This window comes from Hyperolius riggenbachi, chromosome 7 (assembly GCF_040937935.1).
Source record: "Hyperolius riggenbachi isolate aHypRig1 chromosome 7, aHypRig1.pri, whole genome shotgun sequence".
NCBI lineage: Eukaryota > Metazoa > Chordata > Amphibia > Anura > Hyperoliidae > Hyperolius > Hyperolius riggenbachi.
The window spans coordinates 20,518,765-20,590,853 of NC_090652.1; the positions used below are offsets into that span (position 1 = coordinate 20,518,765).

The window sequence follows — 72,089 nt, forward strand, 5'->3', positions numbered from 1 at the left end:
AACTCCTCCGCTCACTGTATCAAAAAATTCCAAGCGTGCAAAACAAATAGGCAGTCCGCAGGAAGCCGGAAAGTAACGAACATCCAATGCAAAAGATAGATGCAAAGAATGAAGCAGTTCAAATAGAGCATGTGGATCTCACCCAGTCCTTGGCTACTTAGCTGCCTCTGCTGCGTGTTACTCACGGTATGTAGAGTGTCCAGGAGCGGAACATGGTCTGTAACCCTGGTGACAAGGTTAGCACCTAGGGGACCATAGATAGCTCTATCCAAGAAGCAGCGTGGTTCCAATATGGAGGATGGCAGACAACATGGCAGTGCACACAGTCTCCTGGTAATGGAGGACCAACGAGGTGGTGCGTCCCCTCACTGATGCTAGAGTAGAGGGAAAGTTGCAGGAGGATGCAGGGGTATGGAGGTCGCCAGCGGGTGGCCGTCTCAGAGGGTGCAAGTTAATTTTTCTCTTGGATATATCATAATGGTACATGCTAGGCTGGCTTCAGCATGTAGTGTTGGTGGTGGTATAGTGGTGAAGAGAGCTACCTTCCAAGCACTCAGATCTGGGTTCAATTCCTGACCAAGGTATGTAAGCTGGATTTTGAAATGCTACAATTCCCTGGAAGACAAGACCCTCCTCCCTCTGGAAGGAGGGGAGGAAAGGAGGAAGGAGGAATACACTGCCTGATGTTGTAAAGCAGTGTAGGCCTGCAATTAAACGTTCAATGAGATTTCTGACATAAAACACTGCTTTGTGTCAAATCCAGATTTTTTTTCTGGGACTTTTGATGTGTGTTTCACTCAACCATGTCTTCCTCCAGGTATTAGACCCCTTGAAACATCTTTTCTATCATTTTTCTAGCCAGCAGAAATTTTTCTAAAGTTCGCCTCCCCATTGAAGTCTATTGCGGTTCGGGAAAGTTCGCGCAAACTGAACCTTCCGCGAAAGTTCGTGAACCGAAAATCGGAGGTTCGGGTCATCTCTCTCTCTCTCTCTCTCTCTCTCTCTCTCTCTCTTTCTCTCTCTCTCTCCCCCTCTCTCCCTCTCTCCCTCTCTCTGATGGTTTTTATTATTTAATTCCGGAAAAAAAACTCCAAATCTACATGGCCCTGTGTGAAAAAGTGATTGCCCCCCTTGTTAAAAAATAACTTAACTGTGGTTTATCACACCTGAGTTCAATTTCTGTAGTCACCCCCAGGCCTGATTACTGCCACACCTGTTTCAATCAAGAAATCACTTAAATCGGAGCTATCTGACACAGAGAAGTAGACCAAAAGCACCTCAAAAGCTAGACATTATGCCAAAATCCAAAGAAATTCAGGAACAAATGAGAACAAAAGTACTGTAATTGAGATCTATCAGTCTGGTAAAGGTTATAAAGCCATTTCTAAAGCTTTGGGACTCCAGCGAACCACAGTGAGAGCCATTATCCACAAATGGCAAAAACATGGAACAGTGATGAACCTTCCCAGGAGTGGCTGGCCGACCAAAATTACCCCAAGAGCGCAGAGAAAACTCATCCGAGAGGCCACAAAAGACCCCAGGACAACATCTAAAGAACTGCAGGCCTCACTTGCCTCAATTAAGGTCAGTGTTCACAACTCCACCATAAGAAAGAGACTGGGCAAAAACGGCCTGCATGGCACATATCCAAGGCGCAAACCACTAAGCAAAAGGAACATTAAGGCTCGTCTCAATTTTGCTAAAAAAAATCTCAATGATTGCCAAGACTTGTGGGAAAATACCTTGTGGACCGCCGAGACAAAAGTTGAACTTTTTGGAAGGTGCGTGTCCTGTTAAGTCTGTCGTAGAAGTAACACAGCATTTCAGCAAAAGAACATCATACCAACAGTAAAATATGGTGGTGGTAGTGTGATGGTCTGGGGTTGTTTTGCTGCTTCAGGACCTGGAAGGCTTGCTGTGATAGATGGAACCATAAATTCTACTGTCTACCAAAAAATCCTGAAGGAGAATGTCCGGCCATCTGTTCGTCAACTCAAGCTGAAGCGATCTTGGTTGCTGCAGCAGGACAATGACCCAAAAGACACCAGCAAATCCACCTCTGAATGGCTGAAGAAAAACAAAATGAAGACTTTGGAGTGGGCTAGTCAAAGCCCTGACCTGAATCCTATTGAGATGTTGTGGCATGACCTTAAAAGGCAGTTCATGCTAGAAAACCCTCAAATAAAGCTGAATTACAACAATTCTGCAAAGATGAGTGGGCCAAAATTCCTCCAGAGTTCTGTAAAAGACTCGTTGCAAGTTATCGCAAATGCTTGATTGCAGTTATTGCTGCTAAGGGTGGCCCAACCAGTTATTAGGTTCAGGGGGCAATTTCTTTTTCACACAGGGCCATGTAGGTTTTGAGGTTTTTTTTCTCACTAAATAATAAAAACCATCATTTAAAACTGCATTTTGTGTTCAATTATGTTATCTTTAACTAATAGGTAACGGTTTTTGATGAGCAGAAACATTTAAGTGTGACAAACATGCAAAAGAATAAGAAATCAGGAAGGGGCCAAATAGTTTTTCACACCACTGTATAATATGTTCCCCAATATTTGTTCTTTACTTGCTACGGAAGATGTTGGTGCTGTAGAGATACAAAATAATAAAAATTCTTCCTTATGGTGTGGAGTAAAGGAAATGAAAGTGAAATAGAATTGGAATGAGAGGTTCTCCTGTGCAGTGTTGTATGATTGGGATAAAGTTTACAGCCCAGAGACAAAGCGACCATGGCTGCTCTCAGAGGTCTCCTGCTTCTGACGCTGCTCCAGGCTTGTAAGTATTCACCTATTATCACTTTTATGTGACATTCTGAGTGAAGGGGAGATTTATAATCCCAGTATACCGTTGACATGTCACCAGACAGCACAATACTCCTCTCGCCTGCTGCTCTGTGCTGTCACAAGACTGGGAGCGTAACACTGTCTGCCACATCATGTGACTCTCTCATACAGATCTACAGAGTTGTTTATAACATACAGCCATACGGGACAAAAAAATTTCTAAAGTGCAGAAGTTTCTCACTATTATTCCCTAGAGATGGTGGTTGTGGACAGGGACATAACTAGAAATCCTTGGGCAAAACTTTGGATGACACCCCCCTTGCTTTCTGCACAGGTACACTGAGTACCAATGTTTTTCAGAGGTGGCTAGTGCACACTTGAATGTGATTTCCCCAGCTGATAAAAACAGACAGAAGTGAAGCACTGCACACATTTTCTCTATCAATTACATTAGCTTCTGTGATAAAACATGCATGTCTGACTACCATCTGGAGTCAGGAAGGAATTTTTCTCTTTAAGGCTAGGTCCACACTAGACACAGTTGCAGGACGGACACTGCAGTCCGGATCCGGGGAAGATTAGGGGAAGTACCACCGTACTGCAAACTGATGAAAGTGCATCAGTTTTGCATCAGTTTCCGTTCAGGTTTTTCCCTGACAGAAAACGTCTCTATCATTAGGAAGGAGTGGGAGGATTTTTTGGGCCAATCATAAAGCTCAGGCTATCCGTTTTCACATCCGTTTTTTGCCTGTGGAGCTGGAGATGCGTTTTCTCATTGCTTTCACTACCCCTGCGTGTATCCGTGGTCCTGATCCGTTGCGTGAAAATGCAGCAGGTCTGGACCTTCCGTTCAGGTTTTGAAAACGGATCCCCGCAAACGCAGACAGATCCGTTTTTTACTTGGGTGAGGCTGGCTGCTATTTTCAACATTAGTATCCGGGACTCCGTTTTTCATCAGGTTTGAAAAACGCAGCCACGGATACGTTTCCGGACCTAGTGTGGACGCAGCCTTAAGGCTAATTGGCCCAGGCCTTGTAAGGTTTTTCACCTTCGCTTGAATCAACTGGCATATGTGCAGGTTCAGGTTGGGGTTTATTTATTTATTATTTATTTTTTCTGGTTGGACTTGATGGACGGATGTCTTTTTTCAACCAAAGTAACTATGTAACTATGTTTTCACACATGCAGACACACAGGGTGTGCAGGAAACGCATACAGAAAACCGACAGATGAGTATGTTCCCAGCCTAAGCTTACAACACTCACTCTGTCCACCTCTGATGGAGCAGAACTGACTCTGCAGACTTCTCCAGCATCACTACAGTACACGGCACTTGGGTAAGAGAGGCTGGGGTAGAGCAGTGGTGTACACAAGAGCCTGCTGCACACTGAATAGGGACTGTCTACAAATCTTTGTCTGCAAAACTTTGTATGATTCTAGTGGCTGAGCAGACGCAGTCATTAGAATAATTGTGCAGAGGGCATAATGTTTTTTTTCTCTCCGTGCCCTTAGTTGTCAGTCTCCCAGGAGAGGGAAAATAAACTCAACCCCCCCCCCCAGGCCCCACTGCAGCTTCTGGGTCCCCCTGCAGCAGCATCCCTTGCAGGGTCTATTGTTACATCCCTGGTTGCAGAGTACCCCCTATAAGTTTAGTCCTGTGTTATATATGGTGAAACATAGATAAATGATTTTCTTTCAAGCAACTCTGGATTTGACATTTGAGTATACCCTTTGTTTTTTAGTTGTTTTCAATGTAATTTTAAAGTGTTTTAAGTAGAGTTGAGCTGAAATTTTCGTAATTTCGCATTACTATAATTACGCATGCGAAATTTGCGATTACGATGCGAAATTAGCGTAGCGAAATTGCCATTAAAATCGTAATTGAAAATACCGTAAGCGTAATTTTCAATGCGAAATTTCGCGTTTCGTTCATGCCGTAATTTCGCGTTAAACCGTAACGCTCCGTATAATATAAAAAAGCCGCCGACTTTAAGGGTTAATAGCAAAGCCCCCTTAAATGCTAAGAGCCTCAAATTTGGAGAATATATTAAGGAGATCAGGAGGAATAAGAGGAAAATTTTTTTTTTCAAAAAGACCTTATAGTTTTTGAGAAAATCGATGTTAAAGTTTCAAAGTAAAAATGTATACATTTAAAAACCCGCCGACTTTAACGGTTAATAGCAAAGCCTGCTTAAAGTTTAGGAACACCAAATTCCCAGGGTATATTAAGGGGATCAGTGGGAATAAGAGGAAAACATTTTTTTTCAAAAACACCTTATAGTTTTTGAGAAAATCGATTTTTAAGTTTCAAGAGCAAAAATGTCTTTTAAATGCGGAAAATGTCAGTTTTTTTTTGCACAGGTAACAATAGTGTATTATTTTCATAGATTCCCCCAAGTGGGAAGAGTTTTACTTACTTCGTTCTGAGTGTGGGAAATATAAAAAAAAAAACGACGTGGGGTCCCCCCTCCCAGACCTCTTTAACCCCTTGTCCCCCATGCAGGCTGGGATAGCCAGAATGCGGAGCACCGGCCGCGTGGGGCTCCGCACCCTGACTATACCAGCCCACATGGTCCATGGATTGGGGGGTCTCGGAAGGGGAGGGGCAGCCAAGCTTTCCCCTCCCCCTCCGAGCCCTTGTCCAATCCAAGGACAAGGGGCTCTTCTCCACCTCCGATGGGCGGTGGAGGTGGAGGCCGCGATTTCCTGGGTGGGGGGTTCATGGTGGAATCTGGGAGCCCCCTTTAAAAAGGGGTCCCCCAGATGCCCACCCCCCTCCCAGGAGAAATGAGTATAGAGGTACTTGTAGTACCCCTTACCCATTTCCTTTAAGAGTTAAAAGTAAATAAACACACAAACACATAGAAAAAGTATTTTAATTGAACAAAAAACATAACCAGGAAAAAAGTCCTTTAATATTCTTAATTAACCATTAATACTTACCTGTCCCTTTAAATAAATGATCCCACGCAATATCCTCGGAAATGTTCTATCAGTTACAATGTAACAAAGTTATTACAATATAACAACTTTGTTACATTGTAACTACGCCGCACCCGACGTCACTCACCGCCGCCGCCGCCGCTGCGTCTGCGCTGCAGGACCCAACAGAGCTCTGAGCTATAGCTCAGAGCTCTCGAAAGCATCTTTGTATTTGGGCTCCAAGGAGCCCCATTGGTCCTTAGCAGACCAATGGGGTTCCTTCTGATTTGAAGGAACCCCATTGGTCTGCTAAGGACCAATGGGGCTCCTTGGAGCCCAAATACAAAGATGCTTCTCAGAGCTCTGAGCTATATAGCTCAGAGCTCTGTCGGGTCCGTGCAGGACGCTAAGTCCCCGCCGGCTCCGCTGCCCTCCCCGCCTCTCCCACATGTCACCCACATGTCACCCACATGTGGGTGCCATGTGGGTGACAGATGTGGGCGGGGTGGACAGCGGGAGCTGCGGGGACTTAGCGTCCTGCACGGACGCGTATGCGGCGGCTGAGCGGCGAGTGGCGTCGGGTGCGGCGTAGTTACAATGTAACAAAGTTGTTACATAATAACTTTGTTACATTGTAACTGATAGAACATTTCCGAGGATATTGCGTGGGATCATTTATTTAAAGGGACAGGTAAGTATTAATGGTTAATTAAGAATATTAAAGGACTTTTTTCCTGGTTATGTTTTTTGTTCAATTAAAATACTTTTTCTATGTGTTTGTGTGTTTATTTACTTTTAACTCTTAAAGGAAATGGGTAAGGGGTACTACAAGTACCTCTATACTCATTTCTCCTGGGAGGGGGGTGGGCATCTGGGGGACCCCTTTTTAAAGGGGACTCCCAGATTCCACCATGAACCCCCCACCCAGGAAATCGCGGCCTCCACCTCCACCGCCCATCGGAGGTGGAGAAGAGCCCCTTGTCCTTGGATTGGACAAGGGCTCGGAGGGGGAGGGGAAAGCTTGGCTGCCCCTCCCCTTCCGAGACCCCCCAATCCATGGACCATGCGGGCTGGTATAGTCAGGGTGCGGAGCCCCACGCGGCCGGTGCTCCGCATTCTGGCTATCCCAGCCTGCATGGGGGACAAAGGGGTTAAAGAGGTCTGGGAGGGGGGACCCCACGTCCTTTTTTTTTTTTTATATTTCCCACACTCAGAACGAAGTAAGTAAAACTCTTCCCACTTGGGGGAATCTATGAAAATAATACACTATTGTTACCTGTGCAAAAAAAACTGACATTTTCCGCATTTAAAAGACATTTTCGCCCTTGAAACTTAAAAATCGATTTTCTCAAAAACTATAAGGTCTTTTTGAAAAAAAAATTTTTCCTCTTATTCCTCCTGATCTCCTTAATATATTCTCCAAATTTGAGGCTCTTAGCATTTAAGGGGGCTTTGCTATTAACCCTTAAAGTCGGCGGCTTTTTTATATTATACGGAGCGTTACGGTTTAACGCGAAATTACGGTAGCGTTTAATGCGAAATTACGGCATGATACGACTAATGCGAAAATTACGCGAAAATTACGCTTACGCGAAATTTCGCGAAATCCTTCTTCATTACGATTATGTACTTACGGCCATAATCGTAATTACACTAATTACGCGAAATTTCGCAAAATCGTAATTAGGTCATTACGCTCATCTCTAGTTTTAAGCTACTTACATAACAGTTTATACAATACTTTAACAAGAAACATACAACTTTGTTTGTATCGTAACTTGAGTAGTGTGTAAGTAGACAACTGTCTGTAATAGATTGACTATGACAAAGGCTAATACCTCCTCAAACCAACTCAAGTTTCCACCAACAGTGATGTAACAACTGCAAACTCAACGCCCGTCATCCCCCCATCCCAACACACACACACACTCCTAACACTAATCTCCCCCTACCCACTCCTAACCCTACCCTCACCCTCCTTCTCCTAACACTACTCTCAAGTAGAAATAAGGCCTTACTGTTCACATTAGACTAACTTACCCCCCGAAGTAGCATCTGGTAAGTTACCCTCTTTTGCTCCTACTCTGTGCCCTCCAATATTGCTGGTGCTCAGCTATACTATAGCTGTGCACCCACATGTGGTTACGGCACCGGAGTTAACCTCTTGAGACTTGGCTATGGCACAGCCAAGCACCTATTTCCACTAAACCCGCCACAGCCAGCTTGCTAAAATGGAACTCCGGGACAAAACTTGCCTGGGGGCTCCCTCAACACCCACTCTCCTCGCCCCAGTATAGTATGCAGAGGTGCTCCTAAAGTCCCCCACCACAGTGTTACGGAGGCAGGGGTAACAAGCGCACACTCACCTAGTCTGAGTTCCAGGCGCTGGAAGTCCTGCCTGTCTTCTCTGTAGTGTTGCTGCTCTGCACTTCCTGTCTCTCACAACAGGCACTAGAGCCCAAACCGAGAAGTAGGAAGGGCAGAGCACCAACACTAAAGTGGAGGTGAGTGTGTGCCTGTCACCACTGCCTCCGTAATGCCGTGGGGGAGAGGTAGATAATTTAGTGGGGTGGAAGCAGACACCAGTGATGCTCGGATACCCCCCAATCATAAAGTTGAGTAAATCCGGCCACGGCAGAATCGAAATCCGGATACACCGTGATCGGGATTTGAATCGGAGCTCCAAATTCGACTCCAAATTTGATTGATTTTAGCCGTGATTACATGTAGAATCCGTGATCACGGATTTGACTTTAACATTAATAGCAAAGCCCCCATACATGCTACAATCACCAAAATTGCATAGATTATAAAGGTGATCATCAGGGGCTACAACTTAAAAAAAAACATTTTTCAAGAAGACTTAATAGTGTTTGAGAAAATTTAAAATGAAAAAAGTATTTGTGATTAAAAACCGCCAAAACCCTCTGACTTTAGCAGCTAATAGCAAAGCCCCCTTACTTGATATAAACACCAAATTTGCCAGATATGTTAAGTAGAACATATTTAAAAAAGACCTTATAGTTTTTGAGAAAATCAATTTTAAAGTTTCAAAGGAAGTTTCAAAGGAAAAAAAAAGTATACATGTAAATGGGGCAAATACATTAACCGTCATTTACCGCATTTAAATGTATACTATTTTCCTTTGAAATTTTAAAATCGATTTTCTATAAGGTTTTTTTGAAAACTACTTAACATATCCTGTAAAAATGGTGTTTATATCATGTAAGGGGGCTTTACTATTAACTGCTAAAGTCAGCGGGTTTTCAGGTTATAATCACGGCAGATTTGGACCACGATCAGAAGTGCATTCGGAACTGAATCCATTATCAAGAGGCAATCATTTTGGATCAATCAATCAATTCAGAATCTGACCTCGTGATCAGGACAAATAGCTTATGATCACAGGTTACCCGTGATCAGGAGGCCGTGGAGAGCAACACTAGCAGACACTTGGGGAGCCTCTACATATGCTAGGGCTCTGTGGCAATAGCCCCCTTTGCCCATACGGCAGAGCCGGCCCTGCCAGCGCCCAAATTATATGCTGGGTGCCACTATAGTTGCAATTCACATTGCCGTCTATGCCAGCCAGCCACCAGCACATTAACCTCCCTGGCGTTCTGGACGAGCTAGGCTAGCGCTAGCGCTAGGCGAGCTACATGATAAATTTTAAAAAAAATTTGGGCAAAAAACGTGCGGCTGCGGGAATCAGAACGCCAGGCAGGTTAATTACCTGCTTCGCCTCCCTTCCTCCTTGCCATCTTATCTGTTTTCAGAATAGCAGAGCAGAGCTCTTCCTACTTCAGCGTTGGGCATTATTAACTCCATACAGACTGGACCTGACTTACCAAGCCAAAAGCTGGACATACACTATACTCAAACTCAAGCTACAATTCACTGGAGCATCCACATCAACCTGCAGACTTCCATATAGCAGGGAAAGCCTGTATGAAGGAGATAAAAACATACAATAAAAAAACTACTAAGCCCAGAACAATCTGGATATTATATACCACAGCTATACATTTGTTCTTTTCAATTGGGTATATGGTTCCCATTTCAACAAACCACCTCACTTCTAGGCTTGCAGTATTGCAGTACTTGAGTAAATAATAAGATGAAACATACATAATATTTAATAAAGACATCAAATCTGGTGGTGATTTCTTAAGATAAGGTCATGCTGATCAATGTTAAACTGATTTGGGTTGAAATTTGATCAGACATGTTCATTGTTTATCTCATCGATCACGGGAGGAAAATTGGATGGGCGCAGGCAGCAGTTAGATCTGGTCGAGTTTTCCATTGGGTTTTTACTGCATTGAGCAATACAAAACTTGAGTTGTAGACAGTGAGATCGAACTGCTGAAATATGATCAATCATCTATGGTACAATGATCAATATGTCCCAGTTAAGTTTTGACAAAGGAAACAAATATAACACAAATCAAGCTGTAGCTTTAGGATCACAAAAAATAATTTGCCTGAACCAATGGGGGCCTCAAGAAAACATTAAAATTAGATAAAATAATCTAAGATTTAGATTTTGGATGCTTCATATGCATATTCAACTCTATGCATGTGTGTATAAGTACTTTTTCTATTCTTATCGCAATAGAAAACTATGGTCTATGCTTCCACAATACAAAGTATTTTTCAAGATAACAATGAACTGTTGGGCACCAGCTATGAAACACCTGAGCGGTTCTTGCCTTTTGCATGATTGCTAACTCAGTAAAGGACCAACCCTTAAAGCATTGCTATCATATAAATCCAGCATAGCGGGGTCTGAACCCTCTATAACAATAATTATAGATTGACGGTATACCTTGAAAAGAATCTGAGCACTCAGTATTTGATTATATGTAAAAATTGTATTTGCTTATCATACAGCATTTATATAAAATATGAACGGTTCCAAGTAGCGTTTCCTTCTGACAGTATTCCATATGATCAGGCCTTTATAATCAGTGCTGCTCGGATACCCCTCTATCCGATCCGGGTCGGCTATCCGAATCCAGAAATTTCCAATCCGAATCCGGGTCAGATATCCGACCCTAGTATCCGACCGGATTTGGATATCCGGATTGAAACCCAGAAGTGGCCTTTAAATTGCTTTAAAATTGTTTTTTTTAGGGTATATGAGGCATGTAGCATCATTATTTTGAAAAGGGAAATACTAATTGATGATATGGGGACTTAAAATCCCCCCCCCCCCAAAAAAAAAGGCTGTCATTGTCAATTCAGGACTACTAGGTTCCAGGAAGCGGTCGTACTGCCGCAGTTGGGGCCTCTCCACAACTGGGACAGCACAGACACCTCCAAAAAAATTACACAGCAATTGTGTTTAGATAGTTCACCATGGCACTTGTAGGTACCACGGCACAGTAAAAAAATTAGGAGAGGTTCCAGGGAGCGGTCGTACTGCCTTCCCAAAACTAATTAAAAAATTACACAGCTATTGTTGGTACCACGGCTGTGAAAAAAATTAGAACCTGGCTTAATCAAGATGGAGTCAAGAGGTTGTGGTGGTAAAGGGTGTTGAAGCAGGCGTAGTGATTCCCACTCAGCCACTTCATTTCCCCCTCTTGCCAACAACAGGGGCCAGGAACTCACCAACCGTCCAAGCCTGGTTCATTTTTTAAAAAGTCAGTCTGTCCACAGACTGGCTGAACAGACAAGAGCGCTTCTCAGTGACCACGCCACCGGCCGCACTGAAGCACCTTTCTGACATCACGCTGGAAGGTGGGCAGGACAGCACTTCCAGGTCGTATTGCGCCAGCTCGCTCCAGATATCCAGGTGCTTGACCCAGTACTCCAAGGGGTCCACAGGGGTGTCGGTGTCAAGAACCTATACATCTAGAACCACATGTAGGAAGATAGCTTCTGGCTTATAGTAGTGTCTTTCAGGAGAGATTTGGTCTGGATGTGATGTGCTATGGGTTTCATTCTCTGGTCCTGATTGGGTGAAATGTCCGTATGTCACTCTTTATCTGGTATTGAATACCTGACATTTAAAATAACCATAATATGTATTGTTTTACAAATTCCTTATTTAAAGGATACCCGAAGTGACATGTGACATGGTGAGATAGACATGTGTATGTATAGTGCCTAGCACACAAATAACTATGCCATGTTCCTTTTTTTCTTTCTCTGCCTGAAAGAGTTAAATCTCAGGTATGTAAGTGGCTGACTCAGTCCTGACTCAGACAGGAAGTGACTATAGTGTGACCCTCATTGATAAGAAATTCCCATTTTTATCTCTTTCTTGCCCTCAGAAGCCATTTTCTGCTAGGAAAGTGTTTTATAGTTGCAATTTCTTATCAGTGAGGGCCACATTGTAGTCACTTCCTGTCTGAGAGAAAGAAAATAAGGAACACAGCCTAGTTATTTGTGTGCTAGGCACTGTACATTAATTGAATATTCAAAGTGCGCTGGCTAATGAACACATGAATTACACAAAAACAGAGTGCGCTTTAACCTGAGTACAGCATTACTCCATAAATTATCTATAAATATAGTCCAGCGCACATCTCCACATACACAATAGATGCACCACAAAAGTCCCAGTTCAAATGTCCAAATACTAGTGCTTAAATCTTCTGTTGTTCTGCCACCAGATAACAGCAATATAGAGCGCACTCACCGGACACAATGTGACCACTATCAGACTGGTCATTCAGCGCACACTTCCAGGGTACCCCAGTACTTCAGGTCCTGGTCCTGTTTGATATTCATTACGTTTCCAGGTTCAGTTGCCCAGATTATATGTCCAGTACCTCAGAAGCCTCTCATAGTGTAATACAGTTTTAAAAACACTAAAACTTTATTAAAAATATACACTCACATATCACCAGTAGTATTAACCTCCCTGGCGGTTCATTTTTTTTGCCACTTAGGCAAAAGTCCTTTTTTTTTTTATTTATTTTTTTTTTGTTTCATGTAAAGCTACCAGAGTGGTAGCTACATGAAACACCACTAGAGGGCGCATGTGTCCCTCTAGTGCGATTGTCGCTGGCATCAATAGCAAACAGGGGAACGCGTATATAACGCGCTCCCCTGTTTGGCTTCTTCTGTCGCCATGGCGATGATCGGAATGACGTCATGGACGTCAGCCGACGTCCTGACGTCAGACGCCTCCGATCCAGCCCATAGCGCTGCCCGGAACTCATTGGTCCGGGCAGTGCAGGGCTCTGGTGAGGGGGGGCCCTCTTGCGCCGCTGCGTGCGGGTGATCGCCGAAGAGCGGCGGCGATCGAGCTGTACGCGCGGCTAGCAAAGTGCTAGCTGCGCGTACAGCATTTTAAACTGAGCAAATCGCCCCACCAGTGGCTGAGATATCTTCCTGCGCGGCATAGCCCGAGCTCAGCTCTGGCTTACCGCCAGGAAGGTTAAGGGCACAGAGTTTTTATCATGGGCTCTTCCCCTTGCCAAGCCGGGCTAGATGACGGTCCTCCGTGTCAGCGTTCCCAACCGCCGCTGCTTAGTTCCTAGTGCGTCCAATCCCCCGCTCGACCAGTTTCGTCACTCCCTCGTGACTCATCAGGCGCATCTGATTTATAAAGTTGTGCTAAAAATGTATTAACTTAATAAAGATTATAAAAACCGGCAGGTGGCAGTGTAATATAAATTATAATCTTTTGAATAAAAATGCTTTATCAATCTGACATTTTAAGTTTACCATAACAGTAGAAGTTTGCTGCTGTCACGAATTTTAGCATAATATTTAATTTTCTAAATATAGAAAGACATGGTAAACTTATTAATTCTCCCTTGGGGCTTATGCACTAACCTATGCTGATCGCTGCTGTGCAGGTGGACTTCATGCCCCCTATGGGGAGCTTATAGTGTTCTATGAAGTAGCTGCATCATAGCTTAGTTAGGAATAGCTAATGTGTAGCATATCCACTGGGTGCTGCAGCTCCAGCAAGTGATTTTAGCTGGTTTTAGAAAATGCTGATTTTTGCCTGCAATCAAGCAAGTGTGTTATTCATTTATAATGGAATAAATTTTGAACTATCTGGTCTAACGTATCGAGAACCCTGCCATTTCTTTCTCTCTCTATATGTTCATTTGGGTGATATGTTACTTTACAAAAGTTATACCAGGAGGCTGGATGAGAATAGGTTTATTGCTCTCATGTTGGGAGGTATGCTGTATTTTATTTCTTAAGATATGTTATTATTGGATATACTGTCCATTGGCATTAAGCACACACCCCGATGAATATTCACACAAGCTGTATGTAGCAAAAGTATCTGACATAGATTTTTAGTATTGGATTTTAGTAAACACGTGTGCTTTGTTTTATTGTGTTATCCCCCACTATATCAATTGCCTCCAGCCTGGCCCAATTGCTCCCTCCTTCCTAAGTGTTCCTACCTCGCTTGTCTGCTGGGGAGTTCTGCCAAACATGGCGTATATAATCTCAAAAGACGTGGATGAGGAGATTGAAGCAACTTTTGCCAGACACTCACAGTCAAATGAGAAAGAGGATGTGTTTGAATTAAAAACACTATTTAAACAACATTGTGCATTGCTCCATAAGCAGTTAAAGCGAAAGTGGAACGTATCGTTATTGGAGTCATATTATAAGGCGGGTGTGATACCGGATAGCCTATTAGACCGGGTGATGCCAGCTGAAAACTTATTAACAGATCGATTTGTGACAAAATGGAAGGAGAGATCTCTGGCACGGGATTTGGAGGTTCTTAAGATGATTGCAGATGAGGAAAGATTACAACTAGATGAAATCTCATAGGAAATAGCAGAGTGCAGTTGCATTGGATGATTATAGTAATCATGAGGCATTCAATGGGTTAAATGATACATTAAAACATTCAATAGAACGTAAACAGGCAGCAATTAAACGTCAAAAACGTAATAAATTCCTGTAAATAAACGCGGAAGAGCCGCCGCCAGGAGCCAGCGGCAGGCGGCTCTTTCTGCACGCAGTGTTGCTGCACACGGAGAGGCATCCGTCTCCTCTCAGCACGAGGCGGCTGTCTCCGTGCAGGGACCCAATGAGAGTGGAGAAACCGCCGCGTTGGACGCGGCGGTTAGTGCGCATACCCCCGCTGCGGAGACACCGCAGAGCGGGGCTGCTGTGGCTGGGACTCGTAGTCCCTCTGGATTAAGAATGACGCGCGCATTGAGGCAGAACATTTATGCCAGCCAGAGATGAGTCAGCTGACCCTGGCTCCCCTCCTGATTGGTCCAGCACTTAGGGAGGTGCTGGAGAAGCCTCCGTGTATATATACTGCGTGTATATATACTGCGGCGTTGCGATCACATACGTGGAAGCACCCAGATCCGTAGTCAGATCCGCAAGTGTGCCAGGACCAGCTGGAGCTGTAATCCTACACTTAGCTAGATTCTTTTGATAGCTAAAGTACTAGTTTGATAGTGATTATCTGTTATGACCTATTTGCCTGCCTGACTATCCTCTTGTAACTTTGATCCTGTACCTCGATATTTCTGATACTCTGTTGCCGAACCCCGGCTCGTCCTTAGACTCTGTTTTTGCCTCCTGATCTTGTACCTCGATATTTCTGATATCCTGTTGCCGAACCCTGCCTGTACCTTGACTCCGCCTTTGCTTTACGATACTGTACCTTATCTGTCCGTGTGTGTACGACCTGGCTTGTCCGACCTCGAGAACCGACCTCACTGTTGGAGGTGGTTCCCCGTCCTGTCAGTGACACCTCCTCCAGAGTTTCACTTTCAGTTCTGCCTTCCTACTGTCAGTCTGACTCCTCCCGTCTTGGAGAGCTCAGGTCTGCGGAAGGAATCTGTGCAGTACTCCTTGCTGCGCTGCACTGAGGCTTAGTCCTCTGTGTTACTGTTACACCAAAAACTACACTCTACTCAGGTGAACAGAGGTTAGCTAGTATATCGGATTATCGGTGATACTGCAGATCACATATAATCTGGTATACATCTGTATTCCCCGTGAAACTGCAGATCACCGGTAATCAGATCCTCTCTGTGCTCACCGATCGTTACAGAACGCCAGACCACAATACTGATGGACGCACGCGCTGACCCTCTGACTGTGCTTGCCACTTCGGTGGATACCATCCATCAAGCACTGGGCCAGAACAAAGCCTTAATTGATGCACTAAAAGGCTCTGTGCAAACCCTTCAGACGTCAGTTGATTCAGTGCGATCCTCTCCTAGTGATGACATCTGTATGCCTGTACCTGATAAATTTTCCGGCCACAAGTCTGACTTCCGGAATTTTAGGAGTAGAGTGTTGTCATTTTTATTAAAACATTGTTAACCGGTGACTCCCAGACCTGGGCATACAATCTGCCTCCCACTGATACTGCTCTAACTTCGGTAGAGGAATTTTTTAGGCCATGGTCGTGATATACGATGACCCTGACCTTGCGGCTACCTCTGAGCGTAAGCTCAAACTTTTGCGGCAAGGCAGAGGCTCAGTCGAGGATTACGCAGCAGAATTCCGCAGATGGTCAGTCACTGCCAGATTTGATAATTTTGCCCTGATGGATTACTTCTTGTCTGGGTTGTCGGAGGAGGTCTCCGATTTAATGTTAACTTTGCCCGAACCCAGGACAGTCGATGAGGCCATCACATCGGCCATCCGAGTCGACCGTCGATTACGCCATCAGAGGCAAATTCGAGGCAGTCACCATGTAAGGGTGACATCCTATGCGGCACCCTCTGCTGCACCCTTAGTAACACCGTCTCCCTCTGTCTCATCCCCTCCAGCCTTGCCTCCACCCGAACCAATGCAGATTGGTCGATCGAAATTGACCCAGGTGGAGCGAAGGCGGAGGATGACGGAACAGCTGTGCATGTATTGTGCAGCAGCAGGGCATAGGGTGCGAAACTGCCCTAACAGGTTGAGAAACGAGTTTTCCTAGGAGTAGTGGGGGGTGACACCCTGGGCACACAAATTTCACCCCTTAAAGAGAAAAAATTGCTTCTCCCTTGTACAGTTACATGGGAGGATAAATCTGTATCCACTGAAGCTTTTATTGACTCTGGCTCAGCGGCTAATTTTATGAATTTCGAATTTGCTCAGGAGTTGGGTCTTCCACTCACTCCCGTGAGACCCCCCATTCAGGTCACAGCAGTGGACGATTCCCTCTGCAACGGAATCGTGCTCTGTCGCAGATTTCGGTGGTGAAGCTCACCATAGGGGTATTGCATGGGAAACAGTTACAATTTTTTGTGTTACACATGTCAACCTCCACTATTATCTTAGGCATGCCGTGGTTGCAGATCCATTCACCACAAATAGACTGGGCCACGGGTCAGTTAACCTCCTGGTCTCCTCATTGTTTTCAGCAGTGTTTGGGGAAGTTAACATTGGGGCAAACCAGAGTTCAGGTGGGAGGTGTAAAAGACCAGTATGCTGAATATTCGGATGTATTCTGCCCCAAAGCAGCCGATATATTACCTCCACATCGCCCTTTCGATTGTCCCATTGATCTCCGTTCTGGTTGTGTACCCCCCCGGGGTCATTTGTACAATTTGTCGGGACCCGAAAAAGTGGCTATGCAAGAGTACATCAGGGAGAATCTGGCCAAAGGTTTCATTCGCCCATCCCGGTCGTCTGCTGGGGCAGGCTTCTTTTTCGTAAAAAAGAAAGACGGAGGCCTGCGGCCTTGCATCGATTACCGCGGTCTCAACAAAATTACAGTAAAAAATCGCTATCCGCTACCCCTGATAGACTATTTGTTCACTCAGATCACGGGCGCCCAGATCTTTTCTAAGCTGGAATTACGGGGTGCGTACAACCTGGTACGCATAAGAAAGGGCGATGAGTGGAAAACGGCCTTTAATACACCGGACGGGCATTACGAGTACCTGGTGATGCCCTTCGGGTTATGTAATGCCCCGGCCGTTTTCCAGGAACTCATCAACGAGGTCTTCAGAGAGGTGTTGGGGAAATTTGTTCTAGTCTACCTAGACGATATTCTTATTTTCTCCAACAATCTCTCTGATTGTACGCAAAAATAGAAAAGTGTATCTTCGAAGTAACATCTGTCGCCTTCCTGGGGTACATAATTTCAACCACAGGCCTGTCTATGGATCCTGCCAAGGTCTCCGCTGTTCTGGAATGGCCTCAGCCGGTAGGCTTGAAATCTCTTCAGCGGTTTCTTGGCTTCGCCAACTATTATTATAGGAGGTTCATAAAGGGGTACTCTACGGTCATTTCGCCACTTACCAGTCTCACCAAGAAAGGGGCAGATACCACACTCACTGGTCTCCTGAGGCGTTACAGGCTTTTGCCACCCTGAAGGGCCTATTTTGTTCTGCACCCATCCTCAGACATGTGGATACATCTTTTCCATTTATTGTTGAGGTGGATGCCTCGGAAGTCGGGGTGGGGGCTGTGCTGTCTCAGCGATCTGGCTTGCAGGGTAGAATGCACCCCTGTGCTTACTTCTCCCGTAGGTTCTCCCCTGCGGAAAGAAACTACGATATTGGCAACAGAGAGCTTTTAGCCATTAAGTTAGCTTTCTAGGAATGGCGACATTGGTTAGAGGGAGCGGAGCATACGGTCACAGTCTACACTGACCACAAGAACCTAGAGTACATTGAGGGGGCTAAGAGGTTGAGCCCTTGTCAGGCTCGTTGGTCATTATTTTTCTCCAGGTTCTCTTTCATTATTACGTACACCCCGGGTAGCAAAAATGTCAAGGCGGATCATTTATCCCGGTGCTTCGAGTCAGAGACAGCACAGCCCTCCATTCCAGAGACTATTATGTCCCAAAGGTTGGTACTGGCCGCAACTGAGACTTGGGAGGATTGGAAGGGGACTTTAATCCCCTTTCAACAAGACATCCCGGAAGGGAAGCCCGCAGGGGTGCTGTTCATTCCACTACCGTTCCGTCTCCAGGTTCTAGAGATGTTCCATGCACATAAAAATGCTGGGCATCCTGGGGCATCTAGAACACAGGATCTGGTAGCCAGATGTGCCTGGTGGCCGTCCTTGGCAGCAGATTGCAAGGAATACGTGAGGGAATGTGCGATTTGTGCCAAGAGTAAACCCTCCCGGCTGGCACCTGTGGGTACCTTGCAGCCTTTACCCACCCCGAGTGAGCCATGGACTCATTTGTCCATGGATTTTGTGGGTGAACTTCCTAAGTCAGAAGGTATGTCGGTCATTTGGGTGGTAGTCGACCGCTTCAGCAAAATGGCCCATTTCGTGCCCTTGAAAGGACTCCCTTCGGCCCAGGACTTGGCTGACCTGTTTATTACACGTGTTCCGGCTGCACGGCATTCCGGAAAACATAGTGTCGGATCGGGGAGTCCAGTTCGTTTCTAGATTCTGGAGGGCATTCTGCCAACAAATGGGCATGAAGCTGTCATTTTCATTGGGCTACCACCCACAGACCAATGGGCAGACGGAGAGAATCAACCAGTCATTGGAGCAATTTTTGAGGTGCTATGTTGCGGAGGCACAGAGCGACTGAGTCAAATTTCTGCCCTTCGCGGGGTTCGCACAAAACAATTTAAAAAAAGCTCTTCCACCGGATTCTCTCCATTCCAGGTTGTGTCTGGTAGATTGCCCAAGTTTTCACCGTTGCCAGTGGCCTCCACCCCGTTTCCAGCTCTGGAGGCCTGGCAGAGGTCTTTTAAAGACATTTGGCGTACGGTGAGAGATAGTTTACAAAAGGCGTTTCTTACTCAGAAGGGTCAAGCTGACAAGAAACGTTCAGTAGAGTGGAGCTTCCAGCCAGGAGACTTGGTTTGGGTGTCCACACGTCATTTGGCCCTGAAACAGCCCTCAGATAAATTGGGCCCCAGGTTTGTCGGTCCATTTCCGGTAGTAAAAAAGATTAATAATGTTACTTATACCGTTGACCTTCCCACCAGCATGCGGGGGGTAAGGTCCTTCCACTTGTCCCTTCTTAAACCAGCAGTCCAGGTGGGTCCCACTCCTCCTCCTCCCGTGTTGGTAGATGCCCAACCTGAGTATGAAGTGGAAAAGATATTAGATTCACGCATGGTACAAAACTCGGTGCAATATCTCGTACATTGGAAAGGGTATGGCATTGAGGAGAGGCAATGGGTACCTGGGAACCGAATGCATGCGGATGAGTTAGTGAGGGAGTTTTATGCTTTACATCCAGAAAAGCCCAGAGGGAGCTGTCCGGAGTCCACTCCTCAGGGGGGGGGGTACTGTAAATAAACGCAGAAGAGCCGCCGCCAGGAGCCAGCAGCAGGCGGCTCTTTCTGCACGCAGTGTTGCTGCACACGGAGAGGCATCCGTCTCCTCTCAGCACGAGGCGGCTGTCTCCGTGCAGGGACCCAATGAGAGCGGAGAAACCGCCGCGATGGACGCGGCGGTTAGTGCGCATACCCCCGCTGCGGAGACACCGCAGAGCGGGGCTGCTGTGGCTGGGACTCGTAGTCCCTCTGGATTAAGAATGACGCACGCGCGCGCATTGAGGCAGAACATTTATGCCAGCCAGAGATGAGTCAGCTGACCAGGTTGGTCAGCTGACCCTGGCTCCCCTCCTGATTGGTCCAGCACTTAGGGAGGTGCTGGAGAAGCCTCCGTGTATATATACTGCGGGCTGTTCACTTGCTCTTTGTCTGGCATTGCGATCACATACGTGGAAGCACCCAGATCCGTAGTCACATCCACAAGTGTGCCGGGACCAGCTGGAGCTGTAATCCTACACTTAGCTAGATTCTTTTGATAGTTAAAGTACTAGTTTGATTGTAATTATCTGTTATGACCTATTTGCCTGCCTGACTATCCTCTTGTAACTTTGATCCTGTACCTCGATATTTCTGATACTCTGTTGCCGAACCCCGGCTCGTCCTTAGACTCTGTTTCTGCCTCCTGATCTTGTACCTCGATATTTCTGATATCCTGTTGCCGAACCCTGCCTGTACCTTGACTCCGCTTTTGCTTTACGATACTGTACCTTATCTGTCCGTGTGTGTACGACCTGGCTTGTCCGACCTCGAGAACCGACCTCACTGTTGGAGGTGGTTCCCCATCCTGTCAGTGACACCTCCTCCAGAGTGTCACTTTCAGTTCTGCCTTCCAGTCTGTCAGTCTGACTCCTCCCATCTTGGAGAGCTCAGGTCTGCGGAAGGAATCTGTGCAGTACTCCTTGCTGCACTGAGGCTTAGTCCTCTGTGTTACTGTTACACCAAACACTACACTCTACTCAGGTGAACAGAGGTTAGCTAGTATATCGGATTATCGGTGATACTGCAGATCACATATAATCTGGTATACATCTGTATTCCCCGTGATACTGCAGATCACCGGTAATCAGATCCTCTCTGTGCTCACCGATCGTTACAATTCCAAAAGGATTTAGCAGCATGGGACTCAGATGATGCTCTGAATCCAAGGAATCAGAATAAAAATAAGGGCAAATCTAGGAGTAGGAGAAGGAATGCAGGAGAGGGCACAGGGACTAAAGCCTCAGGATGTGCAACTGATACATCAGTGGAATCCTCAGCTAGCAGTAAAAAGCTGGTGAAATTCTCTGGACGTGATGTGGTCATTGACAACACACGAAAAGGGAAAAATCGAGCCAATAAATACCCTCCAAAGGGGAAACAATCTCAAAAATCCAAAAAGGCTAAACAGCCAAAAAACGATCAGACACCGGATTCAAATTCGGACAGTTTGGAGAAGAGGGAGGAGGAAGAGATGGAGACAATAGGGGTTAGCCTCAGAAGCGGAGGTAGATGAGGTGGTTGGGTCGACAGGTGTGGTGGTAAATTTGTCTGATTTTTGCCTTGAAGAAATCCCACATTGAGGTTTTGGAGAAAGGGCTCTCATCTTCACCTTAACATCTACAAAGATATATACATGTTTGTGAGGAAAATTATGCTTAAAGAGAATCTGTATTGTTAAAATCGCACAAAAGTAAGCATACCAGTGCGTTAGGGGACATCTCCTATTACCCTCTGTCACAATTTCGCCGCTCCTCGCCGCATTAAAAGTGGTTAAAAACCGTTTAAAAAAGTTTTGTTTATAAACAAACAAAATGGCCACCAAAACAGGAAGCAGGTTGATGTACAGTATGTCCACACATAGAAAATACATCCATACTCAAGCAGGCTGTATACACCCTTCCTTTTGAATCTCAAGAGATCATTTGTGTGTTTCTTTCCCCCATGCACTGAAGTTTCAGGCTGCTCTTTTCTTCCTGCAAACAGCTTTGCCCTTGTCTGTAATTCCTCAGTATGTGAAAGCCCAGCCAGCTCAGAGGACGATTTATCCAGCTTGTAAAATATAAGAGAGAAGAGAGAAGCTGCCCTAATCTAAATAATACACAGGCAGTGTGCATAGAGGGGCCTGGAAGGGGGAGTTCATAGCAGAACCACAACACTGAAGAACTTGGCAGCCTTCCAGGCACAAGCCGACAAGTCTGACAGGGGAAAGATACATTGATTTATTACAGAGACAGTGATAGTGGAAAGTGCTGCAGTAAGCTAGAACACATTAGAATAGCTTTTGGAACTTGTAGGATGATAAAAAAACAGGATACAATTTTTGTTACGGAGTCTCTTTAAACTCACATTTGGTGATAAAAATGATGGAATAGCGAGTCACCAGGAGTACACGGGTTTATTGTTACAGGAAAGAGAGGCCCTTTTGAACCTTGAATAATTGTGGGATAAGGCAAATGACCACCCAGATGACCTGCTCCCCCACACGCCTCCTGGTGAACAGGAGCAATTCCCTGCCAGTACAAATTTTCGAAAAAAAATCAATATACATCCCACCCATTAAGCAGAATAAATACCTCTCAGTATTTTTAGAGGCAGTGGAAAGGGATCTTCGAAGCCAGGATTGGTCGGCTCCTAGATCTATCTTTAATCTGAGACCCGAGGATTTTAAAGCATTAAATGAATTGAAAAAGACGCCGGGAATTATCATCAAGCCTAGCGACAAAGGTGGTAATATCGTCTTGTTGAATGAAAAAGACTACATAATGGAAGCGAGTCGGCACCTAAGCGATGCATCAGCATGCCAAAAACTGGCAGAGGATTCCTTTCCACAAGGGAAACATAAGGTAAATGACCTATTAGATGAGGCCCTATATACGGGGGTGTTGGATCAAATTGAATGGGAATATCTAAAGGTGGATGAATATAGTGAACCCACTCTATACCTCATACCTAAAATTCATAAACAAGTATTCCCCCCTCTGGGACGCCCGATAGTGTCTGGCAATGGTGGACCAACGGAACGTCTGGGCCAGTATGTGGATGTCAGGTTGAAGCCTATTGTCATGTCACTCCCCTCTTTCATTCTCGATACGGGTGATGTCCTACGAGTACTGGCAGACTTTAGGGCTCCAGCTGGGTCCCTCCTGGTGAGCATTGATGTGGAATCGTTGTATACATCCATTCCTCCCCGGGAGGGACTAAAAGCTTTGGAGTTCTATACGTATGAGCACTATCCATGTGCATACGCTCACAATGCATTTCTTGTTGAAGCAATGCACTTAATTTTAGGAAACAACTGTTTCTCATTCGCAGGTCAGTACTATAGACAAATACAGGGCACCTCAATGGGGGCGGCATGCGCTCCTAAGTATGCCTGCCTCTATCTTGGTCTTTGGGAGCGACAAGTGGTCTATTAAGACCCTGACTATATGGATGGAGTCGCACTATAGGTGCGCTATATAGATGATGTGCTTGTAATATGGAGGAAGGGAATCGACGAATTGGAACGATTTGTGAGGCGTATCAGTAGTTCCAAGAAAAATATAAGACTGACGTATCATTTTAGTAGTGAAAATCTGTCTTTCTTGGACCTAGTGCTCACAATAGAGGGAGAAATGATCAAAACCTCGTCCTTTTGAAAACCGACGGCTGGAAACAGTATCCTCCATGCTGCAAGACACCCTGACCATTTAAAAAGAGGCATCCCTTATGGGCAATTCATTTGATTGCGTAGAAATTGTTCATCTGATGACAATTTCAGAAAATAATCTCGGGAGATGTACAGCCGATTCCGAGAACGAGGCTACTCGCATAAAATATTGCGAAGAGCTTTAAAAAGAGCATGGGGAAGAAACAGAGAGGAGTTACTTAATAAAGGAAGAACTGGGAAAGAGGGGGAGAACCCTCGGGACGATGGAGGTACGAGGGTACATGGCAGTAAGATTAGACTGATTACTACGTATGGGGCCCACTGGGAAAAATTACATCAAATGTTGGATCGCCATTGGCACATACTGACGGAATCATCGGAAATTGCAGAGATAATAGACCCTCTCCCTAAGATAACGGCCAGACGATCTACAAACCTAAAGGACATGCTGGTGAATAGTGAATATAAAAAAAGTTCAGCCTCAACTACATGGTTGAATAAAACCGCCATTAAGGGAATGTATAGGTGTGGTGGATGCAAGGCATGTCCCTATGTACATAAGACCAAGACCTTTTGGGATATAGTGGGGGGGGGGCCTGCCAGAGGCTTACAATCTAAAGGGAGGGTTGGAAACACTAGGTGGGCTGTTAAATATTCCTTAGAGAGTTACTGTGTGGTAGGAGGTGGGTAGGCCATCATAAAAAGGTGGGTTTGGAGGGCGTGGGATGAAGGAGAGGTCAGAGTCCAAGGTGACACCCAGACAGCGGGCCTGGGAGGTAGGGAGAATAGTTGTGTTGTCGATTGTGAGGTGGAAATCTGGGAGGGGTGCAGCAGCATGGGGTGGAAAGATCAGGAGCTCAGTTTTGTCTAGGTTAAGCTTTAGGAACCTAGCCGACATCCAGGAGGAAATTGCTGAGAGACACGAGGAGACCTTGTTTATGGTGGTGGATGAGAGATCGGGGGTATGGAGGTAAATCTGAGTGTCATCTGCATAAAGGTGGTAGTTGAAGCCCAGGGAGGAGATAAGCTTACCAATTGAGGAAGTGTATATGGAGAAAAGGGGGCCTAGAACAGAGCCCTGGGGGGCCCCAACTGAGAGGGGGGCAGGGGTTGAGGAGGAGCCATTGAAGGAAGTGGTGAAGGAGCAATTGGATAGGTAGGAGGAGATCCAGGCCAAGGCAAGACCATGGATGCCCATGGACTGTAGTGATTGTAGGAGGAAGGAGTGGTCAACAGTGTCAAATGCTGCAGAGAGGTCAAGGAGGAGCTGGATGGAATAACTGCCTTTGGCCTTGGCAAGGGTAAGGTTGTTGACCACCTTGGCAAGGGCTGTTTCAGTTGAGTGTGCAGGTCGGAATCCAGACTGTAGGGGGTCAAGTAGGGTATTGGTGTTGATGTATTGGGTAATGCGCTGGTGGACTAGGCGTTCGAGGAGTTTAGAAGCATAGGGAAGGAGGGAGATTGGGCGGTAGTTTGATGGTAGGGATGGGTCGAGTGAGGGTTTTTTCAGCAGGGGAAGTACAGTGGCCTGTTTGAATGCTTTGGGGAAGATGCCTGTGGAAAGGGGGAGATTGAACAAGGAGGTGAGGACTGGGGCCAGGTCAGGGAAGTGGGGACGAAGAGTATTCGCGGGTACCGGATCACAGGGAGAGGATGTGGGGGGGAGAAGCCACTAGCAGCAGGCTGACTTCATCAATGGTGGCAGGAGCAAAAGAGGCGAGGGGTGGATGAGATAGGGGAGCAGCTGGGAGGGAAGGCAAGGGGACAACCTGAGAGGCATTGGGAAGGGAGGGATGGAGGAGGGAAATTTCATTGCGTATTGTTGCAATTTTAGTGGTGAAGTGGTTGGCAAAGCCGTTGGCTGAGAGGGAGGAGCTGGGAGGGGGAGGAGTGGGGTTGAGGAGGGAATTGAAGGTAGCAAAAAGCTGTCGAGGGTTGGAAGCTTGGGTTCCAATCAGTGCTGCAAAGTACCTTTGTTTAGCCTCAGAGACGGCAGTGTGGAACAGTAACAGTTTGGCCTTGTAATCTAGGAAGTCAGAATTGAGATGTGATTTCCTCCATTTCCGTTCGGCTGCTCGAGTTTCTTTCCTGAGGTTACGTGTGTGGGTGTTGTGCCAGGGTTGGGGGTTGGGGGGATTGATAGGGCGGAAGATTGAGGGGGCAGCTTGATCTAAAGCAGATGAGAGGGCAAGGTTATAATGTGCAGCCGCTTCATTGGGGCATGTTAGGGTAAGTAGGTGGGAGGAGAGGGAGAGAAGGGGACTTGCTAGGATATTTGGGCTGAGATTACGTAGGTCTCTCTGCCATCGACCAGGCTGAGGGGTGGGGAGAGAAGTTGTTGGTGGGGAGATGGTGAAGGTGAGGAGGTGATGGTCAGAGATGGGGAAAGGTGCGATGTCCAGGTTGCTGAGGGAGGTGGACTTTGAGAATATGAGGTCAAGAGTATGACCAGCGCGGTGGGTGGTGGAATTTGTGTGCTGAGAGAGACCAAGGGATTTGGTGAGGGAGAGTAGCTGCTTGGCAGCAGTGGAGATAGGCTCATCGATAGGTAAGTTGAAATCCCCGAGTATGATGGTGGGGAGGTCAGATGACAGGATGTGGGGGAGCCAGGAGGCCAGGTTGTCCAGGAAGAGTGAAGTTGGAGCAGATGGGGGGTGATATAGGACTAGAGTTGGGCCGAACGGTTCGCCTGCGAACGGTTCCATGCGAACTTCAGTGGTTCGCGTTCGCGTCCCGCAGGCGAACCTTTGCGGAAGTTCGGTTCGCCCCATAATGCACATGGAGGGTCAACTTTGACCCTCTACATCACAGTCAGCAGGCCCAGTGTAGCCAATTAGGCTACACTAGCCCCTGGAGCCCCACCCCCCCTTATATAAGGCAGGCAGCGGCGGCCATTACGGTCACTCGTGTGCTGCCTGCGTTAGTGAGAGTAGGGCGAGCTGCTGCAGACTGTCTCTCAGGGAAAGATTAGTTAGGCTTAACTTGTTCCTGTCTGGCTGCATACCTGTTCTGTGAACCCACCACTGCATACCTGTGCTGTGAACCCACCACTGCATACCTGTGCTGTGAACCCACCACTGCATACCTGTGCTGTGAACCCACCACTGCATACCTGTGCTGTGAACCCACCACTGCATACCTGTGCTGTGAACCCACCACTGCATACCTGTGCTGTGAACCCACCACTGCATACCTGTTCAGTGAACCCACCACTGCATACCTGTTCAGTGAACCCACCACTGCATACCTGTGCTGTGAACCCACCACTGCATACCTGTTCTGTGAACCCACCACTGCATACCTGTTCTGTGAACCCACCACTGCATACCTGTTCAGTGAACCTGCCACTGCATACCTGTTCTGTTCAGTGGACCCGCCACTGTATACCTGTTCATTGAACCCACCACTGCATACCTGTGCTGTGAACCCACCACTGCATACCTGTTCTGTGAACCCACCACTGCATACCTGTTGTGTTCAGTGAACCTGCCACTGCATACCTGTTCTGTGAACCCGCCACTGTATACCTGTTCTGTTTAGTGAACCCGCCACTGTATACCTGTTCTGTTTAGTGAACCCGCCACTGCATACCTGTTCTGTTCAGTGGACCCGCCACTGCATACCTGTTCTGTTCAGTGGACCCGCCACTGTATACCTGTTCAGTGAACCCGCCACTGCATACCTGTTGTGTTCAGTGAACCTGCCACTGCATACCTGTTCTGTTCAGTGCCACTGTATACCTGTTCTGTTTAGTGAACCCGCCACTGTATACCTGTTCTGTTTAGTGAACCCGCCACTGCATACCTGTTCTGTTCAGTGCCACTGTATACCTGTTCAGTGAACCCGCCACTGCATACCTGTTCTGTTCAGTGGACCCGCCACTGTATACCTGTTTAGTGAACCCGCCACTGCATACCTGTTGTGTTCAGTGAACCTGCCACTGCATACCTGTTCTGTGAACCCGCCACTGTATACCTGTTCTGTTTAGTGAACCCGCCACTGTATACCTGTTCTGTTTAGTGAACCCGCCACTGCATACCTGTTCTGTTCAGTGGACCCGCCACTGTATACCTGTTCAGTGAACCCGCCACTGCATACCTGTTGGGTTCAGTGAACCTGCCACTGCATACCTGTTCTGTGAACCCGCCACTGTATACCTGTTCTGTTTAGTGAACCCGCCACTGTATACCTGTTCTGTTTAGTGAACCCGCCACTGCATACCTGTTCTGTTCAGTGGACCCGCCACTGTATACCTGTTCAGTGAACCTGCCACTGCATACCTGTTGTGTTCAGTGAACCTGCCACTGCATACCTGTTGTGTTCAGTGAACCTGCCACTGTATACCTGTTCTGTGAACCCGCCACTGTATACCTGTTCTGTTTAGTGAACCCGCCACTGTATACCTGTTCTGTTTAGTGAACCCGCCACTGCATACCTGTTCTGTTCAGTAAACCCGCCACTGTATACCTGTTCAGTGAACCCGCCACTGCATACCTGTTGTGTTCAGTGAACCTGCCACTGCATACCTGTTGTGTTCAGTGAACCTGCCACTGCATACCTGTTCTGTGAACCCGCCACTGTATACCTGTTCTGTTCAGTGAACCCACCGCATCAGTGCGCATACCTGTGCAGTTAAGTGAACCCACCTACCTACGTGAGTGCACGCAGTGTGATATACCACTCCGTGCATACCCGATATCGACAAAACAGGTAGAGGAAGAGGTAGTGCCAGAGCCAGAGGAAGGCCACCCGGCAGGTCTGCGCGAGGTCGTGTAAATGTAATTTCGTGTGGACCTGGCCCACAGTACAGTGCTCGGAAGAAGGCACGTCCCATCACCTCCCAAGATTGTCAGGACGTGGTTGAGTATTTAGCGACACAGAACACCTCATCTTGCTCAGCCACCAGCGCTACTACTAGCACCACTTCCGCTGCATTTGACACTTCGCAAGAATTATTTAGTGTTGAAATCACTGATGCACAGCCATTGTTGTTACAGCCAGATGAATTTTCACCAGCTCATATATTTGAGTTACCCGGCAACACTATGGATGTAACGTGTAAGGAGGATGAAGGACCTACTGATGGTGCATGTTTGGATTTGTCTGAGGCAAGCGAAGCTGGGCAGGATGATTACGATGATGACGATGATAGGGATCCTCTGTATGTTCCCAATAGAGGAGATGAAGAGGGGGACAGTTCTGAGGGGGAGTCAGAGAGTAGTAGGAGGAGAGAAGTTGCTGAAAGAAGCTGGGGCAGCTTTTCGTCAGAAACAGCTGGTGGCAGAGTCCGGCACCATGTATCGCCACCTATGTACAGCCAGCCAACTTGCCCTTCAGCATCAGCTGCTGAGGTCCCCATAGTGCCCACATCCCAGGGTGGCTCAGCGGTGTGGAAATTTTTTAATGTGTGTGCCTCAGATCGGACCAAAGCCATCTGTTCGCTCTGCCAACAAAAATTGAGCCGTGGAAAGGCCAACACTCACGTAGGGACAAGTGCCTTACGAAGGCACCTGGAGAAAAGGCACAAACAGCAATGGGATGGCCACCTGAGCAAAAGCAGCAGCAGCACACAAAAGCAAAGCCACCCTCCTTCTCCTCTTCCTCCTCCATCAGGTGCATTATCTGCTTCTGCCGCTTTCTCCCTTCCACCTTCACAGGCACCCTCCTCCACTCCGCCTCTGCCCTTGAGCGGTTCCTGCTCCTCTGCCCACAGCAGCAGTCAGGTGTCCGTGAAGGAAATGTTTGAGCGGAAGAAGCCAATTTCGGCCAGTCACCCCCTTGCCCGGCGTCTGACAGCTGGCGTGGCGGAACTGTTAGCTCGGAAGCTGTTACCATACCGGCTGGTGGACTCTGAGGCCTTCCGTAAATTTGTGGCCATCGGAACACCGCAGTGGAAGATGCCAGGCCGCACTTATTTTTCGAGAAAGGCCATACCCCAACTTCACCGTGAAGTTGAGGCAAGTGGTGTCATCTCTTGCGAAGAGCGTTGGGTCAAGGGTACACCTGACCACGGATGCCTGGTCTGCCAAGCACGGGCAGGGCCGCTACATTACCTACACAGCCCATTGGGTGAACCTGGTGGTGAACGATGGCAAGCAGGGCGCAGCGGACCAAATTGTGACACCTCCACGGCTTGCAGGCAGGCCTCCTGCCACCTCCTCTCCTCCTGCTACATGCTCTTCGCTGTCCTCCTCCTCCTTGGCTGAGTGGCAGTTCTCCTCTCCAGCTACACAGCCCCAGCTCCGCAGGGCCTATGCTGCATGCCAGGTAAGACGGTGTCACGCCATCTTAGACATGTCTTGTCTCAAAGCGGAGAGTCACACTGGAGCAGCTCTCCTGGCTGCTCTTAAGAAACAGGTGGATGAGTGGCTGACCCCGCACCACCTGGAGATAGGCAACGTGGTGTGCGACAACGGCAGCAATCTGCTTGCCGCTTTGCATATGGGGAAGCTGACACACATACCCTGCATGGCACATGTCATGAATCTAGTGGTTCAAAGATTTGTGGCAAAGTACCCTGGCTTAGCGAATGTCCTGAAGCAGGCCAGGAAGTTCTGTGGGCATTTGAGGCGGTCTTACACAGCCATGGCACGCTTTGCGGAAATTCAGCGCAAAAACATGCCGGTGAGACGCCTCATTTGCGATAGCCCGACTCGCTGGAACTCGACCCTGCTCATGTTCTCCCGCCTGCTAGAACAGAAGAAAGCCGTGACCCACTACCTCTACAACTACAGTAGAATGAAACAGTCTGGGAAGATGGGGATGTTCTGGCCCGACAACTGGACACTGATGGAAAATGCATGCAGGCTCATGCGGCCGTTTGAGGAGGTGACCAACCTGGTGAGCCGCAGTGAGGGCACCATCAGCGACTTAATTCCCTACGCTTACTTCTTGGAGCGTGCTGTGCGTAGAGTGGCGGATGAAGCTGTGAATGAGCGTGACCAGGAACCGTTATGGCAGGAACAGGCATGGGACCAATTTTCATCAGACCCAGCTGTTTCCTCAACACCTGCGGCAGCACAGAGGGGGGAGGAGGAGGAAGAAGAGAAGTCGTGTGCAGAAGACGAGTCAGACTCGGAGGATGATAAGCAAGGTGTTTCTTTGGGGGAGGAGGAGGAGGAGGAGGAGGGGACAGCGGCAGGAGAACAACCTCAGCAGGCATCGCAAGGGGCTTGTGCTGCTCAACCTTCCCGTGGTATTGTTCGCGGCTGGGGGGAGGAGGTTGACTTACCTGACGTCACTGAGGAAGAGCAAGAGGAGATGGAGGGTACTGGATCCGACTTTATGCAGATGTCGTCTTTTATGCTGTCCTGCCTGTTGAGGGACCCCCGTATAAAAAACCTCAAGGGGAATGACCTGTACTGGGTGGCCACACTACTAGACCCTCGGTACAGGCACAAAGTGGCGGACCTGTTACCAACTCACCGGAAGGTGGAAAGGATGCAGCACATGCAGAACCAGCTGTCAACTATGCTTTACAATGCCTTTAAGGTTGATGTGACGGCACAACGCCAGCAAGGTACCACTGCCACTAATCCTCCTCCCGTGTCCACGCAGTCAAAGACAGGACGCTAGCGATCTCATGGTGATGTCGGACATGCGGACGTTCTTTAGTCCAACGCCTCGCCGTAGCCCTTCCGGATCCACTCTCCACCAACGCCTGGAACGGCAGGTAGCCGACTACCTGGCCTTAAGTGTGGATGTAGACACTGCTGTGAACAGCGATGAGGAACCCTTGAACTACTGGGTGCGCAGGCTTGACCTGTGGCCAGAGCTGTCCCAATTTGCCATCCAACTTCTCTCCTGCCCTGCCGCAAGCGTCCTGTCAGAAAGGACCTTCAGCGCAGCTGGAGGCATTGTCACAGAGAAGAGAAGTCGCCTAAGTCACAAAAGTGTTAAGTACCTCACCTTTATCAAAATGAATGAGGCATGGATCCCGGAGGGCTGCTGCCCGCCCCAAGACTAAGTCAGTCCCCGCACACACAGCATCTTTGCCTGCACGCCGTGTGACTGGCTGCCTGGCCTGCCCCAAGAAGACTAAGTCGCTCCCAGTCCCTTCACACAGCATGTCTGCCTGCAGGCCGCTTGACTACCTTCTCCGCCACCACCAACAGGGTCCGGGACTCCAGGCGGATTGCTGAATTTTTTAGGCCGCTGCTAGCAGCGGCCGCTGTAATAATTTTTCTGGTGCGTGTACATGACTGCCTAATTTTTCTGGCTGCACTGCGGGCAGCTGCAACAACAAAAGAAAAGGCATGTACATGCGCCCATTCCCCTTCGTGATCATTACCTTGCCGTGGTGAAGGGGCTTGCGTATCACAATGAAGCAATGACCGGCGCCTAGATGAGTGTCTCGGGGGGCACACCCACGATAATAAGGTCGTTGCCTCATTGTGGTCAGACCAAATTTGATCAGCTGGACAGTCACTGTTCTGTCATTCAGCTACATCAGCCAGGCGACCATATGGGCTGTAAAGCCACCAAAACCTGCACTCTCGCCATGGTGCGCACCAGTCCAGCACGGCCGTCACTACACAAACAGCTGTTTGCGGTGCGTTACACGGTGAGTTTGGTGTGTCAGTGTGAAGCAGTACCTTAATTACACTACCTGATTGATGTATACACATGCAAGATGTTTGAAAGCACTTTAGGCCTGTCATTTAGCATTCAATGTGATTTCTGCCCTTAAAACGCTGCTTTGCGTCAAATCCAGATTTTTCCCCGGGACTTTTGGCATGTATCCCACTCCGCCATGCCCCCCTCCAGGTGTTAGACCCCTTGAAACATCTTTTCCATCACTTTTGTGGCCAGCATAATTATTTTTTTTTTTCAAAGTTCGCATCCCCATTGAAGTCTATTGCGGTTCGCGAACTTTAACGCGAACCGAACCTTCCGCGGAAGTTCGCGAACCAGGTTCGCGAACCTAAAATCGGAGGTTCGGCCCAACTCTATATAGGACCGCAATGATGGCTGGGAGAGGTTGGTACAGGCGGATTACATGGGCCTCAAAGGATGAGAAGTGCAGGGAAGGGGGCGGTGATAGGACCTGGAAGGTGCAGGGTGCGGAGAGAAGCGGACCCACTCCTCCTCCAGACCTCTTGTCAGGTCTGGGGGTGTGACTAAGGTGCAGTTCCCCATAGGAGAGAGCAGCAGCTGCGGTACAGTCAGAGGGGGTGAGCCATGTCTCTGTGAGGGCGAGGAAGGTGAGGGATTTGGAGAGGAAGAGCTCATGGATGGATGTGAGCTTGTTGCGGACAGATCTGGCATTCCATAGACCACAAAACAGAGGGAGAGAGTGCCTGGGGGTTGTATGGATTGGAATGAGATTATTATAGTGTGGTCTGCGGATGCAAGAGGAGTGTGGAGGGGCTGGAAGGGGGGTGGCTGGGAGTTTAGGGACCAGTGGGGTCTAGGGCTGGGTGGGTTGAGGATGGAGGGAGAAAGTACTGGGACCAGCTGGAGAAGCAGGTGGAGGAATAGCATGTGGTAGTGGTGGAGGGGTGGCAAAGGGTTGGTAGGAATATGGTGGGTGAAGTGTGGGTGAGCCAGAGAAAAGACTGGGGGAAGGGGTACATTACGTTGTGTGGTGAGGAGGCTGGCAGTGGTTTGGACAGAGGTAGATGTGTAGATGATGAATTGCCTGTCTGTGTCCCAGCTATGATATCCATGATGATTTGTCATCCTACCTTGCTGCTGCCATGCTTGTGATGAACAGTCATCTTATGCTGCTGCTGCTGTACTGGTATGAATGGCTGCAGATCTGGTTGATTTCCCCAGAGAGTGATGACAAGGAAAGAGGTGGAGACTCACAGCCGAGGAGGCTGGCTCTGATGACACACATAAGGGAGCATTGAACACGCCTGGCTCACATCCTGACGAATCGCCCACTAGAGGGGCGGGAAACGCGTCAATGGGCGGAGCCAGCACGCCATAGTGGAATCCCCACACACTGCTCTGTCTGTGGGAGTGCTTTTTGTACGGCGTCCCACGTGTTAGCCGAGCCGGTTTCTATGCTGGATGAACTGCCGGCAGGTAGAGGAAGCCATCTGCTCACTATCGATAGTGGTTCATCCTGATGCAGATTACTTAAATGAACTGAAGCCACATTTATCGCAGTGGGTACCCACGGAAAGATTCGAGCGGCGGAGGTGGTGAGAACATTGCAGGCAACTGCTGTGCTGGTCTTTTGAATTGCTTATCCACTATTAATTCTCCCTTGGGGCTTATGCACTAACCTATGCTGATTGCTGCTGTGCAGGTTGACTTCATGCCCCCTATGGGGAGCTTATAGTGTTCTATGAAGTAGCTGCATCTGCATCTTTGTCTGTCTGGGCCCATTATTTATTTATTGTATCTATAAAGTGCCAACATATTACGCAGCGCTGTACATTAGTTTAGGTTACAGACAATATTTAGGGGTGACATACAGCAATATGACAATACAGGAATACAAGAAAATCAGATCACACAGCACAGTATGAGTACAAGGTAATGCTTAGCCAGTCACTGAATGAAGCATGGAGATTAGGCAAGTTAGGTTCACTCAGATACATAGCATGAGTGTACAGTAATGGAGGTGCATGATCAGGTAGGACACAAAAGGAGGAGGACCCTGCCCAAAGGCTTACAATCTAGAGGGAGAGGTAAGGACACGAGAGGTAGGGGACCAGAGTTCAGCTGCGGGTTTAGAGCACTTGTGAGGGGTAAATGTGTCAGTATGCAAGGTGTGGGTGATTGGAAGTGCCGGCATAGCTTAGTTAGGAATAGCTAATGTGTAGCATATCCACTGGGTGCTGCAGCTCCAGCAAGTGATTTTAACTGGTTTTAGAAAATGCTGATTTTTGCATGCAATCAAGCAAGTGTGTTATTCATTTATAATGGAATAAATTAGTACTATCTGGTCTAACGTATCAAGAACCCTGCCATTCCTTTTTCTCTCTCTAAACTTGTTGCTTTGTCTGAAACTATTATCTAAGATTGTCTACAGAAGAAATTATAAACAATTTATCTTAGCTTAAAGAGAACCCGAGGTTGGTTTGAAGAATATTATCTGCATACAGAGGCTGGATCTGCCTATACAGCCCAGCCTCTGTTGCTATCCCAAACCTCCCGAAGGTCCCCCTGCACTCTGCAATCCCTCATAAATCACAGCCACGCTGCTGACAAACAGCTTGTCAGAGCTGGCTGTGTTTATCTCTATAGTGTCAGTCTGCTGCTCTCCTCGCCTCCTGCAGAACTCCAGTCCCCGCCTGCATCCCTTCCCTCCCTGCTGATTGGAGGGAAGGGACAGGGGCAGGGACCGGAGCTATGCAGGAGGCAGGGGAGCAGCTGAGACTGACACTACAGATGTAAACACAGCCTCAGAGCACGGCTGTGAGTTATGAGGGATTGCAGAGTGCAGGGGGACCTTAGTGGGGTTTGGGATATCAACAGAGGCTGGGCTGTATAGGCAGATCCAGCCTCTGTATGCAGATAACATTCTTTAAAGAGGAGCTGTTAGGTATAAGGTCTCAGAGAAAATAAACATATATATCAGTAGCTAAATACGGCTGTACTTACATTACATATGCATTTCACTGTCCACGTTTGGATTTCACAGAATTTGTATATAGTATATGCAGAGATTGATGCTCCTGACAGCTCATGGCAGGTTCCATGTTTGTCTGTCTCCTATGAAGCCAAATGTGTCATCATGTCCTGCCTGCTTCCTGATCACAGAAAAGCTCGTACTGAATAACACTAGTGTGCAGTGAATATTAATTAGCCATGTGGCTAGGAACAATAGCGGACTCCTGCAGTGTACTCTGCCCGGAGATTTTTCAGTGCTGTGCGCTGGACTGAGTTACAAGCTGCTGAAACTTGATCCTGTAACTTCTCATTAGCAGCCGAGGGGAGGGCCCCAGAATGCTTTGCAGTATGGTATGCGGCTTGCGTCCTCTTAAGGGCTTGGGTCTAACAGCTTTGCTGATAAGCACACATCATATGTAAGAGAGATTTTTAACTACAGTATTGCCTTTTTGGCTTCCTTCTAAACTGTTTAACACAGGAGAATAGAGGTTTAAATTAGCTTCTGCAGCCTGACAGTTACTCTTTAAACACACCTCGGGTTCTCTTTAATTTTAAATAGTTTTCTGAAAATTCGGCTATTTGCACTTGTCTAAGGAATAACTCTACAGTAGCTAGCATAAAACTGACACTAATTCTTGAAATGTATAAATATCTTTTAACAACAAATCAGGTACAATTTTTTTGTATCTACCCTAAGAAGCTTTGTCACAAAAAAAGAAGCTTTTAGTTAGACTGTAAATCCCACAGAATTGGCTTCTCCATTACACTGAATGCATTTTAGGCAAACTTTTTGAAATTGAATACATTTTTCGCTGAAGTTACCATAATTTGGGAAAACCCGCCCATCCCTAATTAAGGTTGCCTAGGTAAGTGACACCTTTTGTTCCTTAATTGTTAGAAAGTTATGAATGGTCTTCTTTCTTCACAGGCGTGGCACTGGAGCTTCAGGTTTCTCCTTCTCAGCAGGTACTCAGAGGCTCTGATGTCCATCTGGGCTGCACCTTCTCCGTGGTGGACCCTTCAGTGAAGCCCTCATACTTCAGTGCAATCTGGTATTTTAAGGGGAGACAAATTGTGACGTATGACAACATAGGCCTCAGTGTCCAGCCCAGGATGTCCTTCAATGGACAAGCTGCAGGAGATGGAGATGTTTCTTTAAATATATCCAACGTAGCAGTGTCTGATGATGGAACCTACACATGTTCTGTGATTTACAACATGGAGAGGAAGGAGAAAGATGTCCGTCTGCGCATTATGGGTAATTATCTGATGAGAATGGCAAAGACGTAAAAGAGCTGAGCCATGTAGCCTAAGGTGTATGGACAGTAATCAGCCTTTTTTCTACTTTTGTATTGCTTCTTCTCCAACCCCACCCACCATGTACATTTAGAAAAGGCACCCAATAATGTATGGTTTGCCAGGATTTGCCGATAGTAGAATATTGATAATATAACCATGTTCTACTAACACCTAATTCTCACTCTAACTTCCCTACATCCACTTCTAACTCTATTCTCCCGCTATATACCTAACAATAACACCCCTTTACCTATCTGAACCCCGGGCATCCAGATACTTATCCCTGCCTATGTCCATTTTTAAAATTTCCAGCCATACTATAGCCAAACATCCACTGCTATTTCCGGTAGCCACGTCAACCTTGAAGCTCAGCCATACTATTGATGAGCACCCAGTACTGCAACTACTCTCATCCAAACCACTGTAGTGCCATTCCTGCCACACTGCTGCTATGTCTCAGTCGCCACACAGCATTACACAGAGTTCAGCAATATAACAGCCAAATTTGGTACCCATATCTCTGACACATGTTAGAGTTCAGCTATAATGCCAAAATCCAGAGTCCCACATCCAGATTACCCTTCTGACATTGCCATACCCGCTAAGTACATTGTAAGCAATGGTAGGTGCCCAAATTACCAGGCACTCCATGCACCCAAATTCACTGTTTAGACCTCACAACACTGTATAACATAAATAGAGCATATTTGAGATTTTAAAATATTTAATATCAGATTTCTAGTACTCAAAATCATATAATGTTATTATCTTAATCAAGCTGAAAACAAGTAGTCAGGTAAACATAAGGTCATACTCACATTAACAGAAACGTAGGTCTTGGCATGTCGGATCAGTAAATGACAGCAAGGAACAAGCAGCAAAAAAGTGCATGTCAACAAATATGAAATCATTTATCAGGCACTCAGATTTATGCAATTAGATTATACAGCATCTCATTTATGGACTGCAACAACATGATGATAAAAAAGGGAAGAAATTATGATACTTGTTTCTTGAAAAAAAAGTTTGCAAATAAATAAACCTGAAATAAAAACAGTTAAAGCGGTATCGTCACCATAAAAATCAAATTTCAACAGCAACTGGTCTGAGTGTATTAAGTGATAAAGATGCTAAGCCTGCATTCAAAACTTTCAAAACTTTTTCTGCTGTTATGATTTGGAGTTATCACATACTTAAGTAGCACTGGCCCTTTAGTAGTCAGTGCTAAAGAATTGCATGCTGGGCGTTCTTTTTATCTATAATCTATTCCTCCTCTTCCCTTTATTTCCCTGCCAGCTGCTTATCTGAAACCTAATCCCCCTACTCACTTGTGTTTACAAGCAAGGCTGAGGCGACTCAGTGATTGGAGGAGACAAGAAAAAAAGTAAAGGGCAGAAATGACATCACTAGTTAGCCTTAACTGTGGGCAAAAGACATGGTTCCCACCAGGAACAGAATTCTCGTCATTTACTATATAACATTCACTGAAATCAAAACGTGGACAGTATAATACATGTGTTATGTAAGTAGATCAAGTATTTATCTACTTATATATTTGTTTTTTCCCCTGGCATAGTATGGCTGATCCTACTGCTTTAATGTGATAGAAATTATGGAAAAGAGTTACTTACAGCTTTTAAACCATGCATCTGATTTGCTCAGACTCCTCTGGGCTGGGATGATTTACTAAGTTGCCTCTGGGATTTTAGACTTTTTTGCACTTTGCTTTGTTTTGTTTGTTAATATTTTTATATCTTGATTATTTCACACGCTGGTGATGCTTAGGTTATACTATTTATGATATTTCTTTCCTCATAGTCTCACCATTGGTGACAGTGGATCAGGTCAGCAGTAATGGTCAGATCACGTTGCTCTGTATGGCCACCGGATTCTTCCCCCCAGATATTGAGATCAAATGGATAAAAAATGAAAAAGTTCTCCCTCGTTCTGATTTGAGTGAAATCACACGTAGTGAAGATCTAACCTATTCAGCCAAGGGCTCCTTCACATTTTCACCAAAAGAGGATGATTGGAATGGGACCTTCTTCTGCAGAGTCCGTCACTTCTCTCTACAGGAGCCTCTTCTGAAGGACTTGCAGCTTCTCCATCCAGGTATACATCCATACTCAAACATGTAACTCAAATTTTTGTGAAAAAAATGATACAATAATTTGGCACTACAAATATTTACTTTGTGATCGATGTTCCAAAAGTTCTTGTCCAGTTTTCAGCCAGGTGTAATTTTCTACAACTGACAGGAAATTCTCAACTCCCGGACATCTTATTATAGTCTTCCTTTGAGGTTCTTCCACTTCAGGGTCACACAACCTCACACTTGCATGGACAGCCATGGAGCCACTAGCTGTTCTGATTCAGCTTCCCAAAAAGGGGTGGGAAGAGACATCCCAGGTTAAATAAAAGATCATAAACTTTCAAAAAGGGAACTAACAGTAAAATGGATGACAATAACCATTTTTATTATTATAAAAACTACAGATGATGCCTTTCGTGGACTGAGTCCCACTTCCTCAGGTCAATACGAGTGTGGTACACACTTATAATTATGATTGACCAATCACTGAACTATTTTACCACCTCCATGTAGCTTGAGGGTTAACAGATATTGCATACTATGAGCTGAGTTTTATAGGTTAACTCTTATACTACATGGTGGTAGTAAAATTGGTCAGTGATTGGCCAATCATAATTGAAAGTGTGTACCAGGCTTAATTCCAGGAAAAGGATGATCCTCTGTCTCCAATAGGATAAGCCATAGACCCTGAACTTGCATGGTGATCAGATGTTTCTGACTGAAGTCTGACTGGATTAGCTGCTAGAAATGGCCCGAACCTCCGATTTTAGGTTCGTGAACCCGGTTCGCGAACCTCCGCAAACGTTCGCGAACCGCCATAGACTTCAATGGGGAGGCGAACTTGAAAAATTAGAAAAAATTATGCTGGTCAGAAAAGTAATGGAAAAGATATTTCAAGGCATCTAACACCTGGAGGGAGACATGATTAACTGGAATAGACGTCACAAGTCCCAGAATTTTTTTTAGTTTTCACACAAAGCAGTGTTTTATGACATCAATCAGGGAGTTTAATTCTCCCTCTTCCCTTTCTCCCTCCTCCCTCTCGGATCTTGTCTTCTAGGGATTTGTAGGATGTCAAAAGCACGCTCACATACATTGGCCAGGAATCGAACCCAGGTCAACTGCGTGGAGGGCAGCTATGCTCACCACTATACTACAAGCTAAAGCCAGCTTACTTGTGTCTTACAACACATTGGCTTAAAGAGAAACTCCGACCAAGAATTGAACTTTATCCCAATCAGTAGCTGATACCCACTTTTACATGAAAAATATAATGATTTTCACAAACAGACCATCAGGGGGCGCTGTATGACTGATTTTGTGCTGAAACCCCTCCCACAAGAGGCTCTGGTACCGTACGGTACTCTGGGCAAACTGCCACAATGTAACAATGACACACACAGGAAATGGCTGTTTATAGCTGTCTGTTAAAGCCAGAACAGCTACATAATCTGCCCACAGTAACAATGTCACCATGTAATACATGTCAGAATGTGAATCTGGGAGAGGAAAGATTTTACAATGAGCAAACTCTGACTAAATCATGTATACATAATTATTGTAAAAATTAAGCACCTTTTTATATTAAATTATTTTCACTGGAGTTCCTCTTTAAGACTTTACCAAATTCAATGCTCCAATATGGGGAAGCTTCTCTGTTTGCTGTTTTTTTTTTTTTTTTTTTTAAAGTGTGGTGTCACAGTTCATTCATCTCTCCAACTACAAGAAAGGCCCAGGAGTACCATAATATCTATGTTACAGCAGAGCCCTTATTACACTTTCTCTTACAGGGCTATGGAAACCGTTTTGCCCATGCGATAAAGCGAGGTGCAAAAATGAAATCATACCTAGCAGAGGATGGTTTCAATCCATCAACCTTGGGGTTATGGGCCCAGCACACTTCTGCTGCAGTCTGTTACAGCAAGGCCCTAATGACACTTTCTCTTAAGGGGCTATGGCCGCCATAGCCCCTTATGAGAAAGTGTCATTAGGGTCTTGCTGTAACAGATTGTAGTGTAACTATTTCAACTAATGCACCCTTCTTAAACTTGAAGATTATACACAAACATAAGCAGACTGCAGAGTGGCGCAGCGTAAGTGTGCTGGGCCCATAACCCAGAGGTTGATGGATCTAAACCATCCTCTGCTAGGTGTACTTTATTTTTTACACCTTGCTTTACCACATGGGTCAATCGGCGGCCCTAGCCCCTTAAGAGAAAGTGTCGTTAGGGCCTTGCTGTAACATAGATTGTAGTGTAACTATTTCAACTAATGTACCCTTCTTAAACTTAAAGATTGTGTAATGATCTGTAACAGCTCTTAACAGCACGATAGTCAGTACTTTATTCAGAGTGTGATCACACATGTTTTTAGTGCACAGTAACACAGGAGTGAGATAGCCCTTGGCTGTAGGGACTATCACTAGGTAGAGTGGTCGTACAGGCAATATTGGTAGCAGGTCAGTCAGGAGGCAGTACAGAGTCGTCAGGCAAAGGCGTAGTGAGAACCAGGCAAAAGGTCGGTAACAGGTCAGATGAGCAAAGGTACAAAATCAGGAGGCAATATCAGTCGGGGTCGGGCCGGCAACAATCAGAAAGGCAGAGTACAGAATCAAGAGGCAGAGGGCGGAGTCAAGAGTTTCAGGCAAAGAATCATACACAGCTATCAATAATATTCCTAGCTATGTGTGAATCCCCGGGGTCCCGCCTGATCAAACACACTGACTAAGGTCTGAGAGCTTAACCGCAAAGTATCAGCAACAGCAGACAATGAGCTACTGACAGCTTGGGTCTTAAATACAGACAGGAAATTCCGCAGTTCCACCCAGCGCACTTCAGCCAATCAGGAGCGGTGATCGGTCCTGCCATGTCAGCTGACCGGCCGGTCAGCTGACTCGCCTCCTCAAAGCATAAAGGTCCTGTCTCCTGGCGCGCGTGTGCGCTGCTCTACTGAGATGTAACCTGGAGAGACCTGTCCTGCCTGCGCAGCGGAAGTGTGCTTGGCCCATAACCCAGAGGTTGATGGATTAAAACCATCCTCTGCTAGGCATGATTTCATTTTTGCACCTCGCTTTATCGCATGGGCAAAACGGTTTCCATAGCCCTGTAAGAGAAAGTGTAATAAGGGCCCTGCCATAACATGCAGCTAAGACTACTCCTGGGCCTTTCTTGTAGTTGAAGAGATGAGTGAACTGTGACACCACACTTAAAAAAAAAAGAGAAGCTTCCCCATATTGGAGCATTGGATTTGGTAAAGTCTTAAGCCAATGTGTTGTAAGACACAAGTAAGCTTTAGGTTTGCAGGAATGGTTGCATGGCCACCTAGCTTTTCATCCTTCCCAGGCCAGCTAGGCTGGCTTCAGCATGTAGTGCTGGTGGTATAGTGGTGAGCATAGCTGCCCTCCAAGCAGTTGACCTGGGTTCGATTCCTGGCCAATGTATGTGAGCGTGCTTTTGACATCCTACAAATCCCTGGAAGACAAGATCCTCCTCCGGAGGGGGAGAGAGGGAGCTCTTGTGGGGTGCTATATAAGGAATAACAATCAGCCAGGAGCAAGCTAACAAGCGCATAACTAAGCTTTCCCTAGCAGAGTCTAATAGCAGCTATCCCTTCACTAATTACTGTAGGCAGACGAGTGAGTAAAACGGCTGGAGAACCCTGCCTTTTATAAGGGTGGGTGGGGCTCCAGGACTGAGTGTATCCTGATTGGCTACAATGTGCCTGCTGACTGTGATGTAGAGGGTCAAAGTTGACCCTAATGGCGCACTATGGGGGAGAACCGAACTTCTGCAAAAGTTCGCCTTTGCTGGCGAACTCGAACCACCCAAAGTTCGCCTGGAACCGTTCGGGCCATCTCTATTAGCTGCATGCTTGTTTTAGGATTGTGACTCAATACTGCTGTAGCCTAATAGATCAGCAGGATAGTCAGGCAACTGGTATTGTTTAAAAGGAAATAAATATGGCAGCCTCTATATTCCTCTCACTTCAGGTGTCCTTGAGAGGAGGTGGTTAGAGTTAGGCATCGCAAGGGGGGTGGCTAGGCTAAAGCATTGGAGGGAAGTGGTTAGGGTTAGGCATCGTAGGAGGGGTGGTTATGGTTAAGCATTGGAGGGGAGTGGTTATGGATAAGCATTGGAGGGGGGTGGTTAGGTGTGTAGGCATTGGAGGGGAGTGGCTAGGGTTAAAGGATACATCCGAGCTGCTAAAAAAAAAAATGAGATCTACTTACCCGGGCTTCCTTCAACCCCTGGTAGCCAATATATCCCTCACCGCAGCTCTGGTGTCCCGAGATCCCCTCTGATTCAGATGCCAAGCTCGCCAGGTCAGCATCTACTGTGCCTGCGTGAGCCCTGCTGGTGATTGCGCTCCCATAGTCTGAAGCGTTCAGCTCCGAGTTTGCTCATGAGAACACCTTCTTATATTTCCACAGAGGAATCATCTAATACAGCTGCTGTTGTTTCTGGTATCGTTGTGGTTCTGTTCACAATAATAATTGCAGTTATCTGTGTCCTTTGGCCGAGGCTGAAACGCAGAAAAGGTAATATATTCTGTTTTTACAATACTTGTTTAAAAGTGCTAAAGAATAATTGTACATCGATTACTCTTTCCCCATCCCCATTTATAATCTTTAATGCATGCATGCAATGTTTCTATCCAGGGCTGGGTTTGCTGTTTGTGTTTGGGGGGAATGTTGTGATTTGGCTCTGGAATTCTAAGATATGAACATATACAATGTTTAGGTGCTCTGAATTCATCACCAAAAATGTACTCCATGCCACACAGTGTGCTCTTCTGCTGGTGTAGCTTATCTGTTTCAAGGATTGACATTTTGTGTGTTCAGAAGAGATGATATTATTTATACCTTGGTTGTAACAAATTGTTATTTGAGATACTGTCTGCCCATTCTCCTCCGACATCAACAAGGCATTTTTACTCAAACAACTGTCACTCTCTGGATATTTTCTCTTTTTTGGACCATCTCTGTAAACCATAGAGATGGTTGTGTGTGAATATTCCAGTAGACCAGCAGTTTCTGAAATAATCAGACTAGCTCTTCTGGCACTGTTGGAATGTCGGTTTAGCAACAACAGTATACTATGTGTTTATCTGTGCATTACCACCTATAACCACAGGATGACAGTGTGTACTAGTAACAAAGGTCTTAATACATCCTGTGTCTGTAAAATGAAGTTGTGAATAAACTAGTTTATTATTCTTGGTGTGTAATAGCCATGAGGCTGATTGTTATCTGTTTCTCCTGCATCCCACATTGCTGCACACTAAGAAGATAGGGTATACTAGCTGTCTAACAGGCACCAACAACCATGCTATGTTCAAAGTCCCATAAATCCCCCTTTTCCTTACTCTCCTGCCTTGCTTACACTCTGTGTAGATGCCCAATTGTATTGAGTGGCTCCCTTGCGATTGGCTGACTATTTGTGTTACAGTTAACATGAAATGAGAAATCTCACTTCTGGTTTAAAGAGGATCTGTAACGTCAAAAGATCCCCTGTGGGGTACTCGCCTCGGGTGGGGGAAGCCTCCGGATCCTAATTAGGCTTCCCACGCCATCCTCCGTCCCTCAGGGGTCTCGCTGCAGCCCTCCGTGAAAGATGACGTCAATATTTACCTTCCCGGCTCCTGCGCAGGCGCTCTGATGGCTGTCGGCTCCGAACTACACGGAAATACCCGATCGCCGTCGGGTCAGCTCTATTGCGCAGGCGCAAGTTTCTGGCACCTGCGCAGTAGAGCGGACCCGACTGAGATCGGGTATTTCCGTGTAGTTCGGAGCCGAAAGCAGCCACAGCGCCCCCGCTGGAGCCAGCAAAGGTAAATATTAAACTGACAGTCGGGTCTGTCGCCGGCTGTTCGGAGGGCTGCAGCGAGACCCCCGTGGGACAGAGGACGGCGTGGGAAGCCTCATTAGGATCCGGAGGCTTCCCCCACCCGAGGTGAGTACCCCCCAGGGGATGTTTTTGATGTTACAGAGTCTCTTTAAAGTGGTCTGAAACTCTGACATAACATTCAATAAAAATGTGTTTTCCTACTTTTTATTACTGATACAGCTATCATATTTGCTTTTGTGCATAAGTAATATTGTCTGTTTACAAATTACAAGTTTCCAAAGTGTAGTTTATCGTACCCTGAAAGCTGGCATTGTATTTTATTCAAACTACATTTTATTATATATGAACAACTTCTAATGAGCTTTTCTGGACTGTGTGTGTGTGTGTCTGAAGGACAGAGAGCTCCTTCACTTGTTAGTCTGTGTTTACACACATTGTAACAAGACTGGAATGCAAACAGAGTGTGAGAGAACGCGGAAAAGCCGCCGTGTGTGCTGACAGCAAGGCGGCTGATTCCACGTCTGGCGCGGCGGTTTGCACGCGGAGGCGTGCGTCTGATAGTCTGAGGGAACGCGGAGAAACTGCCGCATGCACCAACAGCAAGGCGCCTGGTTCCGCGTCCAGCGTGGCAGTTTGCACGCAACAGCGTGCATCTGGTGTGGCTGAGTCTTTTAGTTCACACAGGTTCAGGAATACGCGCGCGCGCCCTGAGAGGCAGAACTTTTATGGTGGCCAAGGGGGATCAACTGACCAGGCTGGTCAGCTGACCTCAGAGCGGGTAGTCATTGGTTTATCACTTGGAGGTGGCGCCAGAGAGCGCTGTTCTATATATAGGCACTGCTGGCCACTTACAACTTGTCTGCCGTTGCGATAACTACGTGGAAGCACTCAGACCTTAGTCAGATCCAACAGTGTGTTTGAACCAGGAGGACCTGGGAACTCACACTGAGCCAGATTACTTGTGTTATCATTCTGTTATACTTAAGACCAGTTCCAGGGTGTAGAGACCATGGACCTCACACCCAGACTAGGGAACTTGTGTTATCATTCTGTTATACTCAGACTAGTTCCAGGATGTAGAGACCACGGACCTCACACCCAAGACTAGGCATTGTTTGATATCTGTTATGACTTATTGCTTTCCTGACTATCCCTCTGCTCTCTGATTCGGTACCACGCATATCTGATATTCCGTTGCCAAACCTTGCCTGCCCTGGATACCGAATCAGCTTTCTGTCTTTGTACTTTGTCTGACCGTGTGTTGCCGACCTGGCTTGCCCGACCTCGAGAGCTATCTCTCCCCGTTAAGAGATAGTCTCCAGATCAGTCAGTGACATCCATCTTCAGGTGTCACTCACTCTCTGTTCTTTCCCACCTTCAGCCTGACTCCGCCCCTTGGAGAGTCTCAGGCTGCTGGAAGGTTTTGTACTCTCTAAAAGCAGTATTGCCATACTGCCCAGGACAACCTGCCCTCCAGGTGGTTTACTCAAAGTATACTGTTACACCAAACACACATATATATATATATATATATATATATATATATATATATATATATATATATATATATCTATATATATCTCTCCAGAGGTTAGAAATATATATCTGTATCATCGGTGATTCTGCAGATCATCAATAATCAGATTCTCTGTGTTTTGACACTGATCGTTACACAGAGATATTGTTATCTACAGTTTGGATGTGGTTTGAAGCTGAATAGCAGGACAAAATGCTTTTGTTAAACTATTTCAGTGATGTTCTGCTTAAAAAATGTCTGGGACAGTAGCTTTCAAGCTGTGAGGAATCTTAGAGCAAAGTAGAAATGCTGGCTTTCAGACCACTTTAATACTAAGCTGAGTAGAGGGAAGGCTCTTGATATTATACAGCGTTCCGACTTCTAGGCCCAGTCTGTCGTTCCAGTGCATCCACCGGTAAAGTTATTTGTTGGAATAGCTCTTTGAAACTACTTGTGTTCCTGAGTAGTTCCAAGCATTGGTATGTTGCTACTACGTATGTGTGAGTATGGATTTGCGCATTCACAGTGGCAAAACATTTGTCCTCAGAATTATTGGTGAGTAGTTCCAAAGAACTGTTTAACCTAGCAGGTTGAATAGCTTTACTATGGCTAAAAGCACTGGAACAGCGGGCCGGTCTGAGGAGCAGGAAGGCCCTATATTTTCTAGAACCTTCCCTCTACTAAGGTAAGTATTAAACCTCAAGTGAGTTTTCTCACTTAAAGTTTATTTTAACAAGCAGTTGAACAGGTGTACCTAATAAAGTGGCTGGTGAGTAAAGGTCTACATGCAGCTATTGTAAGTCAGAAGTGATCTCTATACATTGTTTAAAGGGACTCCGAGGAGTAGCTAAAAACAAAACCCGGAACTTACCTGGGGCTTTCTCCAGCCCACCGTAGGTCTGGAGGTCCCCCGGCGTCCTCCTGGCTCCTCTCCCGGGCCCTCTGCAGAAATTACGACCGGCGACACCGGGGCCGAGTGTCGGGCTGACCCTTCCTGAATGGTCACGCTCGTCGTCATCACGCCGGCCGCTACGCGTCATCATAGCGGCCGGTGTGCCAGTACTGCACATGCCGTGATGACGATGAGCATCATCATTCAGGAAGTGCCAGCCCGACACTCGGCCCCGGTGTCGCCGGTCATGATTTCTGCGGAGGGACCTGGAGAGGAGCCAAGAGGATGCCGGGGGACCTCCTGACCTACGGTGGACTGGAGAAAGCCCCAGGTAAATTCCGATTTGGTTTTTAGCTACTCCACGGAGTCCCTTTAATTGGAAACCAAAACAGAGCTTGTTTATAATTGTGAAATGTTTTGCCATCAAAATGAACTCCTAAGTCCTCCTAAGCCTCTGGAGGATTGTCGCATTGCTCCCAACTGTCCCTCTTTTGGAGGGACAGTCCCTCCCTCCATGCGATCGGCTGTCATAGGCTTCAGCTCTCACTGTGGTGCCCCCCAGGAGGACGGCCTAGTCACAGGGCTGTCCCCAGTACAGCGATGCAGTAGATCGCAGCACTGTACAGCAATAAAAGACACGGTTTTGCCATCTAACAGTCTCCCAGCGGCGATCGCCGCTGGGAGACTGAAGGCGATGCGGAGCTCCGTCATCGGAGCTCGCGCATCGGTGTGCGCGATCTCCCGCAAACTATGCCCCAAGGGCTTTATGCCAATAGGCGTTAGGCAGTCCTGGGACTGCCGCCGTGGCCATTCCCATTGCCGTGACTCGGTCAGCAAACGGTTCAAAAAATTGTTTTGTGATGGATTTCCGCTTCCTGTTGTCTTCCTAGTGATTTGCACAAAATGCAAAAGAAAAATGCATGAAAATCGCACACAACATTAACATAAAACATGACATAAAACGCAGCTTTTCATGTTGTATTATGTGTGCACCCAGCCTTAGAAAAAGCTCTTGCAGTGTGAACCAGCCCATAGTCTGAAGACTGCAGGCTGATTGCAGATGGTAGGACACTCATTGCAAATGCATGCCACACGTTGCAGCAACATGCATGCAGGGAAAAACTGCTATGTGAAATTAGTCTAAAAACACACGATTGGTTCACACGATGGCCAGGGGCCCCGGACCTCTCTCACTGGCCGGGGCCCCAAGGCCAACACATGATACCTGGAGGGGAGTGCAGGTGGGCCTGGACCTCTCACACCTGCACTCCCCTCCAGGTATCATGTGTTGGCCTTGGGGCCCCGGCCAGTGAGAGAGGTCCGGGGCCCCTGGCCATCGTGTGAACCAATCGTGTGTTTTTAAACGTTTTTTTTTCAGCTCTAGGACATGGCGGACAGGTGAGCGGTTAGGGAGGGACCCCTGTGGGAGGGATGCCTGCACGGGGCGGTCCTGCTAGCGACGCAATCTTGCGATGGCGTCCAACTGAAGCCTCCCACCTGAATGCTAATGGCTGCTAGATGTGGGATGGCAGGTAAAGGGTGTATGACAGTGCATCCTGATTGGCTGACGAGCACCTGCTGACCAATTTCAAATGTAGCTGGATGCATGTACTGCTGTGTTCTATTGCTTGTGTGTGTTTAATGTGAAATTAGTCCCAATTCCTTGAGATGAATGGGTAAGAAGGGGTGTGTTCAGGATCAGAATGAGATTTATTTCACCAAGTACTGTACAATGAGGAGTTGTAACCAGAATTGGTCTTGGCACATACAGGGTCAGTGATGGTAAGAAATGTTGAATCAGGATGATACCATTTATTGGCTAACTTAAAACAATAAAAGAGTAAAGTTAGCCATGCGTCAGGCGACTTGGCGGCCGATCGACCATCTGATTTGGTCTGATGTATGGGCACATTAAGCTTTCAGCTATTCCGCCTTCATCAGACTTAAAACCTGTATGCCGACAAGTAAGAGCACACAGCTATATACATGCAAGATTAAAAGTGGATACATAGATTTTTTGTGAAACATGAATACATGTCATATCTCTCTGAGCCCCTCCTGCAGATTTGTTCTCCAAACCTGATATTGTATTTGTGTAGAGTGGGATTCTGTATCCTCAGTCCTTGTGGTACAAGGTTCTCATTTTTGCATGCAGTGGCAGCTCCAGCTTAAAATTTTTGAGGGGGCACAAAGGGGCATGATGATTGGCCAGTGGGGCACATTTGGGTGATCAAAATAAATATTTTTATGGCGAGCTTTAGATATTTTTTGCCTAACTTAGGTGATACAATTTAGGCTAAGTCCTTTCTATAGGGATTTAGCATGAGATATCCTTATCCTATAGGTCCCTAGATCGCCACATATAAAGTTATTAATTTTCTAAAATTTCGGCTAACTAGTTCAGCAATAATAAAAACCAAATGTAAACATCACAAACAAAGCTCAGAGGCATTTGAACAGAGCAGATTGTTCAAACGATGCTGCTATTATTGAAGAGAAAGTTACCTACAGATGTACTTGGCTAGGTGGCTGGCATGCTTTAATTCTTACTTGCTAGCAAGCTGCTCCTGTGTGGCCAGATCACAGACAAATCATTTCAGCCCCCAGCCTGTGTCTCACAACACTACAAACAAGGGGAGGGGGGGGGGGGGGGCAGGAGAGAGAGAAACACTGTGTGTGTAATTCCTTATCTTAGCTGCTTAACATTGCTGGAGACTAGAGCTTGTATTTTACAGACAGGAATTTTTGAATCAAGATTTTTATCCTGATTCAAAACTTTCTGTCTAAAAAATACAAGCTCTAATTTATTGGCTAATTTAAAAGAAAAGCAGTAAGCTTTCAGCTTGTAAGCCCTATCAGACTCTATTCCTGTTGAATGACAATGTGAACATACAATCAGAAGGAGGTAGAAATATATGTGGCATCCAGGTACATGAATTAAAGAGGAATATAATCCTGCATTTCAACTTTGCTCTAAAACATTATTTACAGTATATTATATGCAACCAGCATTTTTTTTTTTACTAGACCAGCATTGGAAGGGTTACACACAGAGCTTTAAAGTTCCTGGAGAGAACTGCAGACGCATCCGAAGCTTACATAGATACATTTTGTTTACATAAATGTATCTAAGTGTGGAATGTGACTCACTCTCTCTGACTGAGAAGGAGCTGGAGGACAGCCAAAGAGTGTGTAACATTTATCACTTGTTACATTCTATTTAGTTAAATGTATCTACCTGAACTTCTGCATATCTCTCCACGGAACTTTAAACCTCTGTGTTTAACCCTTCCAATGCTGGTCTAGTAAAAAAAAAATGCTGGTTGCATATAATATGCTGTAAATAATGTTTTAGAGCAAAGTTGAAATGCAGGGTTATATTCCGCTTTAAAAGGAATCTTGCAAGGTTTGTGAGGTATGTATGGAAAATACTGACCTTTGGTTGACTTAAGGTCTACATAGACTCAGGCTGACATGAAGCGTTTCTTACAGACCCTATCCTATTCACTGTATGCTGCTGCAGCCTGCACACAGTTCACTGTATGTTTTTTGAGCAGGGGGAGGGGGCACTTGGCGGGGGGGGGGGGTAGGTAGGTTTCAGTGACTCCTGGAAGGGGGGGGGGGTCAGGGCAGTGCCCCCGGTGTATCGCCACCCATGTTTGAATGTAGTCAAGAAAAAGATGTTGCTGCTAGCATCTTTAGGTATTTTTTCAGTTCCAGGAATGTACGGTACATGTGGTATCTTTCAGCATTTTGGTTGCTTTTACTGATGGATGGCTGTTAACACGGTACAATGCTCTATTGCTGCTACTAGGGTCAGTGATGGTACAATACAAATATACAGGATGGGTATAGTGGAATACACATAGGGTAGGCATAGAGTAGACAATACACATAAAACAACAATAAATAGTGCAAAAAACACAGTGAACTTACTGGTGGGGGCTTGGAGGGTAGGACCAAGGGGTAAGAGGCTGAGAGCAAATTGCCACAGCTGCCATTCTTCAGTGCCACTCGCTGCACCTCGTCATCAGCTGCTATTCTGTTTAGTATTACGTGAAGGAAAAAGCGAGTTGGCACTAAGGTGCTGGCAAGCGTGCTGTGGTAGTCTGTAAGGTACCCCTATATCAGCCTTTTGTAGCGTGCTCTGGTACAAAGTAAGCAGAGTGGCAGGGGAGAAAAGCAAGCAGAGGAAACCGGCACTGCAAAGTGGCTGATTTATTCTTCTTCATGCATAAAAAGTAATACATACAAAACGTGGCTGGCTGGCACAGTAAAAAGTTGCAATAGAGATGGGGTACCTGATGGTGCGGTGGGTGCTGGTGGTTAAGCCTGACGGCCGTTTCGCGCACGTCTGCGCATCTACGGAGGCTGCATGGCGGGGGGGCCCGGGCTGCCGGCATTTGTAGCCTAATGCGTGTGGCAGAAGTACACCGCCTGCCCGCTCCGCCCCTTTGCGAACCTTCTCACGGAAGTAGACGGCTGACACGCATAGCGTGTCAGCTACGTCTGATGTCATGGCGGCAGGACACGCTGAATCCATTGATCAGCGTAGCGTACCATACGCTATTGTGCACGCCAATGATACAAGTTGGGCTGATCTAGCACCATTTTGTGTCATAAGAGGAGAAGGCATCTTCAGATCAGCATCAGGAAGGAAAAGTGGTGAAAAATAAAGAAAAAAAGTGAGAAAAATGTGTGAATGGAAAAAAGTGAAAGCAAAAAAGGGGAGGATTAAGATTAAGATAAGTCAAGATGGTAGTGAAAAAGTAAAGTGCCTGTTGCAAATCTGTGAGATGCTGTCTCAGCAGCAAAGTGTACTGGGGAAATTAGCCAGTGAAACACTACTAAGTAAACCAACGGGATTGGTATACTATATATCAGTGAGAAAGGTGTAGCATATTAAAATCATAAAAGGCCCGGTCACCTCGCAGGCCGGCCCCTACGGGGAGTGAATCCACATGCGGGGCCGGCCGGCGAGGCGACCGAGCCATCCAGTCGGGTCTAAGCGAACGGGGAAGGCGGTTGGACTCAAGATATCATATATTATGAATGGATTCTATTTAGAGGGAGGGGCATAAAAAGGATCGATCATAACAAACATATATTGCACAGAACATACTAATTAGGGGTCTAGGAAACAGGAGAGATCGGTATAATCGTTGAGGCCTAAGGGGCCCATGGCATTAGTCCTTAGGATTAATAGGACTTCTTCACATTTCAGTTTCTTTTCTCGGTCCCCTCCTCTAGTGGGAGGCGGGACCTGAAGTATGCCAGCAAAGGTAAGTTTATTTGGGTCCCCCCTGTGATTGCTCCTCATATGCTCCACGACTCTGGGGGAGCCTTTTCCGGAGCCTATAGAATTAAAGTGCTCCCTGAATCTTTCCCCCAGTGTTCTAGTGGTTTCACCAATATAGAACCTGCCGCATGGGCACAATAGAGCATATACCACAAATTTGGTCTTGCAAGTAATGAACGTGCGTACGTTTCGTCGAATTGGTCCAATTTGCATGCTGGAACCCACGGCCATCTGTTTACATGACTTGCACCGACCGCATCTGTGGTTGCCCTGCGGTTGGTAACCACGCAACCAGCTACTTCCTTCAGGGGAATGAAATTCACTTCTACTGATGAAAGACCCAATAGTTGGGGATCTCTTAAATGAAAATAGGGGCCCCTCTTCTATCATGGGTTTCAAGCTTGCATCTTTCATTAAGATGTCCCAGTGCCTAGTTATTGATCTCTTGATAGCATCTGACATTGTGTTGAATTCAAACGTGAACGGGGTTCTTCTGTCACCAGTTCTCTTAGTTGCCTTTCTTTGGAGGAGAGTTTGTCTATTTTGGAAGAGAGCTCTCTTGAAGGCTTCTTGGATTGACTGTTTCTCGTAGCCTCTAGCAACTAGCCTACATCCCAGCTCCTCAGACTGGCGACGGAAGTCCGCATCGCTTGCGTTATTTCTACGAAGTCTGAGGAACTGGCCATAGGGCAGCGCCTTGGTCACGTGTTTGGGATGAAAGCTTAGCTTGTGGAGTAAGGAGTTTGATGCTGTGGGTTTTCTATACCCCTTTGATATCAGCTTGTTATTTTTGACTTCTAGTTCCAAGTCCAGGAAAGCAACCTTGTCATGGCTGAAAATGGCTGTAAAGGCCATGTTGCAGTTATTTTGATTGATATACTCCAAAAACGTGGAGAAGGATTCACAAGTCCCGGACCAGAAGACAAGGATGTCGTCCACGTATCTGGACCACATCCCTAGTTGCTGTCTAAAAGGGTTACAGGTGGAGTGAATATACAGTTCCTCCCACCACGCCAAAAATAAATTGGCGTAGGTACATGATACCGCCGTACCCATGGCGGTTCCGGATACTTGCCAGTACCATTTCTTGTCAAAAACGAAGGCATTGTGTGTCAACACGAACATAAGACATTCACAGATAAAAGACTTATAAGTTTCGCTTTTATCTGTCCTGTCCAAAAAGAGTCTAACGGCTTGCTCCCCCATATCGTGGGGTATGCGGCTGTACAAACTTTCGACGTCAATCGTCGCCAGGAGATCACCTTCATGCCATTCCAGGTCTTCAAGACCTCTTAGAACATCCACTGTATCAGAAAGATGTGAAGGGACTCCCTCCAAAAGGGGTCTAAGGATGTGGTCCAAGTACCTGGACAACCGTTCCGTTGTCGACCCAATGCCAGAGACAATGGGCCGACCCGGAGGGTTGGTCCGGGACTTGTGAATCTTTGGGATGTGATACCATATAGGTTTGGTCGGACATGTGGGCAACAGCCCACTAGCCAACATGGGGGTTATTACCCCCTCTTCCACTCCTTTTTTTCAAAAGAGACCTGAGGGAATTTTGATAGCGAATGGTGGGATCTCCCATTAAGGGTTGGTAGATGTCCTTATTTTGCAGTTGCCTCAAGGCTTCATTCTTGTATTGCTCTGCGGACATGACCACAATTGTCCCTCCCTTATCCGCTCTTTTGATAAGCAGGTCAGGTCTTTTGCGTAGCCACTTCAGCGCTCGCTCTTCCTTATTGGATAGATTTTTAATGGCCTGTGGATAAATTTCAGCCTTTAGGTCCCTTTCAACCATCTTTTGAAAGACGTCTAGGCATGTTCCTGGTTGGACAGGGAACGGGGAAGTAGATTTGCATGGTCTGAAAGTGGAAGTTTCGCCACACATTGGTGCTAATGCACCTTCTGAAGTGTTCTGGGTGTTGACTTCTGTAGTATCTAATTCCTTCAGGATCTCCAAATTGCTGCACTACCTTGCAGCAATACAAGGAAGACAAAATAGTGGCACGCGGCTTCAGGCGGTATGTTGAGCCGTCCGAGTATCAGGATGACGAAGCATTCGTCATGAAATGGAAAAATGCATATTTACTACATGCTGCTAATCTACAAGATATCGTTTTGGAACGAACGAAGGAGGAGCATGTTAGAACTTTGAAGGAAATAGAGACCATTAAGAGTCAATACCAGAACATGGTGGAGAGGAAACAATACTCCAAAACCCTCAAAAGGATCGATCGCAAGCTTACAGCAGTACAGGATACAATCAAGGAAAGGAAATTGAAAAAATTTCAGAGAGATAAGGAAGACCATCTCCTCAAAAGATTCTTCTCCTGGCAAAGGGGAGGGAAAGCTAAACCTTTAAGAAAAAAGAAAGGCTACTGGACTACAGACACTGAATCCAGTGAGGACGAAATACAAGTGGACGTGAAAAATCCGGCTCCACAAGGACAGCAGAGTGGCAGTGACCCTAAAACCCCAGCACGCCCTTTAGGAGGAGCACACGGAGGGGGAGAGGAAAAAGCAAAGCAAAAAGAAAAGAACAAACGATTATCATGGGAGGACAAGAAGGACTGCAAACGGAGGAGGAATTGATGCTTGAAGGAGAAGTACCCCAACCTTTGGAGATCCTAAATCTATCTGGCCAGGGTCTACCAGAGGGAACTGAGTCTCTACTCCAAAAGGGTTTGAACTTCTCCTTAGCTACGGACTTTGACTATGCTAAATTTAAAATAGAGCTGTACAAGAACATCAGACGTCTGAACATCAGATGGCATTTTGCCAAAAAGGAAGGATTCACAGAAAGGACAGGCACAACATGGGGTAATGCAAGAGTGGGCCCTTTGGGCTTTAGCCCCAGCATGCAATGGAACGATCAGGACCTTATTTATTTTGGAGATCCTGAAGGAATTAGATACTAGTGTTGGGCGAACAGTGTTCGCCACTGTTCGGGTTCTGCAGAACATCACCCTGTTCGGGTGATGTTCGAGTTCGGCCGAACACCTCATGGTGTTCGGCCTTTTTAGTTCGGGTTCGCCCGAACAGCTCAATGCCCAGCCGAACAGGGCCCTGTTCGGCCGAATACTGCCCCCCTATGGGGTCGCAGGCATAAGGGGGGAGCATGCCCCGGTCGCGGGGGGGGGGGGTCGGAAATTCCCCCCACCCCCTCCGCTAGCGCTCCCCCCTCTGCCCGCTTCCCCATACAAACATTTTCCGTAAAGTTCAATAGTACCTTCAGTGGCTGGCTGGCACTGTGGTGTGAGTGAGTAGGAGGAGTCCGAGTAGGACGCGTTGAGGCCGGGCAGCGGGCGGTTCAGCGGTAGTACCCTTGTGGTACTTCCGCCCTTTCTCTGACCTCACGTCCTCTGCATACGAGGGTACGCGTCACGCGTACCCTCGTATGCGTCATCACGTAGAGGACGTGAGGTCAGAGAAAGGGCGAAAGTACCACAAGGGTACTACCTCTGAACCGCCCGCTGCCCGGCCTCAACGCGTCCTACTCGGACTCCTCCTACTCACTCACACCACAGTGCCAGCCAGCCACTGAAGGTACTATTAAACTTTACGGAAAATTTTTGTATGGGGAAGCGGGCAGAGGGGGGAGCGCTAGCGGAGGGGGTGGGGGGAATTTCCGACCCCCCCCCCCCCCTGCGACCGGGGCATGCTCCCCCCTTATGCCTGCGACACCATAGGGCCCGCAAAAGCGGGATGTTCGGGGGGGTTCGGGCCGAACATGCCGAACATCTGGCCCATGTTCGGCGAACGGACCCGAACATCCAGGTGTTCGCCCAACACTATTAGATACTACAGAAGTCAACACCCAGAACACTTCAGAAGGTGCATTAGCACCAATGTGTGGCGAAACTTCCACTTTCAGACCATGCAAATCTACTACCCCGTTCCCTGTCCAACCAGGAACATGCCTAGACGTCTTTCAAAAGATGGTTGAAAGGGACCTAAAGGCTGAAATTTATCCACAGGCCATTAAAAATCTATCCAATAAGGAAGAGCGAGCGCTGAAGTGGCTACGCAAAAGACCTGACCTGCTTATCAAAAGAGCGGATAAGGGAGGGACAATTGTGGTCATGTCCGCAGAGCAATACAAGAATGAAGCCTTGAGGCAACTGCAAAATAAGGACATCTACCAACCCTTAATGGGAGATCCCACCATTCGCTATCAAAATTCCCTCAGGTCTCTTTTGAAAAAAGGAGTGGAAGAGGGGGTAATAACCCCCACGTTGGCTAGTGGGCTGTTGCCCACATGTCCGACCAAACCTATATGGTATCACATCCCAAAGATTCACAAGTCCCGGACCAACCCTCCGGGTCGGCCCATTGTCTCTGGCATTGGGTCGACAACGGAACGGTTGTCCAGGTACTTGGACCACATCCTTAGACCCCTTTTGGAGGGAGTCCCTTCACATCTTTCTGATACAGTGGATGTTCTAAGAGGTCTTGAAGACCTGGAATGGCATGAAGGTGATCTCCTGGCGACGATTGACGTCGAAAGTTTGTACAGCCGCATACCCCACGATATGGGGGAGCAAGCCGTTAGACTCTTTTTGGACAGGACAGATAAAAGCGAAACTTATAAGTCTTTTATCTGTGAATGTCTTATGTTCGTGTTGACACACAATGCCTTCGTTTTTGACAAGAAATGGTACTGGCAAGTATCCGGAACCGCCATGGGTACGGCGGTATCATGTACCTACGCCAATTTATTTTTGGCGTGGTGGGAGGAACTGTATATTCACTCCACCTGTAACCCTTTTAGACAGCAACTAGGGATGTGGTCCAGATACGTGGACGACATCCTTGTCTTCTGGTCCGGGACTTGTGAATCCTTCTCCACGTTTTTGGAGTATATCAATCAAAATAACTGCAACATGGCCTTTACAGCCATTTTCAGCCATGACAAGGTTGCTTTCCTGGACTTGGAACTAGAAGTCAAAAATAACAAGCTGATATCAAAGGGGTATAGAAAACCCACAGCATTAAACTCCTTACTCCACAAGCTAAGCTTTCATCCCAAACACGTGACCAAGGCGCTGCCCTATGGCCAGTTCCTCAGACTTCGTAGAAATAACGCAAGCGATGCGGACTTCCGTCGCCAGTCTGAGGAGCTGGGATGTAGGCTAGTTGCTAGAGGCTACGAGAAACAGTCAATCCAAGAAGCCTTCAAGAGAACTCTCTCCCAAAATAGACAAACTCTCCTCCAAAGAAAGGCAACTAAGAGAACTGGTGACAGAAGAACCCCGTTCACGTTTGAATTCAACACAATGTCAGATGCTATCAAGAGATCAATAACTAGGCACTGGGACATCTTAATGAAAGATGCAAGCTTGAAACCCATGATAGAAGAGGGGCCCCTATTTTCATTTAAGAGATCCCCAACTATTGGGTCTTTCATCAGTAGAAGTGAATTTCATTCCCCTGAAGGAAGTAGCTGGTTGCGTGGTTACCAACCGCAGGGCAACCACAGATGCGGTCGGTGCAAGTCATGTAAACAGATGGCCGTGGGTTCCAGCATGCAAATTGGACCAAGTCGACGAAACGTACGCACGTTCATTACTTGCAAGACCAAATGTGTGGTATATGCTCTATTGTGCCCATGCGGCAGCAGGTTCTATATTGGTGAAACCACTAGAACACTGGGGGAAAGATTCAGGGAGCACTTTAATTCTATAGGCTCCGGAAAAGGCTCCCCCAGAGTCGTGGAGCATATGAGGAGCAATCACAGGGGGGACCCAAATAAACTTACCTTTGCTGGCATACTTTAGGTCCCGCCTCCCACTAGAGGAGGGGACCGAGAAAAGAAACTGAAACGTGAAGAAGTCCTATTAATCCTAAGGACTAACCCCATGGGCCCCTTAGGCCTCAACGATTATACCGATCTCTCCTGTTTCCTAGACCCCTAATTAGTATGTTCTGTGCAATATATGTTTGTTATGATCGATCCTTTTTATGCCCCTCCCTCTAAATAGAATCCATTCATAATATATGATATCTTGAGTCCAAACGCCTTCCCCGTTCGCTTAGACCCGACTGGATGGCTCGGTCGCCTCGCCGGCCGGCCCCGCATGTGGATTCACTCCCCGTGGGGGCCGGCCTGCGAGGCGACCGGGCCTTTTATGATTTTAATATGCTACACCTTTCTCACTGATATATAGTATACCAACCCCGTTGGTTTACTTAGTAGTGTTTCACTGGCTAATTTCCCCAGTACACTTTGCTGCTGAGACAGCATCTCACAGATTTGCAACAGGCACTTTACTTTTTCACTACCATCTTGACTTATCTTAATCCTCCCCTTTTTTGCTTTCACCTTTTTCCATTCACACATTTTTCTCACTTTTTTTCTTTATTTTTCACCACTTTTCCTTCCTGATGCTGATCTGAAGATGCCTTCTCCTCTTATGACACAAGATGGTGCTAGATCAGCCCAACTTGTATCATTGGCGTGCGCAATAGCGAATGGTACGCTACGCTGATCAATGGATTCAGCGTGTCCTGCCGCCATGACATCAGACGTAGCTGACACGCTATGCGTGTCAGCCGTCCACTTCCATGAGAAGGTTCACAAAGGGGCAGAGCGGGCAGGCGGTGTACTTCCGCCACACTCATTAGGCTACAAATGCCGGCAGCCCGGGCCCCCCCGCCATGCAGCCTCCGTAGATGCGCAGACGTGAGCGAAACGGCCGTCAGGCTTAACCACCAGCACCCACCATCAGGTACCCCATCTCTATTGCAACTTTTTACTGTGCCAGCCAGCCACGTTTTGTATGTATTACTTTTTATGCATGAAGAAGAATAAATCAGCCACTTTGCAGTGCCGGTTTCCTCTGCTTGCTTTTCTCCCCTGCCGCTATTCTGTTTAGGTCAGCAGTAGTGTTGGGCGAACAGTGTTCGCCACTGTTCGGGTTCTGCAGAACATCACCCTGTTCGGGTGATGTTCGAGTTCGGCCGAACACCTGATGGTGTTCGGCCTTTTAAGTTCGGGTTCGCCCCGAACTACTAATTGGCCGCCGAACAGGGCCCTGTTCGGCCGAATACTGCCCCCCTTTGGGGTCGCAGGCATAAGGGGGGAGCATGCCCCGATCGCGGGGGGGGGGGGGGGGGTTTGGAAATTCCCCCCACCCCCTCCGCTAGCGCTCCCCCCTCTGCCCGCTTCCCCATACAAAAGTTTCAGGAAGTACCGGTCCGGTGGTATTGGGTGGCTGGCAGTAGGCGGCACTGTGAAGTGAGTGACTGAGGAGGAGGAGTCCGGAGAGTGACGCGTTGAGGGAGGCCGGGCAGCGGGCGGTTCAGCAGTAGTACCGTACTACTGCTGAACCGCCCGCTGCCCTCCCTCCCTCATGCCTGCGACCCCATAGGGCCCCCAAAAGCGGGATGTTCGGGGAGTTCGGGGTTCGGCCCGAACATGCCGAACATTGCGGCCATGTTCGGCGAAATTTCCCCAACCCGAACATCCAGGTGTTCGCCCAACACTAGTCAGCAGTGGGAGAATAAGGGTGGGGAGGAGGGGATGGTAGAGGTAGAAAACGCCTAGAGGAGAGTAGTCCAAGTGCCTCCTCCTCTAGTCCGTATGTGAATGAGATGAACATAGGCAGCAGTGCACTTTTCCTTTAAAAAGGAAAATTGTGTTTTTCATGAATTATAATCATTTATTGTGTGTTATGCAACAATTATGCAGTTTTGTGTTGTTTTGCCACGTTTATTAAAGTGAACCTTAAGTGTCCCAAAAAAAAATGAGTTTTACTCACCTGGGGCTTACCTCAGCCCCCTGCAGCTGATCGGTGCCCACGACGAGTCGCTCTGATGCTCCGGGTCCCGCTGGCGGCCACTTCCGGTTTCGCCGTCAGGACCCGTCAGGCTGGGGAACGCGGCTGATACTACGCGTTCCCAGCCAAAATAGCACCCCTATGCGGCCATATGTCCGCATACGGGTGCCTATGCGGACATATGGCCGCATAGGGGTGCTATTTTGGCTGGGAACGCGTAGTATCAGCCGCGTTCCCCAGCCTGACGGGTCCTGACGGCGAAACCGGAAGTGGCCGCCAGCGGGACCCGGAGCATCAGAGCGACTCGTCGTGGGCACCGATCAGCTGCAGGGGGCTGAGGTAAGCCCCAGGTGAGTAAAACTCATTTTTTTTTGGGACACTTAAGGTTCACTTTAAGTATTTGTTTTAAAGACACTGATATTAGTAATTAAGATCTTTATTATATTTGCCCCCCCACCCCGTATCCACCTGACTTGACCATGCCAAATACTTCATGTCCTAGTCACGGAGTTAGCAGACTAGGGCCTCTGAAGTTGATTACTGTTAAACATAAACAAGAAGTATATACAGTATACATATTCTTATCTTATATTACGCTATATGACAACTAATAGTTCTGATATAGCAATATTAATCAGACTCTATGAGCTGTTTAGATCTCCTTCTCCTCCAAAACCTCAGATTGTATTAAGCTACCTTGTTATGCCGTTACTGTATGAGATTTTTCACCTGTGCTTCAACGATCACCTAGGTCTATTATAGTGTTGAGCCGAAACTTTCGAAATTTCGCGTTACTGTAATTACGCATGCGAAATTTGCTATTATGATGCGAAATTATGGTAGCGTAATTGCCATTAAAATTGTAATTGAAAATACAGTAAGCGTAATTTTCAACGCGTAATTTCACGTTTCGTTCATAACGTAATTTCGCGTTAAACCATACCGTAATTTAGCGTTAAACCATAACGTAATTTCGCATTTCTTCGTAATTTCGCGAATTTCGTAATTACCTGTTAGCTATAAAAAGAAGGAAGCCTTTTCTCTGCCCACAGCAAAAACAGAGACGCTTGAGGTATGCTAAAGCACATTTGGACAAGCCAGCTTCATTTTGGGATAAGGTGCTGTGCACTGATGAAACTAAAATTGAGTTATTTGGGCATAACAAGTGGCGTTATTCGTGGAGGAAAAACAACTCAGCATTCCGTAACGCGAAAACTACGCAAAAATTAACGCTTACAGTAACATGAACTATCGCGAAATTACGTTGTGTAACTACGCTTACAAACGGTTGCATGCAAGGCAAACGTAATTTCGTGATACCCACTGTAATGCGAAAATTACGCTTATGCGAAATTTCGCGAAATCCTTCTTCATTACGATTATGTACTTACGGCCATAATCGTAATTACACTAATTAGCGAAATTTCGCGAAATCGTAATTAAGTCATTACGCTCATCTCTAGGTCTATATAGCATTGATATGTTTTAAAGAGACTCTGAAGTCTCTAAAAAAACATTTTTTTATTTCAATAATCTGTTTAATAGCTTAGCCCTAACTAAACCGCCGCATCCCCGCGGCTATAAACTATCTAAATGCTCCCAAAACTCGCCCTCCCTCTCCCCTGCAAAATCCATGACTTTCTTGGTCGTGGATTTTGCTGCCCTGTGCGCTTCCGTGTGAGGCAGAGCTATGAGCTGCAGCCCTGCCTCACAAGCGTCTGTCAGCGGCGGATCTCTCCGCCTCTCCCACGCCCCTCTCAGCAAAGGAAGACTGAGAGGGGCGGGGGAGAGGCGGAGATCCGGGCTGACAGATGCGCTGAGAGGCAGAGCTGCAGCTCATAGCTCTGCCTCACACGGAAGCGCTTCCCAGATTGCCCCCAAGGGAGTTTGGGGGGATTTAGATACTTTACAGCGGCGGGGATGCGGCGGTTTAGTTAGGGCTAAGCTATTAAACAGATTACTGAGATAAAAAACGTTTTTTTAGAGACTTCAGAGTCTCTTTAAAGGGAACCAGAGAGGAACTAAAGTGAAAAAAAGAAAAAGGTTTTATACATACCTGGGGCTTCTTCCAGCCCCATAAACCTGGATCGCTCCCACGCCGCCATCCTCCGCTTCCTGGATCGGCGGTGACGGGTCCCGTCACTTCCGGCAGACGCGGCCAATTGTCCGCTTCACATGGGCTCCCTCCATACCCGTACGCATGCGGCTACGCAGTAAGCACCCGCATGCGTACTGGTATGCTGGGAGCCCCTGTGATGGGGACAATTGTCCGCGTGCAGCCGCCGACTAACCAGTCGGCCACAACTACGGGACCCGGAACTGGCTGATACAGGAAGCGGAGGACGGTGGCGTGGGAGCGATCCGTGCGTATGGGGCTGGAGGAAGCCCCAGGTATGTATAGGATCTTTTTCCTGGGGCCTCTGGTTCCCTTTAAGTTGTTTTGTATTTTAAATCTTCTTCTGAGGCTTTACTATATGATATACTGTAGGATATTTGTTGTATGATGCATAATTTGCATGAGTTCTTTGTATTCACAAAATTAATAAAAAAAAACTTTATTACATTTGTGTGTTGGTATAATCCCCCAGCTATGAAGAATTTAAGAGTAAATGACATTGAAGGTCCTTCTAAGCTGATTGCTGGAAAGGAAGTTGTCCTGTTCTGCACAGCAGCCAACTTGACAGAGAAAATCCATGTGACTTGGGTGGAGAAGAGAGGTGGAGACACCAAGGTGATACCAGAGTCACCTGGAGGAGATATGGTGGAAGAGGAGAGATTGCTGGAGACACAACAATATGTGGTCACATCACAAAGAAATGGAGGAATGTATTCATCTTCAGTAAAGTTCACACCTGACATAGCAAAGCACAAAGATGTGATCCTCATCTGTAGATATACCTGTGGAAAAGCGAAAATACAGAAAACATATCCCTGCAAACCTCTGTATGGTAAGTAGTCGCCATAGAGTATAAGTGGCAAGTATGCACTATTAAAGGAAACATGAAGGGAGTAGAATATGGAGGCTGACATGTTTACTTCCTTTTAAACAATACCAGTTGCCTGGCAGCCCTGCTGATCTATTTGGCTGCAGTAGTGTCTGAATAACACCAGAAACAAGCATGCAGCTAATCTTGTCAGATCTGACAATAATATCAGGACCACCTGATCTGCTGCATGCTTTTTTAGGGTGTGTGGCTTAAAGTATCAGAAGCAGAGTATCAGCTACAATTACTAGGTAATGCCTAATGATGTTAATCCAGGGATTTTATCTGATTTCCATCTGGAGTCGGGAAGGAATTTTTTTCCCTTTTGGGGCTAATTGGACCAGGCCTTGTAAGGGTTTTTTCGCCTTCCTCTGGATCAACAGGGATATGTGAGTGAGCAGGCTGGAGTTGTATTTTGTTTTCTGTCTGAACTCGATGGACGTATGTCTTTTTTCAACCCAAATAACTATGTAACTATGTAACTATGACAGCCTGGCAACTGGTATTGCTTCAAAGGAAATAAAAACATTGCTCTGTAAACTTATGTAATGAAAGAAAGTCCTAATGTTAAATCTATAATTTCTATCATCCTGTCTTAGAATTATTCTTCTCTCACTCAGTGCTGCCTAAATCTAGTAATGGAACAAACAGTCGCAGACAGTTTGCAAACTTTTCTGCAAAAGTTCACAAACTGAACACCCTATCGGGGGTGGAAATCCTTAGAGGCTGCCAGGGGGACCCTGGAGAGGACCAGGGCTGCGGCGAGGGACACATGTGACTTCTAGGGGCTGGAAGTAGCTCCAGGCAAGTAAAACTACGCTGTTGTTTCCCTTGTCCTTTAAGTTTCAGGGTTAGATGCAGCTATATTTTCATTTGAACTGTGCCTTTTTGACAGAAGGCTATATACGTCTTACTCAATAGTTTACGCAGATTGTATTTATTTCTTATTTTATTCTTAACAGCCACCCCCCAGCTATTGCAGCCGATAACAAGAAGCTTATTTGTATCTGGAGAGCTGCGGTACTCTGTGACTCTGGAGAGATTTTACCCCAGAGATATCGCTGTCAGGTGGACTTCTGTGGTGGGAGAGTCAGAAGGAGACTTAACATCCACAGTAATACTTACAGATTGTCCTGATGGGACACACAGTGTCTGCAGTGAGGTCAGGATTCTTGAGGATCGCCTGAAGAACCCAGAGTTCAGAGTACGAGTGAGCTGGGAACATGGATCTCTGGACACACCCGGATACAAAGTCCTGTCCATCCGGGACAAAGGTGAGAGAACAATTCCTATGGTCCTGATGTGCGTATGAATGGAAAATACCATGTTCTGTTATACCTACACAAAGACAAAATATTCGGGTGTATAATAAGAGGTAATAGTATACAAGGGTGGACCAGACGAGTACATTTGAAATCGGCGCCGGTAGACTTGGGCGCAGGATACAGCGGTATATGGCTGGTCCTGCTTCTGCACAAGTCCGGGCCGTTTTAATTACTATTCACCCTCCAGGCCGCCATGAATAGCGGGGGAATGAAATAATTTGGCTTCCAGCGATTGCTGGAGGCCGAATTATTGTGTCTTCTGACGGCGCCGACGGTACTCACTGAGTGCCGCTATAGACTGATTCCCATTATAGTCTATGGCGGCGCTGGCTGTGCCCAAATCTAGCAGCGCCGAAAAGTACTACTTCGGGGCCAGATGGGTGAAAAAGGCATGTTTGCGCTACCGCTCTGATAGAGTTGGAGATGGATAGCTGACCAATCCAAGCAGGCTTTGTATACAAAAAACAGCCAATCACCGGTAAGGTACATAGCTTGCCATGACTGACTGGTTGCTGTATACTGGGTACCACATACAGTACAGCACCAGTATATCTGAACCTGTTTATACAGTATAGCTCCAGTACACACAGTCCAGTCTACAAATGTCCAATAGTCAAGAGGGGTAGATTGCCACAAATCTGCTTGCACCCTTCTGTACGTGAAGGTCGCATTGCACCAAGACGTCTAAAACCGCCTTTGAGGAATTCTGCGGTAATCCTTGTCTGGCAGCAGGCCAAGCAGGAAGTGAGGCTCTCTAGCGCTCACTTCCTGTGGCCGAAGAAAGGGTTTGTGCGGACGTGTATTGCTAAAATCCGCTTCCGTGAATGCATGCCACAACTCTAACGTGATCATTTTTTGAAAAGCATGCGTCGCCATAGACATACATGACTTCCGATCCGCTGCACATTGCAATGTGAATCAACAGTAACGTAGGCATGCACTTGCTTCAGGGTTTCGGCAATTATGTCACTTCCGCCGCATCGCCGCTTTGAAAAGGCCCCATAGACTTTCACTGCTGTAGCATTGGCATGCGGTAAAAACAGGCCAACACAAGGCCTCAGTGTGAAAGGAGCCTAAATGAAACCACTTGAAGTTCAAAGAAATTTCCACAGACTGCCAGAGATGTTCCCGCTTAGCTTTAGTCCCTACCCAACTACAAAGCTCTGTCCCTAAAACTATCCTTAAAGTGTAACTGTGGGGCATAAAATCAAAAATCAATTTTTTTTAATCTGGTAAACAAGGAATCAGGATGCTAACCAGGCAATCCAAAAGCTAAAATCACTATTACTTTTCTTGCTGATAAATGGTCATTCCCCAGTTTACCTGACTCTTATTTGGTACGCACAAAACTTGTGTGAGAGGGGGGAATACGTACCGGGTGCTAAGCTCCCTGGGGTGAGCAACCTTTTCAGGTATAGAGACCAGTCCAGTGGCTTTGCCTTCAAACAGTGGTGTGTTTATTTACAGCTATATACACAGGTGCATAAAAAGGTGCTTCAAAACAAAGTAAATTCAAAAACAAAACCCTAGCCGTGTCTCGGCTCTAACTATACAATATATACAGTTCTACCTATAGACTGAACAAGCCTTATGCTTTGTTAGTCACACTGCAACAACTGACAGTTTTTAAACCAACCTTTTAGCTCCAGCCAGACCAACCTGTCTGCTCCCCAGGTTACAGAGCAATGAATGAGAGCAGGGCTTAGCTATCTTACATAATCCACCTCCTGAATACTAATTAATGAATCCGTTGGATTCCTGGAGTGGATCACAGCTCCCTGTATGCAAAGGTTAGAAGTCTGGGTGATATATAAACTCCTGACAGGACTTTTCCAGGCTCTCTGTTAGCCATCCTGCTACATACCCTCCCCCCTTGTTTCAACCCCAAGGTTGGAACACCCACAGAAAAACATGAGTGTACTCGGGATAGGGCATCTGCATTTCCCATCTTTGCTTCTGGTCGATGTTTTATAGTAAAACTATAATCTTGCAAAGTAAGAAACCAGCGATTTACCCTTCTATTTGTCTTTCTTCTGTGCCATCCATTTGAGAGGAGCATGATCAGTTATTAAATCAAAGTGACGACCCAACAAATAATATCTCAATGCCTCTAGGGCCCACTTTATAGCCAAACATTCCTTTTCTATCACTGCATATTTTCTCTCATGTTCATTTAGTTTTCTACTTAAATACACAGTAGGGTGTTCTTCCCCATTCTGTACTTGTGACAATACTGATCCCAGACCTACATCAGATGCGTCTGTCTGAACTACAAAGTCCTTGGAAAAGTCTGGGGAGTACAAGACTGGCTGTTCACAAAGGGCCTTCTTCAAGATCAGAAATGACTGTTCTGCCTCAGGAGACCACTTTATCATCACTGAGTCTTTTCCTTTTGTAAGGTCAGTGTAACAATGTGTGGTGTTTGGTGCACACTCAGAGTATTCAGATTGTTGGTGATCCGCAGTATCACCAATAATGCTGATATATCCGATTATGTGGCGATCTGCGGAATCGCCAATAATGCGGATATTTATTTATAACTCTGGATACCGGGTATAACGACAGTGGAAAACCCACCACACTGATATCTTTAAGAGGACTGGCTACCTCTAAAAGAGAAACGCAGTGTGTGCGATTCTGCGACTAGATGACGTAACGCTAGAATCGCGTTCCCCAGCAGCAATGATATACTGGGGAACCACTGAGACCTCCGCAAGGAGGGATTCAGCAGAATAAACCCTTTAGTGGGAGAACCACTAAAGGGGGCAAAGTCAGACGGAAACGGTTCGGTAACAAACTGGCTGCGAGGTACCGAATCGTGAAACAGAGAGCAGAGTCAGAAATCTAGCCAAGGTCAGTAACGGAAATCAGATAGGCGGAGGTACAAAGTCAGAAAGCCGAACTCGTAGTGAAATAGACAAGCAGAGGTTCGGCAACGGGAGATCAGAAAATGGCACAGATAACAATAGTGCTTGCGAATATATTGGCAAAACCAATATATGTCGCAGATCAGGAAAATAACAAATCTGACTGTTGTGGGCTAGTTACGGCAAGCCACACTTGGCCCACGATGGTACTGACTGTCAGATCACTATCTGGCTGACTATTAGATCAACTGACTGGCTGACTATAACAGAGATCAGGTTACATACAAATATACCATAATCAGGAAAATAACAAAGACTGACTGATGAGAGACAGGAGCCTTGCTCCAGCTAGGACTGTCTATCTCGGATCTAGCTAAGGTCTGAGGGCTATCACAAAGTAACGCTTACTGCAGACAACTTGCAACTGACAGAATGCCTGCTTTTATACTGTGCTGGGCTCAACCAGCCCGCCCAGCCAATCAGCCAATCACAACCCAGTTCAAGGACCTTGCAGCACAGCTCAAGGACCTTACTGAGGTCAGCTGACCAGCTGGTCAGCTGACTCTCCTAAGAGTATAAAAGGCTTTATTGCACACGCGCGCAGCCCCTACGGGGTCCAGACTGGATTGAGGATAGCGTTGGTGTGTGGCAGGCCCTGAGGCCTGTGAGGGAAGAACCGGACCACAGCCTCGACGTAAAGTACGCTGAGAGGCCTGTGGCCGAACGGTGGATCGCAACGCCGATGCGGATGTTTCTCCGCGTTCCGCATGCGACCATGTGGTGGATGGTGCCGCTGATGCGGACGCGGACAAACCTCCACATTCCGCTTGCTGAATGCGGTCAGGCCGCCGTCTTATGACAGTACCCCCCCTTTCAGGCGTGGCCTCCGGACATGTCTCTCCAGGTTTCCCAGGATGTGACTCATGAAACTTCTTTCTTATCTCTTTGGCATGCAGATCTCGAAGGGGAACCCATAATCTTTCCTCTGGTCCATACCCCTTCCAGTGTACCAGATACTGAACTTTATTGCGTACAATGCGAGAATCCAGGATATCCTGAACCTCATACTCCAGTTCCCCATCGACCACCACAGGAGAAGGGGGAGCCGAGTCTACCCTAACAGCAGGTTTCAATAGGGAGACATGGTATGTCCTGCCACATCTCAGACTGGCAGGTAGTTTCACCCTGTATGTCACATCATTAATCTTTCTTTCCACAGGGAAAGGCCCAATAAACCGGGGACCCAGTTTTGCCGATGGCTGTCTGAGAGAGATATGTTTGGTGGATACCCAAACAAAATCCCCCGGAACAAAGTTCCATTCAATGGAACGTCTCTTGTCCCCATACTTTTTCTGGATCTTAAAGGCCTTATTCAGATTGTACCTGACATTTTCCCAAATTTTCTTGAAGGCTCCTTGCCACTCCTGGAGAGCCGGAAGAGGCGACTCCCTGACTGGAAGCGACGAGAATTTGGGTGATCTACCGTAAACGACCTGAAATGGAGAATACCCGGAAGATGTGTTCCTGAGATTATTGTGAGCAAATTCAGCAAATGGCAAGAATTTCACCCACAGATGTTGCGCCTCCGCCACGTAACATCTCAAGAATTGTTCAAGGGATTGGTTGATTCTCTCTGTCTGCCCATTGGTCTGGGGATGGTAGCCAGACGAAAAAGACAGAGAGATGCCCAAATCTTTGCAAAAGGACCTCCAGAATTTAGATACAAACTGTACCCCTCGGTCTGAAACCACATCCACAGGAATTCCATGAAGCTTAAAGATGTTATGCACAAATAGTTCTGCCAAATCCTGAGCAGACGGCAACCCGGGCAGAGCAACAAAATGTGCCATCTTACTGAACCTGTCAGTTACGACCCAGATGACGGTCTTACCGTCAGATTCAGGCAGTTCACCCACAAAGTCCATGGAGATGTGGGACCATGGAACCTGTGGAGAAGGCAGGGGTTGGAGAGACCCGGCTGGAGCCTTCCTGGAGGATTTGCACCTGGCACAGACGGAACAGGACTTGACAAACTCCTCACAGTCGGACATGAAAGAAGGCCACCAGACAGCCCTACTCAACAGTTCCTGAGTACGGGCAATGCCCGGGTGTCCCACATTCTTGTGTTCATGAAACATACGTAGCTCTTGCCCTCGGAAGCGGATGGGAACATACAGGAGACCCTCGGGTTTCCCCTTAGGAACATTAGCCTGACATGCCGAAAGCACCTTGGAAAGATCCTCCGAGATCTCAGTAGCTGCCAGAAAGTACTTTTCAGGGAGGATATTAGTGGGAGTAGCAGATGGGGCAGACTCAGGCTCAAAGCACCTAGACAAGGCATCAGCCTTAACGTTCTTGTCACCTGGCCTATACGTGATCACGAAATCAAAACGAGAAAAGAAAAGCGCCCATCTGGCCTGTCTGGGCGTTAACCTCTTAGCTTTCTCGATGTATTCGAGGTTTTTGTGATCTGTATACACTGTAAAAGGGAACTCTGCCCCTTCCAACCAATGGCGCCACTCCTCCAGTGCCAGTTTGATGGCCAACAGCTCTCGATTCCCCACATCATAATTTTTCTCCGCGGGCACAAACCTCCTTGAGAAGTATGCACACGGATGGACCTTACCATCCGGGCCAAAAGCCTGCGATAAAACTGCGCCGACTCCTCAACCATGCGACTACCTTGTTTAAGTTCCCTGAGCTTGCACTCGGCTGTGCCGGCGATGTCGGGATCATCGTAGATAATGGCCATCGCTTTAAAGAATTCAGACACCGATGACAAGGCAGTATGACCTCCGGGAAGGCTAAATGCCCAGGTCTGGGAATCTCCCTGTAAGAGGGTCCTAATCAGAGTAACCCTCTGTGCCTCTGAACCGGACGACACAGGTTTCATCTGGAAATATGCTAAACAGCGATTTCTAAAGTTACTAAAGTCGGCCCGTGAGCCAGAAAATTTTTCCAGAAGGGGCATCTTGGGCTCGACTGTGTGAGGGGAAGGTTGAACCACTGGTGGAGACAGGACACTAATTCTCTCTGTAAGCTGGGAGATCTGAGCTTGCTGTAAGGTCACAGTTTTGGACAGTTCTCCAATAGTGGCTGACAGCATATTCAATCGTTCCACCAGACCTTCCATATTCATAAATGTGGTCTGCAGTACTGTAACAATGTGTGGTGTTTGGTGCACACTCAGAGTATTCAGATTGTTGGTGATCCACAGTATCACCAATAATGCTGATATATCCGATTATGTGGCGATCTGCGGAATCGCCAATAATGCGGATATTTATTTATAACTCTGGATACCGGGTATAACGACAGTGGAAAACCCACCACACTGATATCTTTAAGAGGACTGGCTACCTCTAAAAGAGAAACGCAGTGTGTGCGATTCTGCGACTAGATGACGTAACGCTAGAATCGCGTTCCCCAGCAGCAATGATATACTGGGGAACCACTGAGACCTCCGCAAGGAGGGATTCAGCAGAATAAACCCTTTAGTGGGAGAACCACTAAAGGGGGCAAAGTCAGACGGAAACGGTTCGGTAACAAACTGGCTGCGAGGTACCGAATCGTGAAACAGAGAGCAGAGTCAGAAATCTAGCCAAGGTCAGTAACGGAAATCAGATAGGCGGAGGTACAAAGTCAGAAAGCCGAACTCGTAGTGAAATAGACAAGCAAAGGTTCGGCAACGGGAGATCAGAAAATGGCACAGATAACAATAGTGCTTGCGAATATATTGGCAAAACCAATATATGTCGCAGATCAGGAAAATAACAAATCAGACTGTTGTGGGCTAGTTACGGCAAGCCGCACTTGGCCCACGATGGTACTGACTGTCAGATCACTATCTGGCTGACTATTAGATCAACTGACTGGCTGACTATAACAGAGATCAGGTTACATACAAATATACCATAATCAGGAAAACAACAAAGACTGACTGATGAGAGACAGGAGCCTTGCTACAGCTAGGACTGTCTCTCTCGGATCTAGCTAAGGTCTGAGGGCTATCACAAAGTAACGCTTACTGCAGACAACTTGCAACTGACAGAATGCCTGCTTTTATACTGTGCTGGGCTCAACCAGCCCACCCAGCCAATCAGCCAATCACAACCCAGTTCAAGGACCTTGCAGCACAGCTCAAGGACCTTACTGAGGTCAGCTGACCAGCTGGTCAGCTGACTCTCCTTCTAAGAGTATAAAAGGCTTTATTGCACACGCGCGCAGCCCCTACGGGGTCCAGACTGGATTGAGGATAGCGTTGGTGTGTGGCAGGCTCTGAGGCCTGTGAGGGAAGAACCGGACCACAGCCTCGACGTAAAGTACGCTGAGAGGCCTGTGGCCGAACGGTGGATCGCAACGCCGATGCGGATGTTTCTCCGCGTTCCGCATGCGACCATGTGGTGGATGGTGCCGCTGATGCGGACAAACCTCCGCGTTCCGCTTGCTGAATGCGGTCAGGCCGCCGTCTTATGACAGTCAGTCAAGGGTGCTGCAAGAGTTGCAAAATTTGGGATAAATCGTCTATAATACCCAGTAATGCCAAGAAAAGCTCTGACCTGTTTTTTGTTTGTAGGGCGTGGCCACTTCTGTATGGCTGCAGTTTTCACTAATTGTGGTTTTATTACCCCACGACTGATAGTGTACCCCAGATCAGGGGCAAATCCAGGATTTCCAATGGGGGGATTTCTGAAAGCGGTGTGTGGGCGTGACCAAAACATGGTGTGAGTGGAGCCAAATACGAGCAGTTTCTAGGCTAAATTTCACCCAGGGTGAGGGCGTAAAATGCGCCCCCAACGTGGAGACAGATATAGGTGCCCGCAGTATAGATAGCCAGCTATAGGTCCCCCCCCAGTATAGGTAGCCCATATATTTGCCCCCAGTATAGGTTAGATAGGTATATGCCCCCAGTATAGATTAGATAGGTATATGTCCCCAGTATAGATTAGATAGGTATATGTCCCTCAGTATAGATTAGATAGGTATATGTCCCCAGTATAGATTAGATAGGTATATGTCCCCAGTATATGTAGGCAGGGGTATATGTGCCCAGTATATGTAGCCAGGGATATAT

The 72,089-nt window shown here is 46.9% G+C and overlaps 1 protein-coding gene across 1 annotated transcript; it reads left to right on the forward strand.

The window, feature by feature from the left end:
* Positions 1-2,712: 2,712 nt before the first annotated feature.
* LOC137525937 (tapasin-related protein-like) lies at positions 2,713-38,551 on the forward strand. Its single transcript, XM_068247145.1, has 3 exons — positions 2,713-2,778; positions 36,043-36,372; positions 38,232-38,551. The coding sequence occupies exons 1-3, from the start codon at positions 2,733-2,735 to the stop codon at positions 38,549-38,551; spliced, it is 696 nt and encodes a 231-aa protein (XP_068103246.1). The 5' UTR covers positions 2,713-2,732.
* Positions 38,552-72,089: the final 33,538 nt, after the last annotated feature.

What these genes read in the sequence shown, in the direction of transcription:
- LOC137525937 (XM_068247145.1), top strand. Translation starts at nt 2,733, where the DNA reads ATGGCTGCTCTCAGAGGTCTCCTGCTTCTGACGCTGCTCCAGGCTT. An exon ending in TCTGACGCTGCTCCAGGCTT is followed by an intron (nt 2,779 to 36,042) that starts GTAAGTATTCAC and finishes CTTTCTTCACAG; the next exon opens with GCGTGGCACTGGAGCTTCAG. An exon ending in TGTCCGTCTGCGCATTATGG is followed by an intron (nt 36,373 to 38,231) that starts GTAATTATCTGA and finishes CTTTCCTCATAG; the next exon opens with TCTCACCATTGGTGACAGTG.